Source organism: Malus domestica, chromosome 04 (genome assembly GCF_042453785.1).
Source record: "Malus domestica chromosome 04, GDT2T_hap1".
Classification (NCBI taxonomy): Eukaryota; Viridiplantae; Streptophyta; class Magnoliopsida; order Rosales; family Rosaceae; genus Malus; species Malus domestica.
In genome coordinates this window covers 6,278,781-6,347,374 of record NC_091664.1, presented here as the reverse complement: position 1 = coordinate 6,347,374, position 68,594 = coordinate 6,278,781, and the positions used below count along the sequence as shown (strand labels likewise).

Below are 68,594 nucleotides of genomic sequence, written 5' to 3'. Positions count from 1 at the left end.
GGGCGTGGCCCAAAGCAGACAATATTTTACTATGCGGACTGGGATGTGACGTGAACCTTTATATTCTACCTCAATTAATTGGTTATGGCCTCAAAAGATAATCAAGGCATTTGACTACAATATTTGTTTTGCTGCTGTATTTTGACGTAATAATATAATTAAACTGATTATTTCATCTTTTCTCTCTCTAGCACATGCACAAACTTACTCTTTCATTCTCAAACCAATTTAATGCTTTCGTTTTGTTCCCCAGTTACTGTTAGTGAAGTTGAAGCACTCTTTGAGTTATATAAGAGTATCAGCAGTTCTGTGATTGATGATGGGTTGATAAACAAGGTATGTACCTGCTTGCAACCATCATGCTAATTCTCTCCCAGCCTTCTTTATTGTAGAACTTCAAGTTTTGATTAAAGTGAAAAGGACTTGGATTTCTAATGTTCGTATTACAGTACATTTTACAATCGAAAGTTTCAACGGTGTTAAACTGTATTGGTCAGTGTATTACATGTTGTAACAGGATGGTTCACTTTTACAGTTTGGTTCCAAATATATATATATTTAAAATCAGTTTAGAATTAAGACTACACATATTTACACATAAAAATATTTGTATTTATTTAGACTGTCTGGTCAAAAGTTTTTGATAAACATTTATTTACTAACGTAATACTACAAACTTTATGTGCAAATATCTGTTAGGAAAATGTGACATTTGAGTGTTCTTGGTGAATATGCAGGAAGAATTTCAGCTAGCCATTTTCAAGAATAGAAAGACAGAAAATCTCTTTGCAAATCGGGTATGTATCTATAGTTTTAATTATTAGTGTAGTTTTTTATTGTGTGCAGATTATGCTGTATGTATAAACATAGAAATCATGCTGTTAAGTATATTACAGAAACATATAAAACTAATTTCTCGAAACTTGTGTACTTTTTAACAGTTCATGCATTAGATGACTGGTAGTAATTTAACTTTCAGCTATGCATAGGTTGTTGACTTGTGCTCAATCTATTTGTCCACATTCTGTATTGTGGTGAACAAATTAACTTTATGCAGGTGCATCAGTTGTTTAATGAATTTCATCCGCCTAAATTAATAACTAGATGTAATTTAAATTTAGAGTAATTGGAGGTATTCAATTCCTTTTTTTCACTGAATCATAATATGACCTGGTGAATCTAACCATTTTCCTCTCTAAATTTCTGTTTTGGTTCAAGTTTTGACTTTTGTTCTTGAACCAACTCTATATGTAGATATTTGATATGTTTGATGTTAAACGGAAGGGTGTGATTGACTTCACCGACTTTGTGAGATCACTCAATGTTTTCCATCCCAATGCCTCGCTAGAAGACAAGATTGACTGTAAGTTGAATGAACACATAGATATCTTAAATGTATTTCAAAGAACAGAGTTCCTTTATTTACCACAGAACCTTTAATGCCTGTACTATATTCTAAAGTTTGCATTTTTATGTTGTGTTGCAGTTTCATTCAAGCTTTATGATTTGGATAGCACGGGCTTTATTGAGCGCCAAGAGGTATATTGGTGTTCACCTTCATCGTTTTTTTTTTCCTCTTTCTTTACGTTGTATGCTTCATCTGGGTATGCCGAAGTGGGTTAGGATATAAAACAATCAGAATTGCAGGGCTGGTTAAAAATTGTGTTCCCATAGGAAGTGGGACTAACCAGTATCTTTCTGTCATTCATTGAGTGAAACTACAACACATTACACTATTGCAGGGGTGATTGAGCAGCACGCATGGGTTAGAAAATTAAACTATATTAAGCTAATCTTATTAAACACCAGAAGAAGGATGAGGATATTGACAGATAATTTGTTAGAATTCTCACAAAATGGATGTCAAAATTTTCAGCAGCTTGTAAACTATTTGATTTTTTTTCTTTCTTTTTGTAGCTCTGAGAATATGAGCAAAAAGCTCTGAGCCAAAAGAGAATAATACACTGGAAATGTTTGAGCATATATTATAATTTGTATCACTTCACTTCCATATTCTGATACTCCGTATGAATATACGCAAATGTGCTAAATTTCCTCCTGTATAGATTTTCGGATCTTTTAAAGTTTTTGAGTGTGTCTTTGTAATTTTTCTTTTCACGTGTTTTCCCTTTATAACACTTTTCCACTACGGTAATGCAATCTATTCACCTACGATAGTATTAAACCTCCTTGTATGCATCTTCATTGTTTTTGGTTTTGGCAGGTCAAACAAATGTTAATTGCACTTCTTTGTGAATCTGAAATGAAGCTGGCTGATGAGACCATTGAGATAATTCTCGATAAGGTATGTTGTCATTTGTCATTGATGAAATGCCTGACCACCTCAGGTGACACAGAAGTGTATACATTTGTCTTTTGAAACTCATCAAAGCCTTCCAGATTGTTTATCCGCTAAATATTATACACCAATTTCGGTGCATTTTGTGGAGATTCACAGTAAACACATTTTAGAGTCATCCTTTTAGAGTCGTCAATGTTTTTTCCTCCAATTTTTCCATTTGGCATCACAAATTTATTAGATTCTCATGTTTGTGGACAGACTTTCTTGGAAGCTGACGTAAATCAAGATGGGAAGATAGACAAGTATGAATGGAATAAATTTGTCTCAAAGAATCCATCATTGTTAAAGATCATGACCCTCCCCTATCTTCGGTATGGAACGGTTTTTTTCTATCTCATGCATAGAAGTCAGTGTTTCGTAAAAATTTCACAAGTTTTGAAGTCTTTCTATTCTTGACTGAATGCAGGGATATTACTACCACATTTCCAAGTTTTGTATTTAATTCCGAGGTTGATGAGATCGCTACATGAGAGGCAATAGCTTAGAAAGGATAGTGTTTAATTTAGTTCCTTGTAGTTTTTATATTTACTAATCGACTAGTGTTCAGAAGAAGAAAAAAAAAAAAAAAAGGGAATGAAATCGGTATGTTGATGAAAGGGGAGAGAGCTGCTATCTGCGTTCGGGCATAAGGAAAGTCACCTCAGTGGTAGTTTCTTTGTGATTGATTAATGTTTTTTACTGTAAATTTGTAGGTTGTGTTTCTTTGTTTTGTGTCCGAAAAGACGTTTTACAAGTTTGTTTATCGGCCTCCTGGAATTTCTGAGAAGTCTTTTCAAAACACCTGTTAGCTCCACCATAAAAGCATCAAGTGTTCTGGGGCTTACAGAAGGATGATGATTGAAAAACTAAGGCTTATTTTTAGCTGTGCTCCCTGGAACTTGATTTCAATCTTACTTTGCCTCCTAAAACTTAAAAGCTGCCATTTTGCTCCTTAGAACTTAAAAGTAGTCACTTTGCTCTCCGGAACTTGATGTCGATCTCACTTTGTCCCGTAAAACTCAAAAGTTGTCGCTTTACTCTTTGAAACTCAATATTCAGTTCGGTTTGGCTTGGTTTTATCTACTCCATTACATAATAGTTCATTTACGTATGTGGCATAATTAGAGCCAGATTAAAGCCGACTGATGGCTGCCGTGGATCTAGTTGTTGTCTTTACATTCATCTCTTCTCGCTCCATCTCCAGCAATCTTACCAAAGTTCCATTGATTTCGTTATTTTTTGTGTTCTCAAGGAGTAAGCTGACGACTTTTGAGTTTTAAGAGGTAAAGTGAGATCAAAATCGAGTTTCGGGAAGTAAGCTGACGACTTTTGAGTTTTACGAGGCAAAGTGAGATCAAAATCAAGTTTCGGGGAGTAAGCTAACGACTTTTGAGTTTTAAAAGGTAAAATGGGATAGAAATCAAGTTCCAGATAGTGTAGCAAAAAATAAGCCTAAAACTAAATGAGAGGAACGGCTACAAGAAATTCTATGGTTTTTATGTTTTTGACAAAAGATTTAACGGTTGTGTTGGGGCAAGATTTCTCTTGCACAACTCCCCAAGGAGGTGGCACCTTGGATGGTAGTTGGGCGGGCTCTTGCTGTTTGTTGTACTGCAAAAAGAGTCACTAGTTAGTTTGAAAGGTGTCTTTGTAGGACCTTTGGTGTAGGCCTTGAGGCTTGCAATCAAAACTAACAAGGATTTAGGCGTGCCACTATTATCTTTACATAACAGACTGTCGAATAGAAGTGAATTAAGTTGATTACTTGCGCCCTAAGTTTCTTAAACTTCTTGTTATCAAAGGATTGTCATAGATGGGTTAAGTCTGTATTAAGTTCTTTTTCTTTTCTTGTAAACAAGGACTTTTAGTTCATAATCTTGTATGTTTGAAACGAAGGGAGTTCAAGACCCTTTCAACCACTTCCTCGATCACAGTTTGCTTTTAAGGAAAACAGGTTGATTAACTTAACTAGATTTGGATACAAATGAGACTCTTAAGTAGAAAACAGTTGATAATGACTTGAATACATGATGGAAGGTACATTTAAGCAACATATCTAATATATAAAAGTACAAACAAAGAGACTTGGGCAAGATTTAACCTTGTCAGGCGAGGTTGAACTTCTTGCAACCACCTCTTTTTGAGTTTACAGAGGTTGTATGCTAAAAAGGATGGTAGGTAACTAGGTTTGACACGAGGAAATTGATACTACAACACTAAGGGAAGGTAGCAGAGCTTTTATACTAGACAGAAGATGGCTTTTCTAAAGGAACTATAGCTAAAAGGACTAAATCTGAACAAGTTTCAACTTTCTGGGTACGAACTGACTTGAGAGCAGAGTTTGTATGTCTTTTGATTGGTTATTTGAGTGTCCTTGTCTCTGATGTCTCTTTCTTCTTTTATAGACAATTTGGCCTGACCCCTTGAGCTTTGCTTTTGGCCGATGGCTTTCGGAGGGCAATGAGTCATTACTTAATTACTTGTCATGCCCTCGAAAATGTGCTTTTGGCTGGTGGTGAGTTGGTCTCTGTTACCTGTCACTTCACTCATAGGCACATGGCCTATGCCTTTGTCTGAAATGACTTCAACTTGCTTCAGGCCTTTCGACTAGACTTCAGGCAATTCTCCATTTACTTTGGAATCCTTGGGCCACCTTATCATAAAGCCCAATGTTAAATATTAACACAAACAGATTGAAAAACCCAAAATATCTCATACTCTCCAAATTGACAAATCAGTAAATCTTGATTGCCTACCTTAAAAGTTTAACAAGCATGCCATGATGCATATGGATGGAATGCTAACAAAAGGGATGAATCAGTCGGATATATTTTCCCAAATTTGTCAGAATTTTACATGGTAATAAGTAATAACTTTTGGGTGACAAATTTGAATCTGCACACATAAAATCTGAATTGACCGATTAATGTTCCCGATTCAATCTATAGCATACATGGTATGTTAATGTCCAACCAAAAGGAAAAGAGTAGTCCGTATATGTGTGTGTACATATATAACATATAACATGAACAAGAATCATCACTCTACGGGAAGCATTTACGATTAGGTTTGGTCACACAATGGTTGCGAGTAGCCGTATTATGTTCGTTCTTTTTGCCGTGGTGGTACTCACACTGGGCCAATCTTCACGTCCGGTCTCGGCATGGCTGGCCGGGGAGGTCCTTCTCGAGATACAAAACGTTATGGACCCTTCGAAGGCTAAAATCGAAGTTCATTGCAAGTCCGGGGACGACGATCTGCAAAACCATGTACTCGAATATGGCAAGATTTACAGCTTCAAATTCGAGAATAACGCTCTGGACACAACCCTTTTCTATTGCTACTTTCAGTGGAAAAATCCTGAGGGAAAATGGATCCAAACCTCCCATGACATATACGACGCCAAGAGGGATCAAGAACGTTGCATGCATCATTGCCAGTGGCGGGTTGCAGAAGAAGGCTTCTTTTCTTACAGCATAAAGAACGACGTTTGGGAAAACCTCTACAATTGGACCTAAATGAAAACTACGTACTTTGTGTTTTTCTCATTCGTTGATGACGAGTTCGAGTCCTTAATTTAATAAATCTCGTCTTATGTGATATTCTGGGTGGTCACATTTGTCAGAAATTTGAGTAGTTTGAGTAGAAATTTCTTTGTCCCACATTGGTCATTCCCAAAAGTTTTTATCACTTTATAAGGCTTTGTTATTTACAGAAAATGATTGGAGTAATAGGTCTGGAGAGTAAAATTGGGCTCACCCTTAGGGTTGGACTTTGGGGTGTATTAATTAATTGGTAATTAATATATCATTAATTATAAATAGTATATAATTAATTATAATTAATTATCAAAAGATGGGCTTGGGATTTAATTAATTATTTTTAATTAAATTCGAATTTAATTATTTATTTATTTTTTATGAAAAGACTCATATGAAGTCTGAGAGTTCTTTCTGAACACAAAGCAAAGCACCCCTCTGAAGTGTCTCCCAACAGTCACACCCCACTCTCATACCTGTTGCAAACAGGCATCCATTTGCTATATATACATTCATCTGCATGGCATTTAGAATACAGAAATAATCAACTTCATCCTCTACATTCCTAAACCTTCTTACTGAGAGAACCACACTAAATTCGCCAGAAGTTAAATTTGTCCGGTGCTGGAATATTAACTTGATCGTTGAATCCTGGTGAAGCAGACGTCCGTAGAACTACAAGCACAGAGTAGGGACAAAATTTCTGTTTTAAGGACATTGCGGCACGCAAGCCTCGATCTTCAAGTTGTCTGTTTTTATAATTCGTATTCTAGTTTATATTCTGTTAATTCTTATTGCATTTATTATTTATTAGCATATATAAATTATCACAGATTGTTGACATATATCCAACAACATGTCTTTTTTACGATGATTGAAGTTATTTTTGTGTTCAGCTTATTTGAGTTAATTTGAGGTTTTCTTGATTACAAATGCACGTGTGAATGTTAATTTTACATATCTGTTTACAGGGGAGGGTAAGGGTTACTCTTTTACTTTTAATTAGTTGAAAACGAATTGTGCATTTTGAGGTGCGATGCGATTGAGGACATGAGAACCCATGCATACACATGAGAAGGCTTTTGGCCGGACGCTCCGATTACTACTTAGGCGCTTAGATAATTAATAAAGGCTTTAAGCGGTTAGAAAATAGGAATTAGATATGGGGTTCATTCTATATCAAACTTCAATAATTCGAACCGTCTATTTTTGTAATCTCAACTCATAGATTATCCTTGCAAAAATTCAATTCAATTCGAAATCATTTGCCTATTTAATTATCGAGATAAAATTTCATTATTTCTTATATAGCAAAATATTTGTTAATTTCTTTGAACTCAATTAGATGTCTTAAACATTTCCAATTTGGCTAATATTTTGTAAGGATGATCTATGAGGTGCAACTTGTATTTGTTAATTTTTTTGAACTCAATTAGATGTCTTAAACATTTCTGATTTGGCTAATATTTTGTAAGGATGATCTATGAGGTGCAACTTGAAAAACTGATGGTTCGGATTCTTAAAGTACGATATAGTGTGGACCCCACAACTAATCCCCATTTTTATAAAAAATGGGAATCCCTTCCCTTAAATATTTCCTCTATATATATATTTGATGCATTATTTTGATATGTCTTTGAAGTTTTTTATCTTGAGGGCATTTTTGTTCAAATATTTTTGTTGAAACTTAATGACCAAAATCACTATTCACCTTTTCATTGGCTTTATATGTAGAAGATATAGGGTCATTATCACGGGACAAACTTTTCTACAAGTATTTTAAACTCGTTTTTTTTAATACAAAAATATATTTTACATTAAAGGAGAGGGGAGTTTGGCTAGGTTACACAATAGGCAACCTAATTTGGTATCGAATTCTCCATCTACGAGATTCGAACATAAGACTTCTCACTTACAAATGAATGAATACCACGTTTGAATCATTAAATGTCATAACATCCTACGGTTATGAATAAAGATGGTGTGGAAGGTTTTTATTTTTATTTTTTAACAAACGATATTATTTACGCTAAAGGAGTGGGCTTAGACCCAATTCGGTATTGCTTTTTTCACCAAAAACTGCTTCACTTTAAAGTTAAGCAGTGAAAAAATGTTTGGTAAAAATAAAATATACTGCTTATTTTAAAAGCAATGGTCTGTAGACAGCAACTTTTAAAAGAAGCCTTGAAATTACTTTTAAAAGCTGCTTTAATAAAAAATGGAGTTGAGTTTTTGGAATATTTTTAATTTCTAAATCAAGCTCATTAATTTTAAACAATGACTTTATTTATCTTTCTAGACATTGTTTTTACACTGTTTTTCATCCTCACAACTTTTTTGAAAATATTGTTTATCAAACGCTTAACTGTTTTATTTTACAAATGATTATTTTTAAGGCACAACATAAGCAATTTATTAAAAAAGCATAGCAATCCCAAACTGGCTCTTAGTTTCACAATAGGGTAAAAATAATATAGTTCAAATTCGTCTTTAACGAAAATCAAACTTAAAACTTCTCACATACAAATAAAAATGAATACTACTATATCGTAGTATGAATGACGATCATAACATTATTCTATACTATTATTAAAAGAACCCTCCTTGTCAACTTTTTGCCCATTTTTTTCTATTTTACCCTCACTTTTGATACACAATACTTATATAATGAGGGTAAAATAGTAATTTTGTATCTTTTGAGAAAATGACAATCATATTCCCATTTTTTCCTATTTTTCCCTGTTTTTTTTACACAATATATTACATAAGGATGATAAAACAATAATTATGTAATATTAGGATACAATATGCGTTTATTAAAAAAAATTGTTCCACATCATTTTTTCATACTTTTTTTTTAAATTTTAAAAACTAATCACATTTCTTAATAAAAAAATAAAAAATAAAATGAAATTAATTGACATAATGACGAATAACTTCTGAAAAATAAAAAGTGTAGCGTAAAAGAAAGATACAAAATTGATTGACATGACATGCACCACGACTTTCCCTATTGCAATTTGCCTCCTTTTCCTTTTGCAGTTGCTTCTTTCTCTCTCCCAAGTTTGGTGTCCGTCCTGCGCTTCTCTCAGTGGAAACCAACCCATAATTTCCTATGCCTCCATTATTCAACTCGACCTCCCACGTTCCGTGTTCCTTTCTTTTGTTTTCTTTTCCTAATAAAACCCAAGGAAATGCATCTGCCATTATTGTTGTCTTCCTGCGTTGTCTGGTCTCGCGACAAAACGAGCACATGGCCCTCTCTTCTTGCTTTTCCCTCTCTCCACTCTCTTCCATTTCCAAGGTATCCTTTTTTTGTTCTTGTAATCTTTTCTTCCTAAATTATGAAACTTTTTTATTCTTTTTGTAGTTCTCGATGAATTTATGATCCTCTCGAAATGGGCTATCTCTAATCTTGCATATAGGGTTGAAAGTAGTTATGTTTTGTCCATGGATTTGCAGTTTGGTTGCAGCGGAGCGTTGTTTTTCTTGACCTTAAAGCTACATAATTGTTCTTCTTTTATGGCTGCTTGTATGATTAATTTCTGCTGCCTGCTGCGGCTTGATGGGTCGCTCGTGTAACTATGTTGTGCTTCTGCTGTAAAATAATTCATAACATGTTTGGTTTGGGGGCTTCTCTTACGATTAAACTTCCGTTTCTTATAGATTGACTACGCTAAGAAGAGTGTAGGACCTCGGAGTATTGATGGAAGGAAACAAGGGTTCCCTTTTCTGCTCAGAAGTAGTAACACTGAACTCTTTGGTCATCAGCTTGTGACTGTGGGAGCTCACTTACACATGAACTGGAGTTTTGTCGGAGGTTCGAGAGTTACTGTGAGACCAAAGCATGAGAGACTCGTTCCGCATCGAAAACTCTCTGGAGTATATGCGTCATGTGATCCCCCTCTGCAACTTTGATTCCTTTTAGTCGTTTATTCTTAATATCATTTGTAACGTTGCGTGGCTGATATAAGTTTATGTGTAACTTGCAATGTTTGAAAGTAGGTTTATGCATGTTAGTAACTTGTTTATTCCTTAAAACGTTTCTAGTAAAGAAGTCCTAGCACAGAGAGGTTTTTGAGGTACAAATTTATGACGAAAAATGTGCAAGTAACTTATGCTACGCCTAAGTCCAACGAAACTACGCAAATTGGAAAGCCCGTAGCATGTTTTGGGAGTACTGACGTTGAAGTAGCCCCATATGTGCAAAACAATGTAGGAGTAGTATTATGAACAGAGAAAATCTGTAACTAAGAGACCACCAGGTTTGAGCTGCTGAATGTGAGTGTTGCCTGCCTAACTGACTAGATCAAAGTCAGACACAAAACCACCAGCTAATGTCCATATGACTTGTTCTATGTTGCATGAGACCTCAACATCCAGTTCTACAAGCCCCTTCCATCTAATTGATTGGTGATTTCTTTGTTTTAGTTTTTTGCCGTTGGCATTTGGGTACATCTTAACACTTCTCCCCTACCTTTTAAGTTTGTTGTTCTCTCTATCGGAAACTCTTGGAATAATTTGTATAAATAGTTACTAATAGCAGTGTCATATGGTGGTTTGATAACTTTAGGAGTTGAAAATCTTCTTAATTAGTTTTGTCCAACCTGTAATAATTTTTAGCCATTTCATGTTCTTGTGATCCATACGTAACACGTTTGCTGTCATGCCCCTCCTGTTAGTGCAAGGATAAGGGGATGGTGCGGCTGGAGGTAGGCTTAGTTTCAAATATTACTGGTAAAATAAGTTTAATGTTGTTATTTTTTTTTCAGGGTTGGCAAGTTCTCAAATTGCTAGCACTGCTTTTACTTTCGGAACAACCGCAGTTCTCCCATTCTATGCCCTCATGGTTCTGGCACCTAAAGCTGAACTAGTATGTTTCTGTATTTATCTCAGTCCTCTGATTCTCATTCAATGTATCAATTTTTCTTCAACATGTAGATTAATTATCGTAATTCTCGCATATATTTGAAAGTTGTTATATGATTGTGTGCAATCCTCTGCGTGTGTGTGTTTTCCCCAAATCGTTACATCTCTTTCCTTGAAATACATGATTGTACTGATGGCATATTTCATCTCAAATTTAGTCTTTATGACTTTTAAATTCCTCGTCTCTTATTTCGGTAGGTTGAAGATCCATTTTTTATTATGATTTGCTGAACTTAAACTGATGCACCTAATTAGTTCAAATCACTTGAAATGCAGACGAAAATTTCCATGGAAAGTGGTATACCGTATATTGTGCTGGGAATTCTCTATGCTTATCTGCTATACCTCTCTTGGACTCCCGAAACGCTACAGTTGATTTTTGCAAGTAAATACTGGCTTCCTGAGGTATGCATTAACATATATACTTTCAGTTCTGATCAGTTATGAGCCTCTTATATGAAACTTTCTTTCCTGCCTATTTATTATTTGCAGCTGCCTGGTATGGGAAGGATGTTCTCGAACGAGATGACATTAGCTTCTGCTTGGATTCACTTATTGGTTGTTGATCTCTTTGCTGCAAGGTAGCTCTCTTCCTCTCACTTTGCTGTCTGTGTCCAAGAGTTTCTCGGTTCTAACACTCAGTGCGTTCATTTTTCCAGGCAAGTTTTTCGCGATGGACTGGACAATGAAATTGAGACGCGACATTCAGTTTCTCTTTGCCTCTTTTTCTGTCCTGTTGGAATCGCTACTCATGTTATTACCAAAGCACTGACTAAAAGTGCTGGAAGTTCCAGCAGACGTAACATGCATTGACAGTGAAGTTTTTCCGCGACAATCACGATTTTTAGGAAGTTGAAAAGAAAACCTGATTTGAATGAACGAACGAATGAAGATTCAGTTCGTCAGCAATTTACAAATATGTTTTCTTTGAAATCACAGATCTTATACAATCTGTGATCATATACACATTGACAAGTCATTCATTTTTGTGATTGGCATATATTATTACTTTTGATTTCACGAGGGGAGCAAACATTCTACTATGCTCCGGTCTATCATACACCTGAATTTTCGGCTGTTAGATCTTGGTCACTGGATTCTACCACTGATCTAAAGGCCAAATACCAGTGTGTAGGACACTCCGAAGCATACCAGATGATACCGAAAAAGAATTGTATGCACTCCAGCAAATACAAAACCATAAACTAACGAAAAGAAAACAACATAACATGCATACAGCAAAATGGACATTGCATGATGAATCATAATAAAAGTCATGAACAAGCTGACGGGGAAATATAATGTTGCTAAGTTCTTAAGAATTTATCCCCGTGGTGGTGGCGGCGGACATCGCTCTGGTGGTGGCGGCGGCCATGTAACTGGACTGCGACGTTACTACTAGCAGTTGTAGTACTAGTAGTCCATGAATGAACAAGAAGGTAAGAAAACTTGTATTGGCAAGCATTTTTGTGCTTCCCTGTTTCCGACTTAGAGTTCGGAGGAGAGTCATATAACTCATAAGATATTAGGATAAGGAGATTGATGTTTCTATAGCAAAAGCCTCTTGCGATTTTCTTGGGATAAAATGTATTAATTTCAATCGTTTGCTTCTTTCAAGAAATATTATTATTATAACAATGTTACGGATGATAGAGTTCACCTCGAGACGAGTCAAAGAGAAGGCAGCGGGAGAGGGAGTCACTCTTAACTCTTCTTTTAGAGCACACTGTTCTAACCAACTTAGCTAAGGTCGTGAGTGCAACTCTTCTTCTACTTAATTAGTACTACTAGAATTCTTCTTCACTTGTGAATAAGAAATCTTATATTCGATTCTCGCCAAAGACGAATTCTACCCAAATTATTACGGCTACTAACCATTATGATATTTAACTTACTCCCCCACTCATTAATAATTGATATGCATTCAAGATAATATGGAAAAAGTTCAGTAATACGTCTCGCCATTTTTAACATTTTTCTTGTCATCTTATTCTTTTCACTAATCAGATTGACTACGATTATATGAAGACATTAATGCTTGATCTATTTTGCCGTGTTTTTCGATATGTTAATTAATTTTAATTATGTAATTAGTTAAAATGATCTACTTTTAAAATATTGACGACAAATCGATCATGTAACAACAATACAACCATGATATAAACGACATACTAAAAACGAATCATTTCAGAAACCAAATGTTAAAAACTGATCATTTCAGCCGAAAGTCGTGTCATAATCTCACTCTTGCGCTTACGCGCCACTGTCTAGAGCGGTCATGGAAGACACAAAGTCAATTCATGTGTGGACATAATTACCATAAGATGGCAAGTCCTTCTGCCTACATAACCTTGATGTGTTCTTACAGTAATAAATCAGCAAGAAAAAAATGCAACAGAGGTTGTATATAATTCTCTCGATTGGTGGTGTTCTCGGCCGCATTACAATGATATGAGCCATCCGACTTAAAAAGGGAATGCAATCGTCAAACAGCAAGTTTGGGGTCGTTGATCATGAGAATAACACTGCATTTTGTGCCTCGAAGAGGCGCAAGTAATATGAAGCAAGAACCGGGGGAGATGCAGAGTCAATAATAGGATTCCCACTCCCGATTTCAGTCTATACTTAATATGGCGCGCGTCGCTCAACGTCTACAGTTGCTGAACATGGTTAGTGATTTCTTCTGGGCAAGATTGGGCTTGTAAAAGCTCCAAACGTTGGAAAGGATGAGTAAACTGCAATATGTAGTCTTCATCTGTAGGAACACATGCAAAATTAGCACTTTTATTAAACAGGTGCACCATATGACTGCTGAGAAATCGGAATCTCACTACTAGAGGTATGAAAGAAAAGCTACTGAATTCCTGGAAATAAAATGAGTTTTATAGAATATCGAACAGACTCATGTGGTAGTGCTGTGTTAACCGTTATAAATAAAGTTGTAATGTTCCGTGTGCCAGATGCAGGAGTACAAGTTATGCATTGATTTCATAGTTCTGTTTTTCTTTTAACTAAAGAGGGGAGGAAGAGGAGAGAAACGAGAGAGAAAACGGAAGAATAGAAAGAACTAAACCTAGAAACAATTTAAAATTGCTTTCAGTTTTATTTCCGTAACCATATGTTTTTCTTCATCTTCTCACATTTCCTCCTCCAATCTCTTTCTTCAATTAGAGAGTAGAGAATCATGTTCTCGTTTATGCTTTTTTCTATTTGGATGGGAAACCAACGAAGCTGAAGGGAAAACGTAGACAAAGATTAAAGAACTCACTCTCTTTTACAGTCCCATATAGCCAGCATAATACCTCATCAGCAAATGCCAAGCAAACTCCTCCCTGCCAACAAGATTCATTAGAAGCGACAACCAGTTTCATTAAGCATTTATTCAGCACAACCATGAGCAATACACTTCATAAATACTAAGATCGTTAAATCAAATTTTTTCAGTGTGACGATTAGGAAGGTGGGTGGCTGTATGATCAGAGAGTACATCACTGAAAACAAAATTTACCTGCCAGTAGTTCTTCATTTTCACTCTGTGTGTTATATCTTTGGTTCTTAGTCTCTCTGTGCGGACAAGTTGACCTGCATCGTTCCTGAAAAAAGGGAATATATACAAATTGATTAATTTTGTAGAACAGAATATCAAAGAGCTACCACAAAAAAAAAAAAAAAAAAAAAAACTCTTCCAGGAACAAGTAACCGCACAATGGAATATATAATTCATGTGTTTCTATGCATATTAAAGTTATTTGTGTCAACTATATCAGTTACCATTCTTTTGCGCCTTTTAATACACATAAGCCACCAACGAATGTAAAAAGTTAATTGTCTACCGAGTAAGAAAGTAAAAGGATTAAGTGGCAATTTGGGTTACCTAAATCCAATGACGATATAGGGAACACCCGCTAAGAATGATTGAATCTGCACCAAAATTAAGAGAAATGTTAACTCTTTTTACAATTACAGATTTTACAGAAGCCCGATGAAAATATAAAAGACGGGTTAACTCTTTTACATAAAAGCAGATGCTTGGAAATATAAATAGGAAATGGACTATAGACAATGACAACCAATTCCTTGAGAAAACCAGACAAGACTGAGGTACAATCTAAATTCTGCAACTATGCATCTCAATCTCTAACAAAAGCTATTGAAGACCCTGTGTGTTTTTACTTTTTAGGTAATAAAACAGTAATGTACCCAAAATTTGAGGAGCTTTTCTTTCTCAAACTCGTACTCTATCTTATGGTTGTCCAACTGCACAATTGAATGAGAAATTTACAGTCAGTTACATAAGAAAACTCAGAGAAGAAAAAATTTGCATGTAACAGAAAGGTGAAGAAAAACAGATCTCAACCTCATGGCTTGTCTTTAATTCCACATAAAACCTCCTTCCATCATCAGTTGAATCACAGCAATCCATTTCAGCACCCATCAGAATACGATGAGCCCCTAATTTTGTTTTGATCACAGAACAGTATTCAACATTGGCATCAACATGATGTATCGGTCCATCGCCTCTTCCTGGATCTTCAGTGGCAAGACTCTCAAAACAATACCCCCAGTAACACCTGAGTTGAAAGGATAACATTGCATAAAGCACGCCTAAAATTGAGAATAAGCAATAACAGAAAAATGCATCTAGGCATGATTAGCCCTCTTGAACCGGTTGATGAAGAACAACAAAACATCAGTTACAAGTAGCTGGTAAGTCATGATTAGCCCTCTTGAACCCTAATTAGAGCACACATACATATCTCCCACAATAGCTTTCTGATTTTCTCTAGATGACAGGAAGCATTTATGCCCAACTTCAATGAAGTAAATCATATACCTTATGAAAACTTCTACATCTACTCTATATTACATCTCATTACTATATTACAGATTTACAGAAAGAATTGTAACACATTTAACTTTGACAATCCTTATCAAAATTCCAGTTCTTTCATAATGAAAACTCGAAATAGTTGGCTGCTAATCCATCCTTCGGGTACAACTTGAGAAGAAAGGTTTGGAAACATTGATATTCATTCATAAATCTATTTCTTAAGCAGGAGAATTCCATTGATTAAAGCAATTAGCAATTCCAATAACTCCACTAAACAAACCAGGGAAGCATTTCCAAATACTCCAAGAAAATAGTCATTATCATCTAGAAAGACCATTCAAATTTCTAAAGAATGAATAAAAGTCCAGTACCTTCTTCGATCCAACTCAGTCTGTGGCCTTTCAGGTAGTTTATGCACATCAAGATAGACAACCCCATTTCTTTTATGTACTCCCATCTCCCAAGGATCCCTTTGGTTATAAAAAGTGGCCAATATCTACAGAAAAAAAGACAGAAGCATATGAAATACAACAAAAAATCCTGTTAACTAGTCCAACAAATACCACAGCTTAAATAATTACACTAATAACCAATCAGTTGAAGTATTCTACAGCATTGTGTCTCTAGTAAGCATGCATATAGATAATTATAATTATCAGTAACTTGAGTATCCATTAAAAAGCAGTCATCAGAGGCCTGTAGCTGCTTTATGCATTCAACTTCTTGAACATATTCCCTCTTATCCAAAATTACCACACCTCTACACACAGTATGATAACTAACCCACTGTTCATCAATGGTATCCACTCAAACTAATTAAGAAAATTATCTTCAGAACAAAATAAGCAAAGGGGCTAGGAGATACCTTATTTAGATTGTTGCGATAAGTCTGTCAAAGAGAAAAACATGTCAAGCAAATTAGTAGTTAATAATCCATATGAGAAAATTATAAAATAAGAAAAGTACAAGTGTAATACGCTTCGCACCACAAAATGAATGTTTTGAAGCGGAATATTCTTGTCTCTTATGCAGGCGAGAAGATCACCAAAACCTTGAGAGCCTAAATCTGGTTTACACAATAAAAAAAGCATATAAATTTGCCAACAAAGATCAGCCCTCATATGCAAAACCGAAAAGAAACAAAATAAACTAACTCCAATTCACATCTTATAATCCCAAAAAATAATTTAGACACAAGGCATACCTTTCTTCGCAATAAAAGTATCATAACCTTCATTAAGATCTCTTCCAATTTCTTCAGTAATAAGACGCTTGAAAAGCCTCTAATGTGGATAACAAAACGACATGAATTAGTTAGTGATCAGTGTCACTACATATACAAGAGAAACCTAAAAAAATAATGGAGTCAATGGACCATTCAGAAAGCAAGCTACAGTATGCTTACCAAGCTGGTATCGTCAAAGCTGACATCTCCACCTTCTACCCGACTATAGCAAGCAAGCTCACAGGGCTATTGGAGAAAATTATTAAATTAGCAAAGAGAAAAAACAACCAATGTACGCAGAATGCACCAGCCAATTGACAAGGACAACTTATGAACATCAATAAGTAAATTTACCAAACTGACACGGATATATATGATTAATGCTGCTCGCATCAGTTGAACCAAAAGGAAATGCAACACTATAAATAAATTATTTTACACAAAGGGAGTAAACTAAGAAGTCCAAAATTTGGACTGTTTACTTAAATTAGTAAAAATATAAGATCTATATTTTGTGATGCTTTTCCGTGCACCCTTGATAAATCAACCTTAAAAACACTTCAATTAAAAAAGAGAAGGAAAAATAGCATAGAAATTAACGATTACTAGCCTTACTTCCTGAAATGCAACGGCCTTTCTTGACAGTGTTTCTTCACCCTTTGAAAGTAGTTTTAATTCCGAGATAAAACGTTCATCACGATAACCATTAGAGCCACCATATCCGAAATTTTGCCTCTGTTGAAAAGGTCCGCCTCGACCAAGGATGCCTGCGCCTCTATCATTTGGACGTCCAGATTGCCGACGACCACGCCCTGGATTCCCTCTACCCTGATTATTCGTACTGCGTATGACAGGTAATACTGCCAAGAAAAATTTGTTGAGTACGGGGGTCCAACATACCAACAGTCCAAAGAGAGTAGCAAACTAAGCATTTTAGCTGATACATCAAAAGCTCGTACCTTTTAAGCTAAAGAATATAGATATAGTAACAACTAACAAGTTCAACCTACAAGTATCTAAACATTAACCCCTCCCAGCATATGCAACACTGCAAAGTGAAGAAACGCTGGATGAAACAAATTACATTCACAAAACCAAATATAAAAGTACAAGAACAAATTACAGAAAAAATGAAACCTGGAAAAAAAAGTGGGTGGGAAACAAACATGTAAAACACCAATCAAAGAAGGCCAATTGGGTAAGCCAGAAAATCCATCAATACAACTTAATAAGCAACCAAATCAGAAAAATGCAAGATGCCCATCATAGAAATTCACTTGGACAAAGCTACAAATATCATGAATTTAACCTTAAGCAGCCAAATCACCAAAATTCTGAGTACCCATTTTTTAACACAACAAAACAAGTAACCAAATCACCAAAAAAATACTACACCGCCATGAAAAAGGTAATTACCAGGAATAGGGAAAGGACTAGTAGCAGGGGTTTTACAGTAATCTTCATTGTCAGAGCCAAACAGATCCCTGTCTTCCTCCCCAAAGTAACCCATATTGCTGAACTCATTGTCGTCCTCGGCAGCGTTTGAATAATCAGCCTCTTCGCCATTCTCTACTTCTTCTTCACCTCCACCGCCGGCGCCACCGCCACTGCTTGCGCTCGGGCTATTCCCACTGCTTGACTCCCCTCCTTCGTTGGATGAAGAAGAAGCCGACGATGACGAAGACGACGACGACGACGTCGAAGGCGACGATGAGGAAGACGGTGAGGATGAGTGGGCCCCATCTTGTTTATTACCATCATCGTCGTCATCGTAGTCTGGGCCGAAGATATTTTTGTGGTGTTCTGAAAAATCCATCGAAAGAGGATCGAGGACAAAATCTTCGTGGGTTTTGCTTAGAATTTTCGTTCTGTGTCTGTGTATGTGTATTGGGGGTGGGGTGGGTGGGTTTGGAGCCGGAAATCGAATGTGGGAGACTGAGTTCGTGTCAAAGGTGACTCGGTTTTGAGTTGGACCGGTATTAGAAAATATGAATATAGTTGAAAATATTAAAATTCAAATTTATGAAAAGTTGATTGATATATCGATATTAGTTGGCTTCATTAGAAATTATAAAAATCTGTAATACAGTGGATGTATCAACTTAATCAGATTTAGTCGAATTTAGACGAAATTTTTTTTAATTAAAAGTTTAAAATATACATTAGTTTCTGACAACATTTTTACAATGAATCGGTAAATATCGTCGATATTCATTGATTTTTTTATATTTCGTATATATAGGATGAAGTTTGCATTTCATCCTCTTTCCATACCGACCATTGATTTTACGGATATTCGACGAAAATATCTACATTTTCGTGGATATTTTAAACCCTGGTTATGAAGATAGAGATGAGCATTATGAGTCCACTGGTTAGCGAGCTCAAAACCTAACTTTCATTTTCTTTTTTGTTTTTTTTCTTTGCTGTTTAGCTAACTTTTTGTTTTTTTTTTCTTTAGATAGCTTTGTTTTATACAATGATAAATTTACATAAAGGTTTAGGATCGGACCTGAAAACAGTTTGATGAGGCGACCACCTAAGGCTCTCAATTTTGGAAGCCCGAAATTGTTCTTACGGCAATTTAGTTGAATAATTGTATTTGTAATGTAGTTTGTCGGCAATTGGCTTTGGGTTAGTTGTTCGACGCTCCTTAGATGCGCCTATTTTTTATTTTTTTTTGTTTTCTTTATGTTTTCCATTGTTTCATGTGGGTGTGAATGGGACAAAATGAAGTGTGGAAATAATTTTTGAAAATTTTTTGGTGTTCAATTGAAAATTCTTCTATTTTTGGCTCCTGTTTTCACCAAAAATTATTGACCCAGTGTAAACTCTTGCCGTTAGAGAGAAAAACATTTTCGTTGTTAATCCTTGCTTTGCTTTTAGCGTCGGTGGCAATCCCTCCTGATTTGTTTTGTCTCTCCCCTCCATGTTTTTCTTGTATCTTGTACCTATTTTCATCTCTTGATTTTTATCTCTCTTTCAATGGCGAAAGGAGTCTTTGTGATTGTGGCTCCTCCCCAACTTTGTCAAGGAGACCATTTGGATCGGTGATCACTGTTCAAAATTGGGGTGTTGGTTTGTGAGGAAGTGTCTTTTCCTTGTTGTGCTTGTCGAAATCAAGTAAGTTAAACAAATTCTTAAAATTTAATCCCTAGTTTCAATCTATTCAAACAAAAAAAAAATCCCTAGTTTCAATCGTAATCTTATTTTTAAGAAAGTAAAGGCCCAAGTATTTAAAAATTTACTTGGTGACCGAGATAACTTTAGAATTCAAAAAAGACTAATGGAGGGGCAATGGAATGAGAATTGAGAAGAATAAAGACATCGTAAATGCAGTGGAGACAACGAGATAAGAGACGAGAAAGAAAGAGCGTCATTCTTGTTCCTTGGCGCAAAAGTGAATACTGTATCATGGGTTGAGTTCATTGTTTAGCTTAGTTAGGCTAAAACAATGATGGATAGTAGGCCGTAGAAGAGTGTTACATAAGCAAAGTAGATAATAAAGCAAACAGAATTATATTTGAGGACCAGAGCTCCACATTTTAGGTTAAATTTTGAGATCAAGTCGTAGTTTTGAGTGAAAGGAAATAACTTTATTTTCTGTAAAAAAATTGTAAAAAGTTCAATATATTTATAATGTGATAACTCATCCCTAATTTTACGATTTTATTAATTTTAAAAGAGTAAATGGACGAAAATGCGCCTAGAGGCGAGATTGTTGACCTTAATTGACCATTATTTAGGGACACGTATGAGCTACTAGGTTGTCGTAACCTCAAAGTACTTGACATTACGAACGTGTAGGCGCAAACAGAATCGAATTTGAAGCTACGATAAAGATTTTATGGAATTACGAAACTTGAGGGTGTTTATGAAATTTGAATTTTGGATATTTTATTATCTTAATATTTTCTGAGTGGATATTTTAAATATTTTATAATTTTTCTGGCCCGTGGGGCCCACAACTACACAAACTCTCCACTATCTTCTTGCCATGTTTCCTCTCTTCCATCACAAACTGGGACTCTCTCTCTCTCTCTCCTTTCAATCCTCTCCTATCTCTCTTTCACTCTAGCACTTTCTTCTCTCTATACAATCACCAATGCCACCTCGCCTCACCAACTCCGACAACGACACCGAGTTCGCTCTTCCTTGTGAACCAGCACCACCATCATCACTTCATTCATTTTCTCAAACCTACTCCAAAACCCTGGAATCTTGACAGTGACATAGACCACTGTACACTTCCCCTCCGACGAACCACCAGCAAGTTTCGATGATTCCAAGCAAGGTAAGGTTTAACCCACATGTTTTTGCCTCCCCCCCTTATTTTAATGACAATTGACTCCTTAGACGTGAGTTTTGGTGGCGTTATTGCATAAACCATCTCGGGGAAACTATTTTTCCAGTTTCTGGCAAAGTCTACATGGTTACAGACCGTTTTCCGGCCAACTCCAACCACGGCCAAGGAAACCAAAGGTATATTCCAATTCCTTGTCCCCTAAGCTTCGATTTGATATTGTGGAAAGCTAGGGTTATTGAAGATTTTGAGTGGTCGGAGCTGAGATTTATCCCGGTAGTTGCAACAGCAACTGGTCGAAGAAGAAGAAGAAGATAATAATAATAAGAGGAAGCCCAAATCTGCGACTCGAATCCAGATCCGAACCCGAGATCTGGCCCGGCCCATCTCTAAATTGGGCTTGGAATATTCATTGTGTTGACTTTTTCGAATATTTTGAGAACCCTCATATGCTAATTTCGATGCCCCGAGTTCGTTTTTGACATCCATTTAGTGAAATTCTAAAGTTTTTACATAGTTGACCACCAGAGAGTCTAGGATGACTTTTTAGGGTTGACCGTTGACTTTTTATAAAAATTGCCCCGAACCTTTCTTAGCGTATCTCGACACTTTGATTCCAAATCCGCACTCCGTTTTCTCAAATTTAGTCATTTTAGTTGAGTTTTACTAACAGGTCCCAATATTATGCTTAGGTGCTATTACCACCGGAGACTCCGACTTTCCTAGTTCGAGCAGTTGTGATCTCACGAGTATCTATGAGTGGATCTTTTCATTTATATAGTATATATATAATTGTTAGTTTCCATTTATACATTTCATAAAGGGTTTTCTACAATTCGCTTAGATTAGTGTGACGTTTATAAGATTTAGCGCATTAATAGAAACTATGAAGTTATGCTACGTCCTACAGGATGCACATGTATGCTTATTATTATTGATGCCTTAAATATATTTATGGTTGTGAATAGTGTTATGGTGCCATTAATTATCGATTTACCACCGTATAATTTTATTTACGTTATCTGCTTATCGTGTGATGCACTGGTGTTAATACTCGCACGGGTCAGGGCCAATCTTTCACATGTATGTTCACATCGCACCGTGCGCTAACTTTGGATCCATTGTAGGTGTAAGTCCTGTCCTAAATTGCTATAAACAATTAGGACTCATATGTGATGCGTATAACACCAGTTTTCACGTGATTGTAGTACTAGAACGTAAATCATTATTATATCCAGTCCTATTCATGTCAGAATATCTCTGTATGAACTCGTGTGTCAGCATATGTTGATAAACACTTATTATAATATGTTAGTTTATGCGAGATTACATGATATTCAACGTTAGGCATTTATTTACGAAATATTGTGACTTATTAAATTCTTGAGATATTGCAGGCTACGGTAAATATTTTCACACTATACGTAATATGTATATTTTGGAAACTATACTTGTTTTACGGTGATGAGTTATTATGTTTTCGAAAAAGTTTTTACAAAGCTTATTTTTAGGCCCACTCACCCTTGTTTTTTCGCCCGTCCAGGTTTTAGTAGCTGAGCTTTCGCATCATCGAGGATTCTTGGCAAATTTCAGTATAGGTGGTACCTTCGATGGTATAATTATCAACCTATTTTATTGTACTTTACTTATACTTTGATATCACGTGTGGAATAGGTTCATTACCGTCCTATGTCAGCCAGCACAACTTGATTTAGAGTCCAGTAGACATTCCGGGTCGGGATTTGTCATATAAAACTATGCGTGATAACCATTTCACTTTTTATTTTTAAATAATAACGAAAATAAAATAATTATAAAAAGGAAGAAAATAAAATGAAAGCCCGACTCCATACCACGCGACTCTCACGTGTTGGGTCGAACCGAGAAAATATTCAGGGAGTCTCGCGAGTGAGAGGGGAAGCAGAGCAGACTCAGCAGGGATGGAGGGAAAGGCAGTGAGAGGCGAAGCGATGGAGAGCATATCGGAGAGGCTATCGTCGTTGGAGGATCTCTACTTCCCTCGTGCCCTACAATCCAACGCCCTCAATCCCTCTGAACGCAAGGCTATACTCCTCGACCTCCTTTCGAGGGACGTCGCCGTTTTCCTAGGTACCCTATCTATCTATCTCTCACATGTCTGTGTTTGGTATGCTTATATCCAATGTCTTTTAGTTAGGGTTTTACAGTACTTCTTCACAGGCTCACAGCCCCTAACTTTCTGCTTGGTTACTGCGAAAAAAAGAAAAAGAAAATTGTTCCTTTGGTTTCCGAGAAGATTGAGGGGAGGGAAGAACAAATTGTGGTAAAGCTGATAAATTAGTGTAGTGGTGATAGGCTTTTAGCTCAGCTACGCGTTTGAAACCAAGAATTTAAGGATAATTATTTTTTTAATTTCTATTTTTCATAATATTCATTAGTTTTGGATGCTGAGAGAATTGAGATTAGAGAATGAATTCTTAGCTGCATGTTTGTATGTTTCTTTGTTTGTGAATCTCACTTTAGCAGGGGCAAACTGGTTCGAACTTCCGAAATTACACTGAATTACAGAACAATGTCTTTTTTTTTTTTTTTTTTATCAAAATTTTTATGGGAAGCTGATGGTTTGAGTTAATTTTATTTCCCATTCTTCCAATACCCTTTTTCTTGATTGTTTATTTTATTTGTCCAGAACGTTATGGTTCAAAATTGACCTTTGATGAGCTCCGAGAGTTTGATGCGCTCCAAGATGATTATGAAATCAATTGGCATGTGAAGCATCTTAAAAGCTTAATGAGTCCAACATCAGATGAATTGAAGTCAAGGTCAGTTACAGTCAAGAACCGGAGGCGAGCATACCTGAATAAATTGATGTTTGACGGGAATTATTTCTCAGAGGACTCAATGAGAGAGAGAGAGCCATACTTGCATCATGAATATGTTGGGAAGTTTCAGGATCCCATTGGAAGGACCATGGCCAGACCCGGGGAAAGGTGGTCGGACATGTTGTTGAGGAGGGCAGAGGAAGCAGTTTTGATTTCAAAGATTAGAGGGGAGCAGCAGAGGTTGGGTGTTCCTGAAAGTGATTGGGTTGGTGGTGTTGATAGAAACCAGCAAGAAGAGCAAGAGGAGGAGGAGGAGGAGGAGGAGGAGGAAGAAGAAGAGGAAGAGGATGAAGACGAAGAGGAAGCTGTGAGGGCTGACAGAGGCGCACAATCTACCGAGGTAACTTAGTAAACAATTACAAAGTTATACTTGCAAAATTGATAAGTCTTGTTTGTTTATCTATATATTTATATATTTAATATTTGTGCTTCCACATGATAAAAAATGAAAACAATATGGTGATTTTCTGTATTCTCTGTTGAATTTTGGAGTATTGTTTTATGAGATATGTAATGACCAAAATTGCATGCATAAGGTCTGTCTAATTATTTATTTTCATTTTAAGTGGGTTATGATAAAATCCTAGCTATGACTTCAGATTTTAGACCCCTCTTGCCCTGCCTTTCTTCTGTTAACTATTGTATTCTGCTGCATATAGATAGCATAATACCTTGATTTGCTTGTTTGTTGCATTTGTGTCGGTTTTAAAATAATTCTTACAAATGAGAAGAGGTGGTAACGTAGTTGTGAGTGTTGTGACACTGTGCTCTACTGATGACACTTTAAGGCCCGTTTAATAACCATCTCGTTTTCAGTTTTAGTTTTCATTTTTTTTCCTAGAGATAGAGGGAAACTATATGGGAGGAATGCAGAATGGAGAAGGGTGAAGGGAGGTGGTGGGAGAGAGGAGGGAGAAATGAAGGAGATTATATGAAAGCAAAATCTTAAAAGAGAAACCTACTTAATGTTATTTTCGCCTTTTGGGTTTTATTATTTATTTTGTGGATCAATTCATAAACATTTCTTCCACTATCCTTCCTGCACCCTTCTTCATTCCTCTTTTCTCCCTCGTACTTTTCCGATGTCTATAGCACAAAAGGTGAAAAATGAAAAACTAATCAAGAATGGTTATCAAACAGCCCCTAAAGATTATAGTAATCTTCAATCAATTCGATGAACATGCTTTCTTCATGCTTGGTCTTTGGTTCTTGTATAATTCAAATATTACTAATGATTTAGTTGTCTAGTTGGCTCCATTAGTTGTTACAAATCATGCAGGTTGTTCTAACGTTTTTAGATTTGCCTTGTTACTTATAGATGCTTATCGATCATCCAGTTGCACCCAACGGTGCTCAAACTACGGATAATCGAGATGTGCCCAATGGTGCTCAAACTGCAGGTCAGTCAGATGGGCCCAACGGTACTCAAACCACCACAGGAGGGCACAGTGAGAAAGAAACTTTATCTGCTGCGGAGTTGCAAGATCAGATGGACCAGTTCACCCACATCATGCAGCAAAAGTTTTTGTTGGGAGAAGATTCCGAGTACTTAGATTACACACAAATTGACAATGACGAAACACTGGATGATCACTGGCAGAGGGAAGCCAACCATGATGCTGAGGAGAAGTACTTTGCCGAGGATTAAGAAGAATTAAAGTGCATCCATTGTTTTCCTGTCTGCTCTAACTGAAAGCAATACTCTCGGTGTCCTTGAGAGTTCGGTTACCTAGAAATCCAGTTGTAAGTATACGCCTAGTTTCTCTGTCGCTGTACATTATGTGTGTCACCAGCACTTTGTTTTAGTTGTTTGCCGGCTTTTTAAACTTAAACATCTTCAGAGTACTTGAAAAGTTGTTAGTCTCGACTGATTTAGATTATGCCGATAGAAGGGTAGTACAAAGCTCAAATATGTTCTCAAAGTTTATCCTTGGTATTATTCCACCACAGTATTTGCCGATAAGTGAACATTCTGAACGTAACCACATGGGTTGTGGATTGGTATTTTCCTGTCCTGTCCTTACCATGTGATTTGTACCAAGTGCATGCACCATAATTTCATTTACAGGGAACAACGTACATGGCACAAGTACAACGTTGTCGTAGCTTCCCATGTTAATAATATGATGCCATGCATAAGTTTTTTTGCACTCGATTATTGGTTCGGGATGCCGGGCTGGCACAGGTACAAGGAACTTGAATTTATAGGCGATTTGGTAGTGTTAAGAAAAACATATTTTAAAAATGTATATAATTAGTCGTTGATGAATGTATGAGAGATCTTTGATTGTTCATGTAGATCATGGTTAGAAATTGCCGAACAATTATGATTGGTTCACCAATACTTTAAGTGTGTCCGACCTAACAACTTTCATTATGCAATTATTAATGTGAGCTTGCATCTATCGTTTGCTTACATGAACAGCAACATGTCCTATCCTATTAATATAATCATGCACGGTGTACCCTTTCATTACTTGTTGCGAGTGCAATATATTTTCATGTTTATTTTACTTTTCACGTGATTATATACTGCATACTTCAACACATCCTTGTACGTATTTCACTCACAATTATCGTGCCTATCTCACTAATCTCTACGGTCTACAGTTAAAATTGGTTGAGGCGGATAAAGACGGTTGCGTACTTAACATGATAAAAGACTTCTTTAGCTTTAGCGGTCCGGCCATGGATGGATTGGAGGTGGTTAACTTGGATGCCTGAGTTCACGTTTTGCCTAAGAGCAATTCCACCCATGGGGTCCTTCCCCTTGGCAATCCACTATTCAATCAATCATATTAAATAGTAACTGCCTTAAATGAATAGTAACTACCATTAATGAACAGTAATTGCCATTTACATCTCCACCCTTGGAACCCTCCCCCTGGCAATAAGCAATTAAAATAATAGTTTTTTTTGTTTGTTTAAATAATAAAAAATCATCTCTCTCTCTCTAACACAAAAAACACACTCTCTCTCTTTCTCTCTGACACAAAAACATAAAATATTGCAAAGCCCTCGGGCCACAGGCCCGTCGACTCCCCACCCCCCCCCTTCGCTCGGGCTCCCACCCTCACTCGGGCCCTTCCCCGCTGGAGCTGCTCCCACCGGCCCTCAGACCCTTTCTCCTCCCCTGTCGCCCGAGCAACCAGCATCCGCTGGAGTTGCTCTAAAACTCGAAGCGTCTTCTCAAAAACCCACTTAGTCTGCACGTGACAAATACTACGCTCCATGGTGGACCCCACCCCACCCTTCCCCTGCCTGCCACAAGGAGAATGTCGAATTTATTGCAAGGCCCGTTCATAATTCCAGCTTCTTTTCGTTTAAAACCAAAAACAGCGAAAATATCTCAGGCGACAGCTCACTCCGATTGGCTCCCGCCCGATTGGGGCCCCACATGACGATCCACCCAACATTCCCCGATCACCCGACACGTGGTGGTCATATCCTCCCCTCCCCTCTACAGAATCTAAACGACCCAAACTCTAGATCTCCCTCGAATCGTTCTCCCATCCGTCTCCAAGTAAATTACCATAATACTCTCCTCCGTATATAAATATAAGCTTCTCTCTCCTCTCTCCGTTTCGCAATAATAGTAATACTCTCACTCTCTCTCTCTCTCTCTCTCAAAGCTGAAGCTGAGTTAGCTAACCCAAACCCGAACGAACAAATTCCAGGCGACATGAGTTAGCGATCAAAACCGAAAACCCTACTTCCACTGCCCTAGGTTTTTTCCCTTTTCAATTTTCAACTTTTATTTATTTTTCAATTTTCAACTTTCAATTTTTATTTATTTTTTCAATTTTTGGGTGATATTAATTTTGGGCATCGAAGGAGGAGGAGGAAGAAGAAGAAGAAGAAGAGATGTACAGAGAGCGAGGGGTGGTTGGGTCTAAGGCGGCGGAGGTGTTGGGGCCCGCCGTTGATCGGAAGCAGCGGATCAACGACGCCTTGGACAAGCAGCTCGAGCGATCCTCGCCCTCCACTTCTAGGGCAATCAACGGCAAGGACAAGCCGCTTATCATGGCTGGGAAGCAGCCTCCCTCCGATCACAGAGACTCTCGCTCTGCCTCTGCCTCTCTCACCAAAACCAATTGTTCCGATGGTCTGAAATTTTCTTCCTTTCCTTCTTTCACAGTCGTCTTAATTCGATTTTACTCGCATTTGGTACCTTTTGTTTACTAATTTTTCATCTTTTTAATTATTTTTTTTGTGGGTTTCTCTTGAAAGAGGAGATTATAGATCGATTGTCTGCCTAGCATCATTATTAGGTTAAAAGTCTATGTTTTGCTTTGTTGCATTAAGTTTAAGCCTAGTTTGGAAGAAGAAGAAACATGGTATATCATAGATTTACCTTTCGATAAACCTCGAAGAAATGAACTGCATCTGGGTTGAAAGATAAATTTTTTACTTCCATAATATCAATTGGGTGTGTGCATAATATGAACCACGTATACTTCAGTTTGGTCGCGTATTATACGTCGGATACTTCCAGATACAAGTATTCGGCTTTTAGGATACCATTACACTTTCAGATGAGATTTTAAGAGGAGAAAACTAATAGGAAACAAAGATTTAGTTCAAAGATGAACTTGACTTTGGATGTTTTTATGTTAAAATGTGTTTTAAATTATATATTTTATTGTCGTATCCATATATATTGGAACCTAGTTTTTAGAAATTTTACGTATCACCGTGCCGTATCCATGCTTCATATGCATATACTTGTTTTTATTCGATCTGGTGTGTCCATATGCTTGTTTTTGTACGATCGGGTGTGTGCATAATTGCATGTACATGTTTTTATACGATCGGGTGTGCACATGTACTTGTTTTTATACGATGGGTATCCATTTAGGAATTCTATTATAACACTTGACAATGCGTATTACGGATAAGCATTCTGTTTTTACCCATTGAATCTTGTTAGTGGTATTTCCCACTTAGTGGGAAAAGGCTTTGTTGTTGTTGAAGCTTGTTGGTGGTATTTCAATCAAATGTTGTTATATAGAGCTAAAACTAAAGTATGTCCTTTGCTATAGAAGTCTGCCCCAAATTAAATACCATTGTCTTGTTTCTTAAGCAAGCTTATCAATAGAAGAAAAGCTGTAATTTTGAGGCCCGTTTAGATGGTTGTTCAGTCTGCTGTCCCATCCCTTCCCTCACATGATTTTACAGTCCTTCAAACCACCACGAGGCCCCGAATCCAGAGGCTACTGGGCATACGGAATATTTGTTTGAACTTTCGCAAGAGTCAGTCATTGTAGTAGAATTAGGTTTTTGTAGGGAGTAATACTAAACAGTAAGGTGTTCAGTCACATTTTGTGATATTGAACATCTATTTGTGTTGATCTAGAGTTAATATTGTCGTCTCAACATGAAGACATCTTTGTTATTGTAGTCTGGATGTGTCCCTTTTGTATACGGAGCAATGTTGATAAACCATAACAATAGTTTTCATCATTAAAATCATTGACGTATGTGATTTGTGGAACTCGAGTGAAATTTGATTTTTAACTAGAAGGTATTCTGATAGATAGAAGCTACCAGTTTTGTAAATTTACTGATTGGAATGTATCTGAATTGGCTATAGAGGAATCTGAGACAGACAGTGAAGAGTCGGATGTTAGTGGTTCCGAAGGGGATGACACATCTTGGATCTCATGGTTTTGCAATTTGCGAGGAAATGAATTTTTCTGTGAAGTGGATGATGATTACATACAAGATGATTTTAACCTCTGCGGGCTATGCAGCCAAGTGCCGTACTATGATTATGCACTTGATTTAATTCTGGATGTTGAATCTTCTCACGGTAAGTCTATGTTTTGGTTTATTGTCTCGTTTGATGACAACTATGGTGTTGATGACATTATATATAGATATTATGTTTCTTATAAAATAAAAATAAGTTTGTTATGCATTGGCCCATGTGTATTCTTCAATGCAGCTATATCATTAAACTGTATTTTTTGCTAGAACTCATTCCGCGGACTTCAGAATATTGATGTCTGCTTTCATGAAAATTTTTCTTTCCCCAGCTTAATATTAAAGTACGATTTTCTTGAGACCCAATAAGGTACTCTTAAAAGCCCTTATTTAAAAAAAGTTCAACTTAATTTTACCCTCTTGAAAAAAATTAGAAAACAAAAATTGAAAATGAAAAAAAGAAGCCTCTTGCCCTCTTTCGTCCCCTGTCCCACTATCCCTCTCTCCCTCATGTGCTAACCATGGTGTTTCCGTGGTTGGTGGTAATGTTTCTGGTTCCCAATGGCCACTGAGATTTATAATTCTTACTTTTTAAAGGCTGGAAAGAATACTAATAGAAGAGGTAAGATTCCATTTGTTATATTTTCGAGAAAAGAACGTAGAGAGAAATATTTTGGATACAAGTAGACAACCCAGTTTTAGAATATATGACAATATTTGTGTTCCTTGATCACCCATAAGATTGTTTGCCTATTTTGATATATACTTTGGGCAGGTGATATGTTCACAGAAGAACAAAATGAATTGATTGAATCAGCAGCAGAGATGCTTTATGGTCTCATTCATGTTCGATATATATTGACAAGCAAAGGCATGGCTGCCATGGCAAGTTTCTTTTCTTGATTGTTTGTTTGACAGTTTCATTGCTTATTGACTGTAAAATTTGGAAACTTGATAGAATTGGGTTATTGGATCTACAGCTAGACAAGTACAAGAACTATGATTTTGGGAGATGCCCAAGAGTTTTCTGCAGCGGACAACCCTGCCTCCCAATTGGCCAGTCGGATATCCCACGGTCCAGCACTGTAAAAATATACTGCCCCAAGTGTGAAGATATTTACTACCCTCGATCGAAGTATCAAGGTAGTATCCTTTATATCATTGAACCTATATTTACAATTGCTGGCTGCATATAAGCAGCTGGTTTGTTAAGATGCTGCTCGCAGAATTTTCTTTCATGCCTTGCCTTATATATTTTTTTGTTCCTTTGCTGGTTGGTTTCTATATGTCCCATAAGCATTAATCTCTTATCTAGGTTGAGCTGGGGGTTTCTTTAATTTAAATTCAATTTGTAGGTTTTGTCCTGAGAAAGTTATTTTTGTCTTCTAATTCACTTGCATCAGTAGGCGTTATGGGTGTCTGTTCGGAGAGGATTACATGTTGTGCAGTGGGGATGTCTTAGGCTGCTTCCTTTGTGCATAGTTAAGCATCGATTAATTTAAGCAACTTCATTTTGTTATCTGGGAACATTGTTAGTTTCGTACTGATCTTCTGTTTATTCTTGAATTTTGTTAAAAAATATGAATTTACTGCATACTTTGTTCATGCTTTCGTTTATCAGTATCCTGCCTTGTGCTTTGTGATCTATAACATCATTGAGGGCCGTGGCTCATTTTGATGGTCGGACACAATGCTCACTAGTTATGCTTGCATTAATTTCTGAGTTACTTAACTCTATCTAGACATTGATGGAGCCTATTTCGGAAGTACATTTCCTCACCTGTTCATGATGACATACGGGCACCTGAAGCCACAGAAAGCATCACAGAGTTATGTTCCTAGAGTGTTTGGATTCAAGCTTCACAAGCCATGATGCCGAAATTTCAAGCTTCAGCCAGGGCAGGAGTTCATGTGAGACTTACTCCCCTCTGTCAGTAATGTTCTTGAGAGTGGGTGGACTTACTTGTCCGTTTGGCTTTAGCATCAATAATTACGTTGCAGCGGCTTCTGCCGGACTTGTTTTCTTCGTTTTTTTATTAGCTCAAGTGGGATTATTGGGGCACCGAGAATGAATAGCCAGTCCATGTCTACAATTTTCTTGTGTCTTGAGAAATGTATCGTGTAGTCTCTTTATATTCTTGTCTAATGATATTAGAGTCAAGTCAGCACAGCAGTAGGATTATGTACGCACTTAATCGTTGGAATATAGCATCGTATATTTTTATACCATCTACATTCGGATATTCTATTTTTTGTGCGCACTTTGTATGTTATTCTGCATTTGAATCATATTATATACGCACTTGTATGAAATGTTGGTATGTATTTTTGGTGTGCAATTTGCAAGGGGCCATCTATGCTGCATGGATTCTGAATTGGAAGGATGGGAGCCCTCTCGTGTCTGTTAGTCGGGAAGTGATTTCTGCACTCTCTCTTCTTCATTTGCACTCACTTTTTTTGAGTAGAATTCTCTCTTCTTTTTTCTCGCCTCTTCTATTTAGACGGTCACGATTAAGCCACGTGAAATTCTGTAGAGGGTGCAAATGAAGGATTCTCTCAATCGTGGCACTAAATCAATTCAATCGTGGCACTAAATCATTTATTTTTTCTTCATTTGCACTCTTCACAGAATATCAAGGATTTATGCACCCTTGAATTGAAATTGATTTTTTACAAGAATGATCTATTAATAAGTACTTGAAAAATAAACTATTCGGATGATTGAAATTTGATTGGATGTGGGCGCGGCAATTAATCCCCACTTTTTGTAACAATGAGATCCCATCTTCCTGACCTTAAATGAATCATTTCCCCCATAATGTTATCAAAACTTGCATTTTGTTTAAACAAATGTTTATATTCACTATTGAAAATCGAAGAACCCATGCCACATTAGCAAAATTAACATTTCACTCAACTCAGATGAAGAAAATGGGTAAATTGGAACACAATGTGATAAAGTGAGACAAAATAGAGTGTACCTGTAAAACGAGATTCTGTAAAGAGTATGGGGGCACAAATTAAAATGTTTTTTTTCTTATTTGTTGGGAATTATTATTACAGTCAAAATCTCATTGTGCACTTCTCACAAATGTTTTTTTTCTTCTTTCCAAATGTGGTGCTTAATTTTGACTTTGTATACATTACTTCAGAATGAGGTATTCTTTTATCACAATCTTTTGTGCAACTGTCATTTTAGTTCTTGAACTAACTTCAACGGCTTTACTGTCTATTATTCTATATATATTAAGGGAGAACCCAAAATGGTGAAACATTCAAATGCCATAATTTGACCCTCTAAAATTACAATTGAATTAAAAGGAGTTAAACTAATTCAATAAATATTAATTTTGAATGAATTTAAAATTTTAAGAAACATTAAATTTTAAACTTTTGAAAAAAAAAATAACAAAACCCCACGTTAGTGGGTGGTTTATGTTTAACTTCTAATTTCTTTTTCTTTTTTTTTTTGAAAAAAAAACTTCTAATTTCTTTTCAAAAATATTTTTAAAATGAATTTCTTGTGTCCGAATCCTCACCGATCCTGAGGATCCCAAGGATCCATGAATCGTATTCATTCATCGTACATCGTGCGGTCATAAATTATTTTAAATATTTTTATTTAAAAATACATAAACAGTACTTGATAAAAACTAACCGCATGATGTACGATGAACGAACACGATTCACGGATCTCTAAAATCCTCACCAAAAGGATCCAGAGAGGATGTATTGGGAATTTCTTAATTTATTTTGTAAAAAATCATTAAAAAAATTAATTTAACATATAAAGACCAATTATCATACACATATCAAGAGGCTAGTATGAGCTTAAACTAGCTCAATAATCTTTTCCATGAACCGGCTAAAGTAAATTCTAACGTTTCACTTCTTAACATTTGAAAGAAAATATCACTCAATAATTTAATCTAAATGGTCCCAACAAATTTTATATTATCATAAAAACCAGTCATCAATAATGGACCTAGATCTCCTCCGAATCCAAAAAATCTGAGCCTATGGATCAAATGATCTGAACTGTTGAAATTTGATTCAACGGCAACAAACAAGGGATCCTGTAAAAATTATAATAATTGTAACCATTAGATCAAATTTCAACGATCCGGATTATTTGATCTTTAAGCACTAATTTTTTGAATATGGAGAAGATCCGGGTTCATCAATAATGTAGATTAGTACACCAATGGAGTGACGTTGTAAAAGACTAGAAAATTATTTAGTTTTGGAAAACATCAATTTCAAATTAAATAACTAATTAATCAGCATCAATCAAACCTTACGATTGTCAAAGTTAACAGACGGCAAGACGGAAAACCGCAAACGTCAATCACCATTATCTGAAATTCATCATTACCCATTTTTAAAAACAGTCAGTAATTGTTATTCAGTACAATGATCTTGTGATATTTCTCATCTTTTGAAAATAAGAGGTTTTAGGTTCAAATCCCGTATATCAAATTCGATACAAAATTAGGTTACCAATTATATGGTTTAACCGAACTCTTCATCTCTTAGTGTAAAAATATCGGTGTACTAAAAAAAAAAAAAACAGTCAGCAGTTATCCACTCGGGCTTTGCCACTTGTTTCGCTTTCTTCAAATACAAGAAAGAGTGGCGGTATTTCAGAAAATATCCTAAAGTCCAGGGGCTTTGTAGAGAAGAGGACAAACCACCCCAGGTCGGTTCTGGCTTCTGCAGAAAGACCAGACGTGAAAACCAGAGCAAAGCAACAAGAAACAGCAACACATCACACAGATATCCACCATTTGCTCTGATCTCAGAAACCCAGAAAGTCACAGAAGAGAGAGAAAGCTAGAGAGAGATAGAGAGAGAGAGAGAGAGAGGAAGAAGAAAATATGTGTATGTAAATGCAATTCAACTCAGATCGGAAGAGGAAAGGAAAGCAGAAAAGCAGAAGCTGAGAGGAATTGATTCCTCATCAATTTCAAAAGCACTTATAAATTCAAACCCAAATGTCAATTGTTCAAATACCCAATTAGTCCTACATGTTATCACCAAACCAAACCACCAACTTGATCATTTCCAAGCAACCCAGACCCGGAAATCACCAAGCCCAGCAGCACAATCCCACCAAATTCACACCCAACTCAAAATCCATGAGGAACCCATCTCTTACAATCCTGCAATGAACCATACACCTTCCACTTTATCCCACTCTCCCACACTCTCCTCTCTCCACCACCACCCGATTCACTTCCACCCCCATGGCCACACTGCTTTCAATTCCGGCCCTTCTTCTTCCTCTTCTTCTTCGTTTTTGTATTCTGCTTCACTTGCAATCATTCCCTTCGCCACACGATCACTGGTTCTGAAGCTTTTCCGCCATTTCCGCCATTTCCGCGGTGCCCATCTGCTCAGAGTCCACTGCCGCTTGCTTATCCTCTTCTTTTTGCCTTCCCTTTACTTCATCACCAGTTCCCGCCGCTCTTTCGCTCTCGATTTCCTCTCTGTGATCGCTCTCTCGGCGGCCCTTTTGATTTCTCTCAACATTGCACTTCCCCGTTTTGTTTCGACTCGGTTGTTTCTTTCCCGCTCTTTGCCAATCAAGCTTTGTTCGTCTTCCTGCGTCTCTAAGCCCACTCAGCCTGTTCTTTGGTCAATTGGGTCGAAGCCAAAGTTGGACAAAAAGCCGAATTCGGGGTCTTGGGTGCAGGTGTATAGTAATAAGGATGTTTATGAGGGTGAATTTGATAAAGGAAAATGTTCAGGAAGTGGGGTTTATTACTATCATATGAGTGGGAGGTATGAAGGTGATTGGGTGGATGAGAAGTATGATGGTTATGGTGTGGAGACTTGGGCTAGAGGTAGCAGGTATCGCGGGCAGTATAGGCAGGGCTTGAGGCATGGAATTGGGGTGTATAGGTTCTTCACTGGTGATGTTTATGCCGGAGAGTGGTATAATGGGCAGTGTCATGGGTGTGGCATACATACTTGCCAGGATGGAAGTCGGTATGTTGGGGAGTTTAAGTGGGGTGTCAAACATGGACTTGGTCATTATCATTTCAGGTAAAAACTTACTGTCTTCCTTAACATATATGAAGCGAATGGATATGTGTTTCGATTTCCATGTTCTTGTCTATGATATTGATGTTTGGAATTGAACACTGATTCATCTAGTCGCCTTGTTGTTCTATGTGGTATGGTAGGGTTTTAGTTACACAGTACTAGGACGACCGATTTGAAATGTTTTTGTACCTCTCTTAGTTACTAGGTTGTTAAGATATTAAGTCAATTATGTGGTCTTGTCATCTGGTATGCAATTTTGGGCTAGCTAGGACCAAATAAGGTTTGAGCCTTTGAGGTATCGTGTGCTTAATGGAATTGTTATACATTTTGCACCAAGTTTAGAGACTTGTTGATTTTTGTCTCTGTAGTTCAGTATTTGTTTTTACATTCATGAGTTTATAGATGCTCCGTGTCAAGTCATTCAGGCCTTCAGTTGGATTTTTCATTGTTCTTTTGGATAATTACCAAAACAATCAAGGTTGGAGGTTATTAGGGTTCAAATGCAGGTTATGGCTAGCATCGTATTAGAATACATAGATTAAAGGGATGGTTCAGCATCATGGTGTTTGGAACTATCTCATACTTTTTTTTATATTTCATTCTCCGGCACATTATCTACAAGGTCTCATTAATCTAATGTTTATTTTATATTTTAATATAAACAAGACACTTTGGATCTTGATTCTTGACTACTGTTCTTATACTTGGTTAATTTCGAAAGGAAAACTGATCTAGTTACACTCCTTTCACTTTCATACACGTGTCTGCGGGCACTTGCATCTGTGTTTGTCTCACACATGTTAAGAATACTTGTTCGTCTGATATGCTAGTGAAAGTTAAATTCGCAAGCACAGGTCTAATTTGGTATATATGATAACGCAGAAATGGTGATACATATGCTGGGGAATATTTTGCGGACAAGATGCACGGTTTTGGAGTATATCAGTTTGGGAACGGCCATCGATATGAAGGAGCCTGGCATGAAGGTAGAAAGCAGGGATTTGGCATGTACACTTTCAGAAATGGGGAAACACAATCTGGTCACTGGCAAAATGGGGTGCTAGATATTCCCAGTGCACAAAATACCCAACCTGGATCTTCTTATTCTGCCAACCATGCCAAAGTGCTTAATGCAGTCCAGGTAATTGTCTTTTATGTCCTTGTGGTATCAGTATTTCATTGGAATAAATTCTACTGTAAATGTGTTGGCCTACAACCATAAAGTTTTAGTAGGTAAATATCGTTTTGAATTGTGTAAACGTGTTTGTATTTTATGTTGTTGACTTGATTAACAATTCAAGTTTACTGACATTTCATTTTAGGTAAATATCGTAATTAAAACTGGAAAAACTTTCCTATTTTTTTGACATAAACCATGAATGAAAAGACACTTGGAAGCCACATGATGTGATTTTGGTTTTATGAGACTGTGGTACTTGTTTCATAGCATTTTTGTTGTAGTTTGTTGGAAGTTTGTGTATGGATGAATTGTACCTACGTCTGCTACAGATTTCATCAGTCTTTCGAGTTGGATGGGCTTTTTTCTTTTGACCTTATGCTATCTGAGCTTTTCCTCTAAAATGACAGTTCTTCAATAGAAATACTCGGTGTTGATTTACGTGAAGACTGAATGCAAAACCTTAATTATTTGATTTGAACAAGCACTTACCAGTTACCGCTACTATATGAGTTTCTTACTGAATACCATCTTATGAGCAGGAAGCACAGAGAGCTGCTGAGAGAGCATACGAAGCGGCCAAAGTAGAAGAAAGGGTGAACCGAGCTGTAACAATAGCTAATAAAGCAGCAATTGCTGCACGAGTTGCGGCTGTAAAGGCTGTGCAAAAACAAATACACCCATTATAACAAAGACTGCAGCGGCACTACCCACGTTCGCCTAATGTTCTGATCAATCCCCATTAGCATCAGCATCATGCTTGTGTGACAAAGCCACACAAGCAAAACTACCTCGTAAATCAGCAAATGGGTTTGTTTTTCTTCTCTTCTATTTGGTGTCTTTGCTCCTGCAATTATTTTGATGGGGAATGCGAGGTACGTACCTGGAACCACATTCAGTCAACCATAGTTATGGCTGATTGAGGAGCAGGCCAGTTTTCGCCTTTTTTTAACCTTCTGGCCTGTCAGCAATATGTACATATGATGAGTAAGAGTGTGCAAGTTATAGACCAAGGTTTGTGATTTTACATTTTTGCTTCCTATTGTAAACGTTACTGGTTATTGTTATATATGTAATTTTGCCTGGATGAACTCGAGCCATGAATATTCTATAACGAATCTATATTCGATTATAACTACGAAATACGTCAAAAAGAAAAATGAAAATTAATACAGGATCGTATTTCCGTTTCCACATTGTAGGATTGACAAAATAGTTTTTTTTTTTTTTTTTTTTTTTTTTTGGTTTTTTGGTCGATTGATTGTCAACTAGTTAATGTTGTTAAATTCATAGAACTGGTTTTTCCTTGATCTATGGCGTTCATCAATTATAATCTAGTAAGATAAAGCCAGTCTGTATCCGGTTGTTGGATTGAATGGTGAGTTTTCCAATCCAATCCACTCCGACTAGAGTTAAGAGGCCTCGTTAGGTCTCTAGGATTGGATCTGAATGAATAACTCGCTATGTTTCAAGTAATAACAAAGATAGAGGTGGATGGGTCTTCAGTTCGAGGGGATTAGGAGAGAGTTGCTGCGCCGGAAGCAGCAGATGGATTGCGGCACCTGACCATTACAGAGTTGGTATAAGATAGCAAGACATGCGAACATTAGAGACGGAAAAAAGAGATTGCGGCACCTAATTCGGTCTCCATGTACTGTCGTGGCATCCGACTAATCCGGTCTCCTTGGACTGCCGTGGCATCCGACTAATCGCAGACTATCGAGGGCGGAACGAGTCTGCCGTTTTGACTTCGGTGCCATTTCGTCAAGCCCCACGAAAACCACCCTTTTGCAGAATCTACTTGTTCATTGTTCAAGGGCAGCAGGTGGTGCAGTTTGAGTCGCATGATCCGTCCGAGTTTAGTTCAGACTGATGTCGGCGTTTGAAGTATTGCCGCGCAGGTCACCGTTGGATGCAAAGCTAAAGAGACCAGAGCTGCTCAGGGTTGGATGCAAGCTTAAAGTTTTTGCTCAGCAAAAGAGAAGACATAATTTGCAGTATTAAATCAGAAATCCAGAAACTATAAAATTGCACTCCGAATTCAAAGATGGACGCTAAAATCTCAGATTAAACATACTACAACGAGTCAACATTTTCATCTAACTTGTTCGAAACAATATAACGAAATAAAAGGAGAACCACATCCCCAAAACTGTTTGGAATATCCATAGCTGCAAATGCTCAAAACGTAGTAGCGGTCAACAACAGCGGCTTAACTCTCGGTTTGCTCCCTCAGCCTTCTAATGGTGCTCCTTACCGTCACAGCACTAGCAGTGCTGTTTAAAAAAACGGAATGATCATTTAGTTAATTACGCAAACAGAAAATTCAAGAAAAGTGAGAAAGCAGGGAAAAAGGGTTCTTACTTCAAGGTATAGGCACCGCCTGCCTTCACTTTTCCACAGTCCTTGCATCCCCAAATTCCAACGGCCTTTCTCTTCACAGCATACTACATGGAAATGAAAAATTTAATCATGTTTCCCCAGACGAGAGACAAATAGTTGACAAAATACAACCACACTACCTTGCCACAGAATTCACAGAAATACTTGCTGTGCTGGCTAACTTCCATTTTCTTAATCTGCTTACGCAGACTGGCACCATAACGGGTTCCTGTAAGAAGAGGCAGAAGACAGAATCGTAAACAATTGAGTGCGGAATCAGATCAAAACTTCAGAAATGCAAAACATATCTACTCAAAGCATTTCTAAACAAATCTGAATGTTGTACTGTTGTGCATAATTTCCACCAAAACAATTAGACGCACATGAACACACATTTCCCTTACCAACAAAACTAAAACAAAAAACAAACAAAAAGAAAAAGACGGTTCAATTTCCAATCCCAAATCCGGTTTTACATACCACATATTGGCTGCGAGGTAACTATAACTAACTCTTGTATTGCAAAAATGAAAATCAATTATTCAGGCATACAATCAGAACATAAACCGCGTCTCGGCCAAGTTAAAACTACTAGAGCAAATAAATTTCACACCGATACACGACCATGCGACGAGCAATTAAAATGACAGAATACTGAGTAATTTCATAGATCGCAACATAACAGAGAACAGATTGCATTACAACAAAAGCATTAAGATTTAAGTAAAACAAATGGAACTTAACTTACCATATTTCCCAACAATACCGGCCTTCTTCGTCCTCTTTGTCTGAAACACACAAAGCATTCATTTCTTATAAACACAGCGGACATAACTACCAAATCAACATAACTTTTGCTTGTTTAGAGGTAGCTCAAAACACCCAACTATTTTTTATCGTTTAATTCCACAAAAAATATAAAGCCAATATCACCACAACATTTTCCCAGAAACCTAAAACAACAAACAAATTTCTGAGGAAACAAACAGTGGATGGATGTGTGTGTGTGTGTGTGTGTGTGTGTGTGTGTAGAGAGAGAGAGAGAGAGAGAGAGAGAGAGAGAGAGAGAGAGAGGGAAATACCATTGTTGTGGATTGGAGGGTCTGCTGGCTGTGAAGGGCTGAAGCGGCTGGTACTTTCTTCTTCTCAGAACAAATAGAGAAACCCTAACTTGCTTTGTTCCAATTTATAGAGCCCCTCAAAAGGAGCAAATGGGCCAACTTTAAAACGGGTCATACCAACTGGGTCCATAATTAATAAATAGAGAAAATTCTCAAAATCTCCTATTGAACCAAGAGATTTGAATGTGTTTTTATAAAGAGCAATGCTAGGAAGACAAAATTCACGAACTAAATGATGTTTCATCAATGAACATATTTATCAACACGTGAGTAATAAATTAATCTTCAACTTTCATGTTCTTTAGTTTCTAAAATTTTGTCTCCAAATTTGGTATCCCTAACATTATCCTTTTATAAATTATTTGCTCGTTGGTACCATTCCTGACATGTTTGTGGAGAGATTTTGTTGTGGTGAATTAAGCAAATTGGTGGTTTCAATGGCGGAGCTAGGAAATTTTCACCGGGTGGGCTAACTTAAACATTCAAATCTTTATAAACAAAGAAACTTGATACTGTATTTTTCACAGTATCGTCTAGCTTAAGAAAATTTTCACAATGTGAGCTAAATATTTTCGTTATTAAACAAATACGTGTTAAAATTCAAACAAATCCAAACTTGTACATGTACAAGAAGCGATTAGAAAAATGATGAAACAAAAAGAGATGGTTTGTAAACTGTATTATATAATTTTATATAGTTAAACCAAGAAAATTAGGATTAGTGACTAAATATATGATGGGCTATATTAAAAAATCAATAAAAATTATATGTAAAATTTTTATTTTTTATGGAAAGCTACGTGGGTTATAGCCCAGGGTAGCCCTTAACATGGCTAAGCCAATGGGTGGTTTAGTGTAATATTGATTGAATCGTTGACGTTCACTACACCAAATCAAAAGAAAATTCTTGAATAAGGAGTTATGGGACTTGTTAATATGAGGTCTTTTTAAGATCCATTATAAATCAATAGGAGTCTATTTTCATATTTAGATCCAAATAAATAACTCACAAAAAAGCTCAAAAGAACATAGAGGCCCAAGGATGAGCCTGATTCAAGTCTCCAGACCAAAAAAGTAGTGGTCGGTAACTTTAAATCAAGCACAGAAATGCATCATACCTAGCCCCTGGCATCAGACGCCGAGCTTTGGCTACTGCTCTTAACCGCCACCGACCACTACCTCCAAATCAGCGTTTAAAATATCGATATAGGTGGAAATATGGATATGTAAATTTATGAAAATATCAATGGATATATCAATATCATTTTCCTTTGACAGAAATTATGAAAAGTTGCAATGAGATGGATATATCAACTCATTCAGATTTAGTTAAAATTAGAGAAAAATTTCTCAAAAAAATTCAAAAGTTTAAAATTGCAATGGGCTATGGCAAAATTTCTATTACGAATTGGTAAACATTGAAGATATTTATTGATTTTCCAATATCTCACCGATATAGGATAAAGTTTGCATTTCACCCACCTTCCCATATTAATCCTTGATTTTTTAGATATTTCAACAAAAAAATCGACAATACACAAGTCTAATCCAAAGTACCTGTAGAAATATATATTCAGAGAAAGAGCACAGTAAACATGAAGCAATAATATTGGCAGAAGTCGTGCTTTTCCATTACTCATAATCAGGTATAAATATACCAGTTTACAGAGAGTCCTAAAGGGATTGTGTAGCTCCCAATACAAATCCTTACGGGATTACAAATCTCTAAGATAAAGTGATAATATACAGAAGATAATTATGAAGATGATGACAAAGGTATAGACGTGAAAGACTCTTTACTAACACCCCGCCGCAAACTGGGCATCGCAGGATGAACAAGTTTGGACCGAAGCAAGGTGTGGCGTGCTTTGAGCAATCATTTCGTCAACAAGTCTGCAAGCTGATCAATGGATGGTAGAAAGCGGACCTAGTGGCTGCCCAGAGCCACCTTTTCATGGACAAAATGATAATCAAGTTCAATGTGGTGGGTGCGTGCATGAAAAACGGGGTTGGCAGCCATATACGTTGCACTGAGATTGTCACAGTGAAGATAGACGAGGAATGAAGTGTTGACGCCAAGCTCATGGAACAAGTAGGTGAGCCAGGTTGTCTTCGCACATGCATGAGATAAAGCACAATATTCAGATTCGGTGCTCTAACGAGAGACAATAGGTTGCTTCTTGGAACACCAAGACATTAAGTTAGTCTCGTGGTAGATTAAATAACCAGTGGTGGAGTGGCGTGTGTTAAGACACCCAGCCCAATTCGCATCTGAATAGGCAGAGATACAAGAGGAAGCAGGCTGGGGGCGAAGAAGTAAACCTTGATCAATGGTGCCTTTAACATAGCGTAATATGCGTTTGACTGCCAACATATGTTTGGAAAGGGGGTTGCTCATGTACTGAGCAACAGTGTTGACGGAAAACGATATATCAGGGCGGGTTAATGTTAAGTATTGCAAGCAGCCCACTAACATGCGATATTCAGTTGGAGAAAACAAAGGCACTCCATCATGGGATGACAAGGACAGTTTGGCAGCAACATGGGTTGAACATGGTTTGCACTCCAACATGTTGGCCCTTATTAATAAGTCAGAGGCATATTTGACTTGGGAAAGATTTATACCGTGTGCACTGGTGTGGACTTGAAGACCCAAGAAATAATTAAAGGGTACGAGGTCCTTCAGTTCAAAAGCATGACCCAATGTCGTGACAAAGTGTTGCAAGAGGGAATGATTGTTGCCAGTTAAGACGATATCGTCAACATGTAAGAGTAACCACATACGATGATGGTCGTGATTATAAATGAAGATTGAGTTATCAGCTTTACTCTGGAGGAATCCATAGCAAAATAGATAAGAGCTAAAGCGGTGAAACCAGGGCCGAGGGGCCTGCTTAAGACCATAAAGTGCCTTGGTGAGACGACAAACATGATGAGGACGTTGAGGATCAATAAAACCAGGGGGCTGTGACATGTAGACCTCCTCTTTCAAATGACCATGTAGAAAAGCATTTTTCACGTCGAGTTGACCAACAGACCAATGATTGAAAACAGCAAGGCTGAGAATTGTTCGTATAGTTGCAGGTTTGACCACATGACTAAAAGTTTCATCGTAGTCAATTCCTGGTTGTTGGTGAAAACCTTTTGCCATAAGACGTGCTTTGTATATGTCGATGCTACCATCAGTGTGCCGTTTTATGCGATAAACCCACTTGCAGCCGACTTTGTTTTGGGTAGGTGATGGTGGAACAAGAACCCAAGTATTATTTTTAAGAAGTGCATTAATTTCCTCGGTCATGGCAGCCTGCCATTCAGGTTTGCGAGTGGCATGTGTAAAGCATGTGGGTTCGTCAGTGGTAAGCGAAATTGAAAGAGCATAAGGAAGAGGATATCGAATAGAGACATCAGTCTAGGACTTGGGTTTGCACATGCCATCTTTAGTACGAGTGACCATAAGATGAGATGGAAGCACATGTGGTGGCGGTTGTGACTGGGTAGCTTGGGGCTGAGGTGAAGAAGCAGCAGGAGTATGTTCATTGACATGTGGCATTGAATGGCTATCAATGGAGGAGGGGCCCACGGGACCAAGAGAGGAAGGGACATGCAATGAACAAGAAGATGGTAGGACGACAGTAAGATGGATTTCCAGCTCCACATATGTGGCTGGTGGCTGGTGGTTGGCCGAAAGAGGTTGCAAAAGGAAAAGCAGCCTCGTTGAACACCACATTGCGAGAGATATAAATATGTCCAGTAGTCCGATCAAGGCACCTGTAACCGTTATGAGAGGCATTGTAACCCACAATGGAACGTGGCATTAGTTTATCATGAATATAATCCCGAAGGTATGGAAAACACATACATCCAAAGGTATGTAGGTGGGAGTAAGTGGGTGACCCACCAAATAGAAGTGTGTAAGGAGTGGACCAGTGGAGGGTAGATGTGGGGAGAAGATTTATGAGGTGGACAGAAGTGAGCGCAGCTTCCACCCACAAGGTGAGTGGGGCATGAGCTGCAGTAAGCAGTGTGCGAGTCATATCAGCGATATGACGGTGCTTACGCTTAGCAATGCCATTTTGTTGGGGTGTGGGGACATGAAAGACAGTGTTGTATTCCTAATTGACGACAAAATTCAGAAAATGAGTGATTGACATATTCGGTGCCACCATCACTTTGTAAATATTTAATAGATGCGTTAAATAGGTTACGAGCCATTGCAACAAAGGTTTGGAAATGTGTAAAGACTTCATACTTCTTTTTCATGGCGTAAATCCAAGAATAGCGAGTGTAATTGTCAGTGAATAGTACGTAATAACAAAAGCCAGAAACAGAGGTAGTAGTGGACATCCAAATATCAGAATGTATAATATAAAATGGAGTAGTAGCCCTTGCATTATTTAATTGAAAAGGAAGTTGTGTGGAGTTGCCTAAAGCACAACTTTTACAAAAATACTTGGAAGAAAATGACTTAGAGCCTAAACTAAAGCTAAGACGAGACAAAATTGAGGACGAAGGGTGACCGAGACAGTGATGCCAAAGGGTGGAGGATGAAGCGGCAAGGGCCTGTGGTGAGGAGAGTGATAATGGATAAAGGCAATCTCTACATGGGCCTTGAAACAATAAAGCACTGGTGTGTAAATCATAAATACGATAGAAGGACGGAAAGAAACAAATAATGACATTGTTATCATGTGTAAAGCGGGCAACAGACAAGAGGTTTTTACGTAAGGACGGAACAAGAAAGACATTACGAAGACTAAATGGAATAGAGTTAAGAGAAATAAGAATTGTACCAATGGATGTAATGTTTAGAGAATCACCATTACCCAATTGAACGGAATTAGGACCACGATAAGGTTGTGGGTGGGGAAGGGCATTGGGATCACCAGTCATGTGGTGGGTAGCGCCGATGTCGGGAAACCAAATGTTGGGATCCTGATAAGAAACCACCTGAGAGCCCGCAAATGGGGGAAAAGGTTATGGGCCGCCATAGCGGTGTGGACAGTATGCAGCATTATGCTGCGAGGTGGAGCAAGTGAGGCACCAAGGGTCGTGGCCCAGTAAACTGAAGGTGGGGCGCCCAGAAAACCCACGCAAGCCTGGCCAATAAGGAGGATTAGAGGGCCCATGCCAAGGTTGCGGAGAAGGTTGCTGAGAATTGAATGGAGGAGGCCCATTCCATTGTTGTTGTTGATTGTGGGGATTGGTATTCCTGCCAGGACGCCAGCCGGAGGTATTACGCTGCAGACCATTGTTCCGTTGGGGATGGCCGTTCTAGTTGCTACCGCGACTGCCAGAGGACTGAGAAGAAGCACAAGGTTGATGGGTAGTAATGAGGGCAGTTTGCGAAGCGGCAATAGTGGTGGAGGTGCGAGGGTTCTGAAGATCAAAAGCTTAAATCTTGGAGGTCAACTCCTCAAAGGTAGGAATGGGGTGACATTGATCTAAGTGCATGTAAGGAAGAAAAACTACTACGGGTACTAAGTGAACACAAAACAGCCTTGGAATGGACAATTGTCGACATTAAGGGGTTGAATGCATAAAATACTACTTGAATAGAAATCAAAGTCATCCATAGAAAGCTCAAAGGCACGTCAATCCTTACATGAAAAAAGTGGTGTGTGCTGAAATTTTGAAATTGTTGGATGTTGGGGTCATATATCAGATCTTTGCCAGCAAATGGGTGAGTGCAGTACATGTAGTACCAAAACAATAAGGTATTACCGCAATAAAGAATGAAAAAAATGAATTGATTCCTCATAGAATGGTCATAGGTTGGAAGGGGTGTACTGATTATTGAAAGCTTAATGATGCAACAAGAAACGATCACTTCTCTTATCCCTTCATTGATCAGATGCTTGAGAGACCTACAAGAAATCAATATTATTGTTTTCTTGATGGTTATTCTGGTTACAACCAAATTGTAATAGCTTTAGAAGATCAAGAAAATACAACTTTCACATGCCCCTTTGGAATTTTCGGGAATAGAAGAATGACGTATGGATTATGCAATGCACCAGCAACTTTTCAAAGATACATGATGAGCGTTTTTGTTTTTTTTTGTTTTGACATGGTGGAATGAATTATTGAGGTATTTGTGGGTGACTTTTCCATCTTTGATTCCTATTTTGATGAATGCCTCCATAATCTTACACTAGTGCTAAAACGTTGCCAAGAAACATGACCCGTCCGGTAGCGCCATCTACTGGTTGATTTGTTTCTTCTTTGGGGGATTCATCCCTAAAGGAATCTGACCCATCCCGCAGCACTTCTCTGTTTTCATAGATGGAATCCACAAGAACCTTAAAAACATCGCAATCTTTTGTTTCCCATAAGAATTGTCTGTTAGAAAGCTTCTCCCCTTTATTCTTCATGCGTACTCTTTGCACATCATTCCACCTACCACCATAGGTTTCATCCTCTTCATCGTTTCTTCCATCAATTGACCCAGTTTTCTTTTTGTGAATATCATCATGCCCGTCAAACACATTTTTTTCTCTACCATTTACGTATTCAATACCCTATTTTTCAATTCTTGGACTTATTTGTGAACAAGTTTGTTGTGCCACACTTCTAGAATTCTGGCCAAAATGAACAAGAACATCTTTCTTTCTATTAAATTTAGCATTTGTATCTAACCCCAACCTTCTCTTTCTCATCATACCAACATCCACTTTTCCACTTCCCTTCCTAACCTCACTATCATTAAAAGTCCCACCCCCCTTCACCTTAATGTTATCATCCTCAACACATTTCCCCTTATCCCCTTTCCTACTTCCCTTATTAACCTCATTACAATTAAAGCTTTCCCCCTTATTCACTTCAACATTCTCATTCTCGACATGTTTCCTCTTTCCCACTCTCTTACTTTCATTAAAATGTTGCCCTTTCTTTTCTCATTTTCATTAACATATTCCCTTTCTTCACCTCAATATCACATTCATCAGTACTTTGGTGCATCTTTACCTCAACATCACTTTCATTGCTCTGCTGGTCTTCTCGAGGTGAACTTGACTCTTTAAAAAACCCAGAATTTTCTGACTCTCCTAGGTCATAATCCTCATCATCTGAATGAACATTTTCCTCTTCACTAGACAAGAGAGTCTCTGTTTCATGTGAGCTATTAGAAGCAAAACATATTCCTCCTTCTTCTCATTCCTTGTCACCTAAATTAACCATGTTGGAATTATTATTCTCTAAATGAAGTGGACCAAAATTCTCAGTTTTCTTAGAGTCAAATTTAGATGTTTTTTCGTTTTTTGAGCCAGCACTATGTACCACATCAAAATCCATTGGATCTTATAATTTTCTCTACACGAATCCTCACCATCACCAAACACATGGTACCGTTTGGTAAGTGGGACGGGACGAAACGGAGTGGGACAAGGCGTTCCGTCCCACGTTTGGTGCGCCTAAAACGGGTGGAACGCGCTGTTCCACAGGACGAGTTTTGGGTGAATTTTCGTTCCACCTCACCCCCCTGGAACGACTTGTTCCACATCCGTGGAACACAAAATTATAACATCTTCGTCTCCTTCTTCTTCCTCCTTTTTCCCATCCGAAAGCATCTTTGCTCCCTCACCGTTTCGTCTCGTCATATCATGTCCCTTCCCGTCTGCATACCAAACGATACCTAAATGAACTAGACCTCTATTTCTTAAATCCTTCACAAGATTTTTGTTTCCCAACCTTTTCTTTGAGTTTAGCGTTTGTGGAGGTACCTGATGTGGCCTCATTGCCATCATCAAAATCATCTGTAGGCATTCATTTCTTGGAATCGTTATCGAATTTTCGTTTCCCAAGCATTTTCTTAAGTTTAGTTGGTGTTTAAGGACCTGTATTAACCTCCTCAGCCTCATTAGAAACATCCAGTGATTCATAGGCTCTTGTCTCCTCATCACTTTCATCATAATCATCTACAAACACGTACTCCACTGAACTTCCATACAACAATTTCTTCGAGCCATGAGTGGATTTTTGTTTCCAGACATCCTTGTCTTCCACATCTTTTACGGGTTAACTCACATTGGCCGACTCACCCACAAGATTATTCTTCCGGTTCTTGTCATAAAGCCCATTCCAGTACAACTCTTGACCTCGCCTGATTCTATTTGCTAATGGAAAGCTCCTTTAGTCCATCCTATCAACCTCAAAGATCCTCCTTTTTAACCCAAAACATGAAAAATCCCCAAAAAAGTCATCTTTTTGTTCACCAAAATCACAAAAAACACATGCACATAGACATACCTATAGATAAACACATAGAGAAAAGGAAAGAACATGAGGGAAAAAGAAGCAAGCTTTAACTTATTAACCACCAAAGATACAAACTTTTTCACCAGAGAAACGAAAAAATTCAGCAAGTTGTCTCTTTTATATCAAATCGGACACAAACATACACAAAAATTGTACAAAAATAGAAAACCGAGCAAGATGCAACCCAACTAAAAAACCCACAAAGATCCAAACTGTTTCGCACAAAAATTGAAAATCGTTAGAAAGTCATACTGCGAACAATGACTTTACGTACCTATGTCTGTACTATAGTCATGTTCTGAGACATTTTGTACCAAAACTTACGTACCGATATAAACTTATGTACCGATGCAATTATACCGAAACTTATGTACCGATACAATTGTACCAAAACTTATGTGTCTATACACTTATACCGAAACTTATGTACTAATGCATTCGTGCCGAAACTTATGTACTGATGCAATTGTACCGCTATGGTCCAGAGCACTTTGTTGCTTTGGCATGATCATATAGGACATCCCGGACGTGACATGATGCGCCGTATCCTTAAATCATCACATGAGCATCATTTACCTCCCTACGTTGGATTCCCGCCATGCAAAGCGTGTTCTTTAGGGAAGTTGAATACTCAACCCTCGATTACAAAGATTATTCACAACATTCCTAAGTTCATTCAAATGATTCAATGGGATATTTGTGGACTTATCCAACCAACATGCAGACCATAGAATTTTCCTCTATCAAAGATGAAACAAATCAATCAAGTATACCTTAGGATTTTCCTCTATCATTTAGACATTTAGATAAGTGCTACTGGTTGATTTGTTTCATCTTTGAGGGCTTCTACCCAAAGGATCTGACTCTCCCGGTAGCACTTATCTGTCCTCATGTATGGAACCCACGAGAACCTTAAAAACATTGCAGCTTGTTGTTTCCCACGGAACTGTCTGTTAGTAAGTTTCTCCTCTTTATTCTTCGTGTGTACTCTTTGCATATCATTCCACCAACCACCACAGGTTTCATCATCTTCATCGTTTCTTCTATCAACAGACTTAGTTTTCTTTTTGTGAATATCATCATGCTCGTCAAACATAGTTTTTCCTCTATCATTTACATATTCGGTACTCTTTTTTTTTAATTCTTGGATTTATTTGTTAACGAGTTCTTTGTGCCACACTTCTGGAATTCTGACCAAAATGAACATGAACATTTTTCTTTCTATTAACTTCAACATTTGTATCCAACCCAAACCTTCTCTTTCTCGTCATACATATACATATACACACAAAGAAAAGGAAAGAACATGAGGGATAAAAGAAAATAGAAAACAGAGCAAGATGTAACCTAACTGAATACCCCACAAAGATCCAAACTTTTTCACCCAAAAATTGAAATGGTAAAAAAGTCAGCTCATTTTCCTCGAATCACATATGCGCACGCATAAAAATTACATTACATAAAGATTACATTCACACACACACACATACATATATATAAACACCCAAAAATAGCAAAAGACAGAGAAATAGAGATAGAGTGAGAGAGAGAGATAGAGGAAGAGAGAAAAAGAGGAAGAGAAACTTGCCTGCAATAATAGGGGAGTCTGCAAAGGGAAATGAAGACGAAGGAGATTTGTGGTAAAATCGGAAGTAGGGCACCAAGGGGACAAAGTGTTTCAGAGCATGCACGCTAGAGTAAAAGAGAGTCTTTCAGCCCCTTGTCAATTTTTGGTCTTTTTTTTTTCTTACTGTGTCTGGGGGAGAGAGTTTGTGAAAGAAGGTCAAAATTAGGTGAAAACTCCACCGTCTCTGGGATACCAGGTCAGCATTCCATATAAGTATACCAACCCAATCACAGTTGCCAACCACCTCTCCCACCTTTTCCTTTTCCAAGCGCAAACCCTTTGTCTTCCCTATTCTCTATGGCGCTCACAAATCACAACCACAAGCCCTCAATTTCTCTTTCTCCTTAATTTCTCTCCCTCAATTAAAAATCCATGATCATTGATCACTTAATTCATCAAAATGTGCAGTTGTGGTTCTTTTCATCAACTCCGTTAGCACTTCTATCAAAATGAGTCACGTGTGTGGCACGTGAAGCTGAATCAATGGGCAAATGTGAAAAATCAAATGAGAAAAATTGTAGCAATGATCCCTCATCTTTAACTCAATTGGAGAAATAGTCCCTCAACTTTAACCTAATTGGAGAAATGGTCTATCAACTTTAACCCAGTTGTAGTAACGATCCTTCCAACATGACTCATTTTGACAGAATTCTGACGAAGTTGAGGAAAATGACTATAGATGCACATTTTGATAAGTTAAGGATCAATAGTCATGAATTTTTAGTTAAGAAACCATTGCTCTAATTGGATTAAAATTGAAGGATCATTACTACAACTTTCTCTTTTTTTCCTATTACTTTTGATTGTTGTGCTGGTGACTTTGCTTTGATCTTTTGTTTCCCTATGTGATATCTTATTAAACTACTTTAATTTATTGAAGGAGAAATTCGTACTCAGATTCAAAAGTGCAATGAAGAATAGAAAATTCCAAGAGCATCCAGTTTTGGTGCACCTAAAACGAATCCGAGATTTTAAATTCCAAGGAAAAAGAAATTTGAATAGCAATAGGAATGCATATATACAAATTTTGTGCACCTCCACTTGCAGAACCCAAACTATAGCTTTGAGCGATTGTTGTTTATTGGTACGTTTTTTCTTATTGGATTCTTGGGTGCATTTCACCTTAAATGCTTAGGTACATTTGAAGGCATGGTGACGTTTCATTACAACCTTTAGCTTTAGGTACGTTAAGGCATAGATATTCAAAAATGCTAATTTACTATTTATTTTTACCATTATTTGTATCATAAACAATAAATATTATTTGACAATTATTATTAAGTTCCCATAATAAAAAAAAGCATATATATATATCATATATTCTTCAATGTGCGTAAATTATATATATATATATGCATATTACATACCTATGTTTGTACTATAGTCATGTTCCGAGACATTTTGTACCAAAATTTACGTACCGATACATTCATACTAAAACTTATGTACCGATGCAATTGTACCGAAACTTATATACCGATAAAATTGTACCGAAACTTATGTGTCCATACACTTATACTAAAACTTATGTACCGATGCAATTGTACCGAAACATATGTACCGATACAATTGTACCGAAACTTATGTGTCCATACACTTGTACCAAAACTTATGTATTGATACATTCGTACCGAAACTTATGTACTAATGCAATCGTACCGCTATGGTCCAGAGCACTTTGCTGCTTTGGCATGATCGTATGGGACATCCCAGACGTGACATGATGTGCCGTATCCTCAAATCGTCACATGTGCATCATTCACCTCCCTACGTTGGATTCCCGCCATGCAAATCGTGTTCTTTAGGGAAGTTGAATTCTCAACCCTCGATTACAAAAATTATTCACGACCCTCCTAAGTTCCTTCAGAGGATTCAAGGGGATATTTGTGGACCTATCCAACCAATAGGCGGACCATTTAGATATTTTATGATGTTGGTTGATGCATCGACACGATGGTCACATGTTTGCCTGTTGTCCACACGCAACGCTGCATTTCCGAAACATTATTAAGTTAAGGGCTTACCACCCTGATTATCCGATCAAGTTGATTCGACTGGATAACGCTGGAGAGTTTACGACATAGACTTTTGATGATTATTGCATGTCAATAGGGATTGATGTGGAACATCATGTACCCTAGGGGTGGGTTCAAAAAACCGAAAACCGAACAAAACCGAAAACCAAACCGAAAACCAAACCGAACCGAAACTGAAAAAATCGAACCGAACGAAAAAACCGAACTGAACCGAATTCTTTTGGTTCGGTTCGGTTTTAGTGATCTAGAAACCGAACTAAACCGAACCGAACTGAATTAATTAAATTAAGTTTTTTATTTAATTATTTATTTTGGGTATTATTTTCTAAACCCAATTTGTAAGTTAAAATGTGCTAAACAATGTGTTGCCAAACTTTAAGCTCAAAATATTTAAAAAAGACCTATAAAAACTCTAAACCCTAACCTATTATTTATCCCTCATATAAGGTTCCGGAACCAAACCTCCTTCTGAAGTACCTACATCCATCTCTATAGCACTGTCTACTTCTGCCTCAGCTTTCTTTTCCAAATCTACTCTCATATAACATGTAACAGAATCCGTAAACATTTATTTCGGGTAGATTACTTGGGTAATTTGTGATGGAAAAGAATCCAACACACACTAAATAAATCCACCCACGCATTTTACTAATCAAGTTGTCAACATGCAGTTACAAGCAAACAACCTTGATCTTTCAACAACATCATACAATTTAACTTTTCTAAGTCATTTGTACGATTTTTGTGTTGTGAGGTTGTTAGTTTGGACTTTGGAAGACTTGATTGATGATTTTAGTTCAACTTTATATGTTTATTTTCATTGTCTTTGATTCTAGTTAGAGTGCTTATGTTATGATTGTGTTGGATATGTTAAAATTTAAAATTTCAATGTTTTTCATTTTTTGAAAAAAAAAAACAAAAAACCGAAACCGAACCAGAAAAAACCGAACCGAAAAAAACTGAAAAAAAATGAACCGAACCGAACCAAAATTTCGGTTTGGTTTCGGTTTTGGCAAAAAATCGAACCGATTTAAACCGAACCCACCCCTAATGTACCCCATGTTCACACCCAAAATGGCCTGGCAGAAGCTTTCATAAGGCGCATTCAATTGATAGCTCATACTTTAGTTATGCGAACCAAACTGCCAGTATCTGCCTGGGACTATGCAATATTGCACGCAGTTATGCTGGTCCGCCTGATGCCCACCACTACCCAACCTCATTCACCGTTACAGTTGGTTACTGGATACGAGTCTGACGTCTCGCATTTACGTGTGTTTGGGTGCGTAGTCTACGTGCTAATAGCGCCGCCATTATGTACCAAAATGGGTCATCAAAGAAAAAAAGGAATCTATGTCGGTTATGATTCGCCATCAATTGTTTGATATTTAGAACCCTTGACAGGAGATCTCTTTACTGCACGTTTTGCGAATTGTCACTTTGATGAGACAATCTTCTCGTCGTTAAGGGGAGATAAGCATGCTAAAGTTCCTGGAGAACACCGCAAATTGTAGTGGTATGCTCCCACTATGTCTCATTTAGATCCCTGCACTGCTCAGTCTGAAACTGAGGTGCGCCGAATTATAGATCTTCATAGCATTGCTTAGAGCATGCCGAATGCTTTTACTAATCTAGCTAAGGTGACAAGATCACATATACCCACTGCAAATGCACATGTAATGATAGATGTACCCCGCGTACATCACCATCCCGCCTGGGAAGGTCGTGTTGGAATATATTAGTATTTTAGGTATTATATTGTTTGGGTTTTCTTATAAGTTTAGTTTGGGCCTAGCCTGTTAGTATTAGGGTTAGGTTTGTTTGCTATAAATGTAATGCTTCGTAGCTCTATGGAATAAGTCATTCACAATGTAGCCTCTTGAAGTTTTGTAGCCGTTTCGGCATTCTTTTTGTTTAATAATATTATATTTTGTAGTCTTGTTTGTGACGCACTCTGATATTCAACTTGGTATCAGAGCAAGTTAAATCCTTCGGGAATTAATCTGTTCTGGGTTGATATCGATTTGTTTGTTTCTTCAGTATTAGTTTTGTTTTAATTAGGGTTTTGTTTTTTGAAAACAAAGAAAAAAATTGAATTTGTTTGCTTGGGACTTGGGAGGCATTCCGCGCTGAACCTAGAACCCCAAACTCGTTGCAACCGTTCGTCGTTCGTTATCTGCCAAAACCTAAACCTACACCAAAGTTGTCGTTTGCATCTACTCTACTCTGTCATCGAGCCACAAACCCGCTGCTGCTGCATATCATCTCGACATCCACCTGAACCACCGTGAAGCCTAGAATAGCACCTGCCTGACCAACCCTCTACCCCATAGCCACTTGATCATCGTACCAGACCATCACCATCTCGTTGCCGCCTGGAACCACTTACCTGATGAACCCTACCAACGCTGACCACTGTATCTGCTTAAAATCCTGTTGTTGCCCATTCTTGCTCGTCGCTGTTGCACCACCAGTTTGACCCGATTGCTACTTGTTTTGTTGGTATTACTGTTTATAGAAAAATAAAAGAAATGGAATGAAGGGAAAAAATAAGGAAAAGGTTAAAAGGTTTTTAGGCTCACGCGGGCCAGAAGAAAATATGGTTAAGTTTGTTTTAGGCCCGCATGAATTGTTGGTTGGCTTGTTTGGAATTGTTTTGTGACCGTCACTCGAGTGTTTGGATCTGTGACCACTCAAGTGGTAGTACTTTGTTTTCGTTTGGTCGTAGTTACAATTGAGATATAGAAATCTCGTCCATTTAGTGACGGGTTCTTTTCATACTCTCAACACTAGCCAGTTGGAATTAGAATCAGTTCGCTAGTTGTCAAGTCAAGTCAAGTCAAGTCAAGTTAAGTCAAGTCAGTCAAGTCAAGTTTGCATGCCTGCTAGTCCACCTAATGAATCCAGTCCGCATTTGCTTGTTTGCAAACCCATGTCGTATACCGACATAAGTTTGATCGGGGAAGGGGGGTGTTGGAATATATTAGTATTTTAGGTATTATATTGTTTGGGTTTTCTTATAAGTTTAGTTTAGGCCTAGCCTATTAGTATTACGGTTAGGTTTGTTCACTGTAAATATAATGTTTCATAGCTCTGTGGAATAAGTCATGCACAATGTAGCCTCTTGGAGTTTTGTAGTCGTTTCGGCATTTTTTTTTAATAATATTCTATTTTCTACTTTTGTTTGTGGCACACTCTGATATTCAACTGGTTGGACCGTCCCCGAATACGGGGAGACCGCACCTTCCACACAGCCCGGTACACTGGCAGCTAGCCAATCATCTGCTTCAACCCTGAAGCATGGCAGACCCCTTGGTTCAAAAGATTCACAACCTTAGAAGAGGAAATCGGCACCAACTAGTGACCCTAGTTTAAATCCGACCATTGCTCACTCATCTGTTCCAACGCATGAGGTTATTCTAGATTACAGTGATGTCTTAGGCGAGACAAACTGACCTCCCGAGAATCACGAGATTTCAGTTCACTACGTCGTATTGGATGAGGTTTGGAATCGGAATGAGATGATCGTCGACAATGCATTTGCGTACACAGTAGCTATTGACATCATGTCTAGCGATGACATTGAACCACGTTCTGTTGATGAATGGCGACATAAAATGAATTGGTCAACTAGAATGAATTGGTCAAACTAGAAACAAGGAATCCAGGTCGAACTCTATTCGCTCGCGAAACGTAAGGTGTTTGCACCTATAACTCATACTCCACCATATGTGAAGCCCGTTGGGTACAAGTGGATTTTTGTGAGGAAGCGTAATGAGAAGAATGAAATAGTGTGATACAAAGCACGTCTCATAGCGCAAGGCTTCTCTCAGCGCCCTGTGATTGATTACGAGGAGACGTATTCCCCCGGTAATGGACGTTATAACATTTTGCTACCTAATCAGTTTAGTAGTTTCCGAAAAACTAAATATGCAGTTTATGGACATGGTAACTGCGTATCTCTATGGGGATTTAGATACGGAAATATACATGAAAGTTCCAGAATGACTTCCATTGACTGGTTCAAATAGTTCAAGACCATAGAACACTCTCTCTATTAGATTAAGGAGATCACTCTACGGATTGAAACAATCCAGGTAGATATGGTATAATCGTCTGAGTGAATATTTGACAAGTCAGGGTTATGTGAACAACGAATTATGCCCATGTGTGTTCATAAAGAAGTCACATTCCGGATTTGCAATCGTTGCAGTTTAGGTCGACGACATGAACCTCATTGGAATTCTCGCAAAGCTTGAGGAAATTGCTGAGCACTTGAAATCCGAATTTGAGATGAAAGATATTGGGAAAACTCGATACAGTCTTGGCCTGGAGATCGAGCATTGTTTGTATGAAATCCTATAGTACATGAATCGAACCACACCTAGAAGGTGTTGCGAATTTTTAATGAGGATAAAGCGAAGTCTTCGAGTACACCTATGGTCGTTCGGACTCTAGATGCTAAACAAGATCCTTCCCGTCCAAAGAAGGGTGAGGAAGAGATTTTGGAACCCGAAGTTCCATACCTAAATACAATTGGGGCTTTACTGTACTTGGCTCAATGCATTAGACCCGATATCTTCTTCGACGTTAATCTTTTAACTAGATACAGCAATGCGCCCACACGCAGGCACTGGAATGATGCTAAATACATTTTCCATTACCTCAAGGGTACGACTAATTTGGGCTCGTTCTATACATGTGAATCTTCGAGTGTTGCCGCCCCCCTCGGTTCTCAGATTGATTCTCACCTTGTTGGTTACGCAGATGCTAGATATTTTTCTGACCTACATAGGGCACGTTCTCAAACGAGCTATGTCTTTATCGTTGGAGACACAGCTATATCTTGGAGGTCTACCAAGCAAACGCTAGTTGCGACTTCTTCAAACCATGCTGAGATTATCGCCCTGCATGAAACATCGCGTGAGTGTTTTTGGTTGAGAGCAGTCATGTAACATATTTGATGCGCTAATGGTCTTACTTCCGTCATTAACCTTCCTACGACGATCTTCAAAGACAATGCATCATGTATCGAGTAGTTAAAAAAGAGATACATCAAGGGAGACAACATCAGACACATAGCACTGAAGTTCTTATATTCTCACCAGCAACGACAACATCAGAACATTGAAGTCAAGCAAATCCGTTCTCAAGACAACCTGGCCGATCTTTTCACCAAGTTATTGCCCAAGTCTACTTTTCAAAAGCTCGTCCAAGGAATCGGTATGCGTAAATTATCTGAGTTGAATTGCTTGTAGTTCTCTTATTTGGAAGTTATGTCTAACTTAGAGGGAGTATCATAAAGCATACTCACTTAATCTTAATGTATTCTTTTTCCTACTGGGTTTTTGCTACCTAACGAGGTTTGATGAGGCACCCATTCTGGGATGATCATACTCCATTGAGTTCATTACTTTCGTCTTGTTTGACGTTTGTTTTAGACATTATGTATACTTCTCACTTTTTTCCTTAGCCTATGGGTTTTTCTCCCACCTTGGGTTTTACCATAGCGAGGTTTTGTGAGTTTTACTACCAATGCATACTTTCTTAAGTTTGCAACTTGCATTCGCCCGTTGTGCCACCAACTTCATCAACTGTTCTACCTTATCTGATGAAGATCTAATGTGATGGTTTGTTGAGTATTTACACACTTAAGAGGGAGTGTTGCGGTCGTATTTAGAATATGAATGTGATTGTGTAAATCCTAGTGTATCTAGCGATATCTTTGAATATTCCCTTTAGTAGTTAATATCCTATTAGAGTTGTAATCCTAAAAGGGTAAGGATTTAACCTATCCTACTACTATAAATAAAGGCATAATAGGGTGATACAACACATACCTCACAATTAAATCTCTCTCTTCTCTCTCTCACTACCACCGGCCTCCCTCTCTCTATTCCCTTAGAATAGCTCAGTTAAATAGGCTTACAACAAGACTAAAATTTTAAACCATAAAGGTTAGAGGAGAAAAGCAGTTTCTGAGTTATTGTTGGAGCAATATTAGAAAATATGAAAAATAACGACATAATTCCAATGATAATAATCATAAAGAAAGTCACAACATCAATTATATATGAAATTAATATAAACAACTAGAGATAAAGTTAGAAAAACTGACAAATTTGGAGATTGAGGCTTGCATAAATGCAATGTCCTAAAGATAGAATTTCGCCCCTACTCTTGTGCTTGTAGTTCGATAGGCGTCTATCTCCCAGGATTCAACAATCTATAATCCGAAGTCAAAGCACTTCAATCTTCGGACTCTGGCGAACTTTATATATTCCATACTCTCAAGATACGACTCGAAATTTGACACACGAATCATTTGAGAAACAAAGTGGGGAAACCCTATTTCTCAAGAGTAAAAATAAACTCTAATTTTCTATATCTTAATGATAATGGTTTCATGAGTTTATATAGAACCCAAGTACTTCTTGTTAAGGAGATGTAACTTTTCATCTATAAGTATACATCACTTATCAACAGAATACACCTAAACAACATAACCTTTCTAAGAAATTGGTTAACATTATTTTTCATTCAATTATTAAAATTATATATTACAATATTTCATATTATAATATATAATTTCCAATAGTTATGGCTTAAAATTTTCTGGCTTAAATTTTTAAGCTTTATCCCACGGAGTTAGAGATGGTCTTAGAGGGGTGGTGAAAAATAATTTTGAATTCGTGTAAGTTGGAAAAGATTCAATAGCCTTATATGGCAAAAAGTTCCATGACCAATTTGTGAAAACTTCCAACATACGTTCATGAAAAAAAATGCACAATTTGCATCTCTAAATAATATACAAAGTGCAAATGTTATTTCTAAACTTTCTAAGCAATTTTGTTACTTATTTTAATTAGGACCCTTATTTTATATTACTGTTTTCAATGATTCTTTTGAACAACAATATACAAACAACGATGTCTATCTTAAAGGATTCTTATTTCACTTTCTTCACACAAAACTACCAAAATTTTAGATGTACATATCGTGTGAATAAAACAAAAAAAATATTATTGCAGACACGAAAGCTAATCTAAAATTTAATTGCTAAAAAAGATGTAATGTTACAATTTTTCGCTAAAGTGATAGCTACACACAAAAATAAAACAAAAAACCGTGGGATACTACCAACGTGCTTGGTTGAAAAAAAAAATGACAAGTTCCAAGCGCAAGAGTGATCTAGTGAAATAATTTACGTAGATAAATACATCTAAGTCGCGTGTAAAAAAAAAAAAAAAAAAAAACCTTTCACATGCGCGGAAGCACGTGTAGAAAAGCTAGTTAGTTGAGTCTGGATCCTCTTTGTGATGATCCCGAGGATATATAAATCATGTTCATTTATCGTACATCGTGCGGTCAGAAATTATTTTGAATATTTTTATTTAAAAATAAATATAAACAGTACTTGATAAAAACTGACCGTACAATGTACGATGAACGAACACGATAAACGGATTCCCAGAATCCTTACCAAAAGGATCCGGAGATGAACTTCTTGTTAGTTAGTTCTGATTGTAGAGCAGAGAACTACTTCTCCTATAGGTATAGGCCCCTTATTTTTAGGGATTTGTCTCTGATTGTGGAGCAGAGTTCTGACTGTTGTTTTGTCATGTGTCGTATCCTCATTTGTTGGGAACTATTTATTCTATTTTATAAAGGGTTTTTTTCATATTTTAAAGCAATAATTACGAGGGCAAACTTGGGCTTAAGAAAATATTTTAAGGTGATCACAGCCGGAATTATGCGGAGTGAATTAAAAGTTTAGTATAATGTTATAAATATATGAGAGTTTTGTGAAGATACGATAAACTTTAAAAATAAGAAAAACTAATGAAAATGGCTTGAAAACTTTGAGTTTTAATGATAAGGACAAAATAAAGGGTAAAGTGAATAGTACCATGATTGACTTTTTAGTGTAAAAATGTGGTTTTTCGTTAAATGAACAGTACCAGGTGCTTTTCGTTAAAGTTCCCTTAAAAATAAGTATAATTAATGCGTACAATTACAAATCAAAGTCCAAGTTAGTATCCGTGCAAAACCAATGTAGTTCTATTCTATATATTCATTCTAATAAAAATATAAATTAAAACATTTAGAGAAAAAAATGGAAGATGGGGATGAGCCTAGAACTAGAAGAGAAGAACCGGGGAAAGGTGGCTTCATGGGGTTTTGCAGAACTTTTTCAGGAATTCCAACTCTTTGATCAATTTTCGACGCAAATGCCGACATTCGACGACTTGTATCTACTGTTGACACTTGATTTCCCCCCAGAGAAGCGAGACTTAAGAAAGCTAATCTTAACCTCAAGGAAGAGCATGAAAAAGAAATCCATAACTTAGAAGTTAGAGAGGCCTTCCCAGGAATTGGACAATCTACGGATGGGAGCCTTGTTGAAAAAGGGCCGCCGGGAGGGTCATTATTCCTCGGTAATTTTTCGCAAGGACGCAGAGAGGTTAGAGTGGTCGGTATGGGTGGGAAACGATCCTTGTTAACTTGAGGCTCAAGGCCCTTGTTTCTGGTGCTGCTTGAGGTCAAAGGCAGCCCAACCACCAGACTTAGACCGTGTTCGTGACATCCACCTATATGAACACATATATAGAATATAAACAAGAGTCATGACAAACCAAGTAACAGCATGATGTCAAATACTTTATCAGTACCGGTTACTTTGCTAGCAAGGCTAGTCTGTAACTTGCACCGAGCATACAAAGAACGCGGAGATATTAGATAGAAAAGCTAGCATGAAGGTGATAAAATTCATGTTTCTCTCCCTATACAATCAAAATTTTGGAATCCAAAGTTAAAACAAAGATTTGTATGAAAAAGAAGCAAATGGTTGTCTTTTACATTTAATTCTACTGCATATATGTGAGAAAAACTGCATATATGAAGTCGGTGATGAATATAAATGATTTCCAGAAGTTCCATACAGACAAAAAGAATTTCAAGCATACAATGGCAAAAGAAAGCTAAGAAAATTGATCAAAACAAAAGTAACAGAGAGATGAAACCCATTAACTGGAAACAAGATAGCATCAAAAATGTACCTCGCTTTATATATAAATATGGAATCCGAGAATTGGGCATTATTCAGGAAGAACACACCAAGGAGTTAATCGATCTGACGGCTGAGACTTTCAAAGGATTGCAGGAAAACGAAAACCTTCAAAATCTTAGCTGACTCCCATTGTCCAATTTTGATTTTCGAATAGCTGCAACAGCACGAAAAGTAACAGAGGAGAGCAACAAATGCCTAACTCTCAGTTTGCTCCCTCAGCCTCACATTCCCAAATTCCAACAGCCTTTCTCTTCACAGCATACTACAAAGAAATGAAAGTTTTATTCATTTTTCTTTACACAAGAGAGAACAAAGTTGTTGATAAAATACAACTGCACTACCTTTGCCACAGAATTCACAGAAATATTTGCCAAGACTGCTGACTAACGTCCATCCACTTACGCAGACTAGCACCGCAGTGGGTTTTTAAACTAAGAGGCAGAAAACAGAATCATAAACACTTCCATGTAAAAGCAGATCAAAACTTCAAAAATCAAAAATATATTTACTCAAAGAATAAATCCGAATGATGTGCATAATTTTCAACCAAAATAACAATGGAATACAGAGCAAGGAAAAATCAACTGGGATGCCTTAATTCTGATACCATAGAAATTTGCAAATCAGATAAAACTCCTAAGAAAGAATTCGCTTTTAAATTATACCTACAGGCTGCAAGACAACTAGCCTTCTTTATTACCACAATGAAAACTCTTTTTTTGGCATATAACTGTAACATTGCAAGCGTATCAACCAAGTAAAAACTACTAAAGCCAATAAATTTCACACTGATATTACATGGCCATTAGACAAGCAATTAAAATAAATATAAAAACGACTAAATTTCATAGCTAATAGAGAACATGGTGCATAAGAATAAAAGCATTGAGAGGTCACTAAATGGAACTTACCATATTTCCCAGGACAGCTTCTATGTCCTTCTAGTTGGCAACAGAAAAAAATTATACCAAACAACAATTAGAGTTAGGATTCAAGAACTTGAGTTTCACATATGCAACAAAAAGCTCTGACCAAAAACAAAAGTTATTCAAGAAGAAATATCCTATGATATCTTCATGACATATATGCCAAAAAACTTTATATTGTCTGTCAGGAATCAACAACTAGTTTCTGCAATCTGCATCACATACATTCTCAATTTCCAAAACATTGTCACAAAGTTTTGCTAATTCTCACTAAGAGAGAATTCAAGTGCATCATCATCTATGCTTTTTTTCTTTACACCTAGATCAGATATTGAATAAAATCAAGTTCACACAAAATCCCTGTATAAACTTAAGTGGGAAACAGCCGCTATGGTTTAACCAAAAGTTGAGAGGCCTAGCTGCTCAAAATATATGTCTTCATGCAGCAAAGCTATGCTCTCGAATATGTGTTTCAGTTTCTCATGTTGAGCCATCTCCTCCAAAATCTTATCTTCAGAAACGGCTCTGATTTTCTTCTCGAGAGAATCATTCCTGTCTGAATCAGAAAATACCAGCTCAGACAAACGGCTCTTGTCCACTTGCCGCCGGTATTTGTGCTCTTCATTCGTTCCATCCATGAGGAGGTGGTACACATAGACAATTTTTTTCTGCCCCAGCCTGTAGGCACGGGATATTGCTTGCCTCTCCACCGATGGATTCCAAGTGACATCGAGCAACACAACCCTTGAAGCTCCGACTAGGCTTATGCCTTCGCAGCATCCTTTAGTTGAAGCTAGTAAAACCTTTGCTTTACTGGATGGGTCATTGAAAATTTTCATCGAAGACTGACGCTGCTTCATATCACATTTTCCATCCATGTAGAGCACTTCTTCCCCTTCACTCCAGTGAAACTGAGATCTCAGAAGATCCCTTGCAAGAGTTAATGGACTAATATACTGACAGAAAACAAGAACCCTCTCATTCAAAGCATCACTGAGACGAATGAGTTCCATCAAAAATTTTGTCTTCACTCCAGCATCAGGATTCAATTTCAGTTCTTTTAACCTATCCCAATCACCAGAAAATGCATCTTCGTGAAGCAAGAGGGAAGGATGAATGGAATTTATAGCTTCCAAGTGTTCATATTGAAATTGTTCCTTTACACCTTGAATTCTCTGATGAAACTTTTTCTGTAGCTGCATCGGGTGTAAAACAACAACGGAGTTCCTTAACCCAGGAAGACTATCTTGCAGTACAGAACCCTTGTAGACATTGACGAACGGGGCAATCTTTTCTTTGACCTCTGTAGCATGTTGTTCTTTTTCAGCAGCAACTTTTTCACTACAATTGGCCACAGAAGTCCACTGCCACTTCTCTACGTTGCCTTTTCGGGCTCGGGATCTGAGAAAATCTCCAGTGAATTTAGCAGAGTCGATTGAGGCTGCAAACATAGGCCTCACCACGCAGATTGTATTAAAGAGCTCCTGAAAATTATTCTGGAAAGGAGTTCCGGACAGAAGAATCCGCTTTTTAGTTTTGATTTCTGATAAAGCCTTCCAAATATGACTTTTGTTATTCCGAGGAGTGTGGCCTTCATCAAATACTACAAGACCAGGAAACTCAACAAGGATATCCCTCATTACCTCAGCTAGGCCTTTTTTCTCGGCTCCAGAATGATCTGCCCCAGAAAGCTTCTCAAACAATTGATAACTGATTCCCAGGATGCTTCTTTCCTTGGCCCAGGAATACAGCTTCAACATTCTGCTGTTGTTTACTCTGTTTATGCTTTTCGGGCCATCAATTTTCATCATCAAATCAACAGCTGCTTCGTTTTCTTCACCAGATAACTCCGTGTTGTTTAGATTGTGAAAAGGAATGTCAAACTCCCATTTTTTGAACTCCTCTTCCCAAGTTAGCAGCATGCTGCGAGGAGCTATCAAAAGTGGCCTGCACTTTGGAAACAACTTCAGGTATGTCTGGAGAAAGACAATGGTTAGCCGTGTCTTTCCAGTTCCAGGAGCGTGTGAAATTATGCATCCATTCCCAGAATAATCACTGCTTCTTCTTTTCAGCTCCTCAACATGTATTCCACCAGCTATATGATTCCAGATGAATTCAAAGCCTTCACGCTGATGAGAATACATACTGCTTTGAACACCTGGAATGAAGTCCCACACTGTGCCTTCAGCATGAACGTGAGAACTGCAGCCAGAATGGGGATCGGAACCATAGTCAAGAGATTGAAGCTCATCAAAGATAGATGGGTTGTCTGGTTCATAGACTCTTGCACCAAATCTTTCGCAAGGGTACTTAACCTGGAATGCGCATAACCAAGGGAACAATCACATATCTGAAATGCCAAATCATGATAACTACGTTGATAAGCATGCAGTATGAGAAAGCAGACAAGGAAAATAATCACGAACTGAAGATTAAACCCTACATGTTAAATCATTCAAAGCGTATCCTTGATTAGAGTCAACAAATTCTTTAAAAACATATCGGATTGGCCAGAAACATTCCAATAATATTTTTTTAACTAACTTGAAATTTTGAAAGACTAAAACCAACAAGTTGCAGCTTCTAGAAGTATGAATGCATCAGCAATGAGATCAATAATAATCCTAGTTCTAAAGAAAGAAAAAAATTTCAGGTTAGGTATACCAATACATAAAGCACTGTCAAGTTAAAGACCAGAAGCTTTGAGTACCCAAGCAAACTAAAAAACAACAAAAATCTAATGATAACAAATAACAAAAAAAGGACAACAATTGGATCAACAACTTGAATTGTCAGTTTGCTCTAAGAGCCAACTCAAGTTACAGGAGAAGGAACAGATAACAAGTGTAGTTTTTCCGGTTATGAAAACACAGCATAGTTTCATTCCAAATCCCTCCAACCAAAAGATAAATAAAATCCCGCCTAAGTAAGCAATCCCTTGCTCTATTCTCAATACATATATGAATAAAATTGCCAACAAAGGATGCAAACTAAAGAATTTTGCAAACAATACATGTTGCTCTATATTCAGCATTACCATAAGAATTAACTATAATCTAAGTTTTACAGGAAATGAAAAAAAAAAAAAGGACTTAACTAAAAGGAACATGCATAAACTTACAAATTCTGGTACAATATACTTGATCTCCTGATCTAAGTAAGAGCAAAATCTGCATCTGCTTCCAATCTCTTCATCAAGCATAAGCTGATGAATCCCTCGCTTACAAAGGGCAGCTGCATTCTCTTCACAAACAGTGGGGAGTGGATCTTGATTCTCAACCTGCCAATCAAAAACATTCACTTACAATCAAAACTAAACAAATAATGACTCAGCTATGCATGTAGAAGAAACTGACCAGATCATTGAACAAATTTAACAACTAATAATGATGTTAAACGCTTAAAGTGAAATGCACACTACTAGGCTATACAACACTATCGACTATCAGAATGGGAACAATGCGTTTATGCCAACTACCTCATGTGATTCAGTGGAACCAATTTCACAAGATTTGAGATCAAAGTCAAGGTAATCCCAAAGTTCTTTTTCTTCTGGATCCATTTCTTGCTTCTTTGGTACACTTGGCTGCGTAGATGTAGATCCAAAAGTAAACTTCAGTGGAAGAGTGGTAACTTGAGCTACTGGTGGATTTCTTTCATCTTTCAAAGCTTCATTCCCAAGTGTATCTGACCCTTCCTGTAGCACTTCTTCCTTCTCATAGATGGAATCCACAAGAACATTTAAAACATTGCAGTGTTTGGTTTCCCACATGGACTGTCTGTTCGTAAGCTTCTCCATATGCCCTTTATTCTCCTGTTTCCCAACATGCTGCCACTTCTTCACCTCAACACCACCCTTAACACTTTTTCCCTTTCCCTCTTTGTGACTTCCCTTTTTAACCTCCCTTCCATCAATATTGTGCACCTTTATCACCTCAACATTATCCTCTACACTTTCCCGCTTTCTGGCTTTCCTGCTTCCCTTTTTTCGCTCCCTTTCATTTACATTCTCCAGTTTCTTCACCTTAGCATCCCTTTTATCAGTTCTTTGGATATTCACCTCACCATCACTTTCATCGCTCTGTTGGCTGTCTCCGCCAGAAGAACTCGACTCCTTAGAAAACTCAGAACTTTCTGACTCTTCTGGGTCATAATCCTCATCATCCGAATGAGCGCTTTCCTCTTCACTAGACAGGAGGGTATCTGTTTCATATGAGCTATCAGAAACAAAATCTCCTCCTCCTCCTCCTCCTTCTCCAACTCCTTCTTCACCTAAATACACCACATCAGAATCACTATCCTCCAAATCAAGTGGACCACATTCAGATGTTTTTCCATTCTTTGATCCTGCACTCTGTATATCAATAGAATCCATTCCATCATTATCATTTTCTCCACATGAATCTTCACCAATGATTTCAACACTGGGAACTTCACCACCATCAGACACATCTATAGACTCAAAATCCATTGAACAACCAGACCTCCGTTTCCTAGACCCTCCAGAGGATTTTCGTTTCCCAACCTTTTTTTCGCGTTTAGCTCCTCTAGAGGGACCTGCAGTGGCCCCCTCACCATCATCAGAATCATTTATGGACTCAGAGTCCATTGAACAATTTGACCTCCATTTCGTAGACCCTTCACAGGATTTTCGTTTCCCAACCTTTTTTTCGCGTTTAGCTCCTCTAGAGGGAGCTGCAGCGGCCTCCTCACCATCGTCAGAATCATCTATGGACTCAAAGTTCAATGAACATCTGGACCTCCATATCTTAGACCCGCTACTGGATTTTTGTTTCCCAAGCATTTTTTGGCATGTTTTAGCTCCTGTGGAAGGACCTGCAGTGGTCTTCTCACCATGATCAGAAACCTCTATAGACTCGGATTTTATAGAACAACCGGACCTGCACTTCTTAGACCCGTTGCTGGAATTTCGCTTCCCAAGCCTTTTATTGTGTTTACTTCTTGTGGGTGGCTTTGCATTGGCCTCCTCAGCCTCATCAGAAACATCCAGTGATGCATAGGCTCTAGCCTCCTCCTCACTTTCATCAGAATCATGTACATACGTGTACTCCACTGAACTTCCAGGCGACGATTTCTTGGAGCCATGAATGGATTTTTGTCTCTGGGCATTCTTTTCTTTCACATATCTTTCGGGGTGACTCACACTGACCTTGTCACCCCTACGATTCTTCTTCCAGTTCTCATAAAACTCCTTCCAGTACAACTCTTGGCCCCGCCTGGTTCTCTTTGCTACTGGCAAGCTGTAGTCCATCCTAACAAGTCCAAAGTTTCCACCTTTTTCTGCCTAAAACATGAAAATTCCCCCAAATAATCAGCTTTTTCTTTCCCCAAAACCCAGAAACACGCGCACACACAACAATCTTACAACACATGCACATATATATATATATATATATATATGTGTGTGTGTGTGTGTGTGTGTACACACACAGAAACAGAAAAGGAAAGATTTTGAGTGAATAAAAAAGAAGCAAGCTTTAAGTTATTAGCCCCAAAGATCCAAACTTTTTCACCAAAGACGCAAGATTTACAGAAATTCGGCTCTTTAATATCAAATCGCACACACACAAACACAAAAAATATACAAAAACAGAAAACAGAGCCCAACATTATAACCACAAAGATCCAAACTTTTTCCCCCAAAATTTGAACTCATCACAAAAGTCAGCTCCTTTACCTCGAACACAGACGCGCGCACACAAAAATAAAAAAAAACTGCACATGTACAATATAAACACCCAGAATATAGCAAAAGAGAGAGGAAGGGAGAGAGAAAGAGAGACGTTGAGACTTGCCTGCAACAATGGAGGAAATCTGCAGAGGGAAAGGACGAAGGATGACGGAACGAGAGAGTCGTGGTAAAATCGGGGAAGGCTAAAAGGGCGCCAAGGGAGGAGTGTTTCAGAGCATGCAAAGCCACAGAGTTTCAGAGCACCAATTTCGTCAATTTTTGGTCTTCCTTTTTTTCTTACCGTCTTGGAGAGAGTTAGACAATTGAGGTCAAATTTGGGTGTGAAAATCTTTCATGTGCCGGGAATACCAGGTCAGCACTCCAATTAAGTATTTTAACCCAATAAACTCCTGACAGCTGCCCACCAGCCTTTTCCTCTTCTGAGCAAAAACCCTTTCTCTTCCTCTTCTTCTGCCTTCTCGGTCACATCTCTTTAATTTCTCTCCCCTTTCTAGCCCTAATCATGG

At 37.7% G+C, this 68,594-nt stretch overlaps 10 protein-coding genes across 16 annotated transcripts in view; 6 read left to right on the top strand and 4 right to left on the bottom strand.

The window, feature by feature from the left end:
• Positions 1-3,223, top strand: part of LOC103427483 (calcineurin B-like protein 1) — a 4,717-nt gene extending 1,494 nt beyond the window's left edge. For both annotated transcript variants that reach the window (XM_008365539.4, XM_029098427.2), the window contains 7 exons: positions 254-336; positions 738-797; positions 1,255-1,363; positions 1,487-1,539; positions 2,225-2,305; positions 2,561-2,673; positions 2,769-3,223. In XM_008365539.4, coding sequence (XP_008363761.1) covers positions 254-336; positions 738-797; positions 1,255-1,363; positions 1,487-1,539; positions 2,225-2,305; positions 2,561-2,673; positions 2,769-2,832 — 563 coding nt within the window. In that variant the 3' untranslated portion in view covers positions 2,833-3,223. The remainder of the gene's footprint in view (positions 1-253; positions 337-737; positions 798-1,254; positions 1,364-1,486; positions 1,540-2,224; positions 2,306-2,560; positions 2,674-2,768) is intronic.
• A 5,632-nt stretch (positions 3,224-8,855) lies between these two features.
• LOC103427482 (protein ABA DEFICIENT 4, chloroplastic-like) lies at positions 8,856-11,829 on the top strand. 2 transcript variants are annotated; one of them, XM_008365537.4, is made up of 6 exons: positions 8,856-9,184; positions 9,547-9,775; positions 10,653-10,753; positions 11,086-11,214; positions 11,302-11,390; positions 11,469-11,829. In XM_008365537.4, the coding sequence occupies exons 1-6, from the start codon at positions 8,996-8,998 to the stop codon at positions 11,620-11,622; spliced, it is 891 nt and encodes a 296-aa protein (XP_008363759.2). In that variant the 5' UTR covers positions 8,856-8,995; the 3' UTR covers positions 11,623-11,829. The 2 variants fall into 2 exon arrangements, with proteins under 2 accessions (XP_008363759.2, XP_070676043.1); XM_070819942.1 differs by having other exon boundaries at positions 8,954-9,184; positions 9,343-9,775.
• Positions 11,830-12,994: 1,165 nt separating this feature from the next.
• On the bottom strand, positions 12,995-18,869 carry LOC103408229 (NAD-capped RNA hydrolase DXO1-like). Its single transcript, XM_008347089.4, has 13 exons — positions 18,282-18,869; positions 17,481-17,725; positions 17,046-17,111; positions 16,845-16,923; positions 16,627-16,706; positions 16,506-16,529; positions 16,012-16,136; positions 15,167-15,380; positions 15,010-15,066; positions 14,684-14,730; positions 14,318-14,402; positions 14,078-14,141; positions 12,995-13,564 (listed from the first exon to the last, which is right to left on the bottom strand). The coding sequence occupies exons 1-13, from the start codon at positions 18,679-18,681 to the stop codon at positions 13,461-13,463; spliced, it is 1,590 nt and encodes a 529-aa protein (XP_008345311.2). The 5' UTR covers positions 18,682-18,869; the 3' UTR covers positions 12,995-13,460.
• Positions 18,870-20,901: 2,032 nt separating this feature from the next.
• On the top strand, positions 20,902-25,874 carry LOC103408228 (uncharacterized). 2 transcript variants are annotated; one of them, XM_070819941.1, is made up of 6 exons: positions 21,149-21,159; positions 21,278-21,347; positions 22,712-22,781; positions 23,065-23,277; positions 23,837-24,369; positions 25,348-25,874. In XM_070819941.1, the coding sequence occupies exons 4-6, from the start codon at positions 23,109-23,111 to the stop codon at positions 25,675-25,677; spliced, it is 1,032 nt and encodes a 343-aa protein (XP_070676042.1). In that variant the 5' UTR covers positions 21,149-21,159; positions 21,278-21,347; positions 22,712-22,781; positions 23,065-23,108; the 3' UTR covers positions 25,678-25,874. The 2 variants fall into 2 exon arrangements, with proteins under 2 accessions (XP_070676041.1, XP_070676042.1); XM_070819940.1 differs by lacking the exon at positions 21,278-21,347 and having other exon boundaries at positions 20,902-21,159.
• A 1,666-nt stretch (positions 25,875-27,540) lies between these two features.
• LOC103408227 (casein kinase II subunit beta-1-like) lies at positions 27,541-31,968 on the top strand. Of its 4 annotated transcripts, none has more exons than XM_029100961.2 (6): positions 27,541-27,756; positions 27,864-28,134; positions 29,623-29,841; positions 30,511-30,620; positions 30,716-30,878; positions 31,478-31,968. In XM_029100961.2, exons 2-6 carry the CDS (start codon positions 27,894-27,896, stop codon positions 31,606-31,608), a joined length of 864 nt encoding a protein of 287 aa, XP_028956794.1. In that variant the 5' UTR covers positions 27,541-27,756; positions 27,864-27,893; the 3' UTR covers positions 31,609-31,968. The 4 variants fall into 4 exon arrangements, with proteins under 4 accessions (XP_028956794.1, XP_028956796.1, XP_028956795.1 ...); XM_029100963.2 differs by having other exon boundaries at positions 27,557-27,756; positions 30,526-30,620; XM_029100962.2 differs by having other exon boundaries at positions 27,558-27,756; positions 30,526-30,620; positions 30,716-30,881.
• A 2,419-nt stretch (positions 31,969-34,387) lies between these two features.
• On the top strand, positions 34,388-38,047 carry LOC103419206 (uncharacterized). Its single transcript, XM_008357321.4, has 3 exons — positions 34,388-35,783; positions 36,666-36,924; positions 37,503-38,047. The coding sequence occupies exons 1-3, from the start codon at positions 34,903-34,905 to the stop codon at positions 37,647-37,649; spliced, it is 1,287 nt and encodes a 428-aa protein (XP_008355543.2). The 5' UTR covers positions 34,388-34,902; the 3' UTR covers positions 37,650-38,047.
• Positions 38,048-38,960: 913 nt separating this feature from the next.
• On the bottom strand, positions 38,961-40,627 carry LOC103419207 (large ribosomal subunit protein eL43). The gene is made up of 5 exons (XM_008357322.4): positions 40,425-40,627; positions 40,091-40,130; positions 39,483-39,571; positions 39,325-39,407; positions 38,961-39,236 (listed from the first exon to the last, which is right to left on the bottom strand). The coding sequence occupies exons 1-5, from the start codon at positions 40,425-40,427 to the stop codon at positions 39,173-39,175; spliced, it is 279 nt and encodes a 92-aa protein (XP_008355544.1). The 5' UTR covers positions 40,428-40,627; the 3' UTR covers positions 38,961-39,172.
• Positions 40,628-46,609: 5,982 nt separating this feature from the next.
• On the bottom strand, positions 46,610-49,812 carry LOC139194954 (uncharacterized). The gene is made up of 7 exons (XM_070820117.1): positions 49,581-49,812; positions 48,296-48,376; positions 48,182-48,214; positions 47,937-48,075; positions 47,427-47,550; positions 47,106-47,248; positions 46,610-46,958 (listed from the first exon to the last, which is right to left on the bottom strand). The coding sequence occupies exons 1-7, from the start codon at positions 49,810-49,812 to the stop codon at positions 46,610-46,612; spliced, it is 1,101 nt and encodes a 366-aa protein (XP_070676218.1).
• A 6,794-nt stretch (positions 49,813-56,606) lies between these two features.
• Positions 56,607-57,334, top strand: LOC139194953 (secreted RxLR effector protein 161-like). The gene is made up of 2 exons (XM_070820116.1): positions 56,607-56,724; positions 56,838-57,334. Exons 1-2 carry the CDS (start codon positions 56,607-56,609, stop codon positions 57,332-57,334), a joined length of 615 nt encoding a protein of 204 aa, XP_070676217.1.
• A 5,213-nt stretch (positions 57,335-62,547) lies between these two features.
• LOC103405312 (SNF2 domain-containing protein CLASSY 4-like) lies at positions 62,548-68,320 on the bottom strand. The gene is made up of 4 exons (XM_029100957.2): positions 68,188-68,320; positions 65,854-67,676; positions 65,497-65,655; positions 62,548-64,690 (listed from the first exon to the last, which is right to left on the bottom strand). Exons 2-4 carry the CDS (start codon positions 67,645-67,647, stop codon positions 62,771-62,773), a joined length of 3,873 nt encoding a protein of 1,290 aa, XP_028956790.1. The 5' UTR covers positions 67,648-67,676; positions 68,188-68,320; the 3' UTR covers positions 62,548-62,770.
• Between the last annotated feature and the right edge of the window lie 274 nt (positions 68,321-68,594).

Coding starts and splice junctions, on each gene's coding strand:
- LOC103427482 (XM_008365537.4), top strand. CDS start 8,996: ATGCCTCCATTATTCAACTCGACCTCCCACGTTCCGTGTTCCTTTCTT. Junction 9,185..9,546: donor CACTCTCTTCCATTTCCAAG/GTATCCTTTTTT, acceptor CGTTTCTTATAG/ATTGACTACGCTAAGAAGAG. Junction 10,754..11,085: donor TGGCACCTAAAGCTGAACTA/GTATGTTTCTGT, acceptor CTTGAAATGCAG/ACGAAAATTTCCATGGAAAG.
- LOC103408229 (XM_008347089.4), bottom strand. CDS start 18,681: ATGGATTTTTCAGAACACCACAAAAATATCTTCGGCCCAGACTACGAT. Junction 15,381..16,011: donor ACTGAGTTGGATCGAAGAAG/GTACTGGACTTT, acceptor CTTTCAACTCAG/GTGTTACTGGGGGTATTGTT. Junction 14,731..15,009: donor AAAAGCTCCTCAAATTTTGG/GTACATTACTGT, acceptor ATTTTGGTGCAG/ATTCAATCATTCTTAGCGGG.
- LOC103408228 (XM_070819940.1), top strand. Junction 22,782..23,064: donor TATAGGTGGTACCTTCGATG/GTATAATTATCA, acceptor GAAAATATTCAG/GGAGTCTCGCGAGTGAGAGG. Junction 24,370..25,347: donor GAGGCGCACAATCTACCGAG/GTAACTTAGTAA, acceptor TGTTACTTATAG/ATGCTTATCGATCATCCAGT.
- LOC103408227 (XM_029100958.2), top strand. CDS start 27,894: ATGTACAGAGAGCGAGGGGTGGTTGGGTCTAAGGCGGCGGAGGTGTTG. Junction 29,842..30,510: donor GGATGTTGAATCTTCTCACG/GTAAGTCTATGT, acceptor TACTTTGGGCAG/GTGATATGTTCACAGAAGAA. Junction 30,882..31,477: donor TCGATCGAAGTATCAAGGTA/GTATCCTTTATA, acceptor AACTCTATCTAG/ACATTGATGGAGCCTATTTC.
- LOC103419206 (XM_008357321.4), top strand. CDS start 34,903: ATGAACCATACACCTTCCACTTTATCCCACTCTCCCACACTCTCCTCT. Junction 35,784..36,665: donor CTTGGTCATTATCATTTCAG/GTAAAAACTTAC, acceptor ATGATAACGCAG/AAATGGTGATACATATGCTG. Junction 36,925..37,502: donor AAGTGCTTAATGCAGTCCAG/GTAATTGTCTTT, acceptor TCTTATGAGCAG/GAAGCACAGAGAGCTGCTGA.
- LOC103419207 (XM_008357322.4), bottom strand. Junction 39,572..40,090: donor CGGTATTGTTGGGAAATATG/GTAAGTTAAGTT, acceptor CTCTTCTTACAG/GAACCCGTTATGGTGCCAGT. Junction 39,408..39,482: donor TCTGTGAATTCTGTGGCAAG/GTAGTGTGGTTG, acceptor ATTTCCATGTAG/TATGCTGTGAAGAGAAAGGC.
- LOC139194954 (XM_070820117.1), bottom strand. CDS start 49,812: ATGTTTGACGAGCATGATGATATTCACAAAAAGAAAACTAAGTCTGTT. Junction 48,076..48,181: donor TGGCAATGAGGCCACATCAG/GTACCTCCACAA, acceptor TTTGGTATGCAG/ACGGGAAGGGACATGATATG. Junction 47,551..47,936: donor GAACAAGTCGTTCCAGGGGG/GTGAGGTGGAAC, acceptor TCTCTTGTCTAG/TGAAGAGGAAAATGTTCATT.
- LOC139194953 (XM_070820116.1), top strand. CDS start 56,607: ATGAACCTCATTGGAATTCTCGCAAAGCTTGAGGAAATTGCTGAGCAC. Junction 56,725..56,837: donor TGGCCTGGAGATCGAGCATT/GTTTGTATGAAA, acceptor TTCGGACTCTAG/ATGCTAAACAAGATCCTTCC.
- LOC103405312 (XM_029100957.2), bottom strand. CDS start 67,647: ATGGACTACAGCTTGCCAGTAGCAAAGAGAACCAGGCGGGGCCAAGAG. Junction 65,656..65,853: donor GTTCCACTGAATCACATGAG/GTAGTTGGCATA, acceptor TTTGATTGGCAG/GTTGAGAATCAAGATCCACT. Junction 64,691..65,496: donor AGTATATTGTACCAGAATTT/GTAAGTTTATGC, acceptor TGCGCATTCCAG/GTTAAGTACCCTTGCGAAAG.